The sequence below is a fragment of the Cupressus sempervirens genome, chromosome 6 (assembly GCF_028749045.1).
Source record: "Cupressus sempervirens isolate cs-2001-9-10 chromosome 6, ASM2874904v1, whole genome shotgun sequence".
NCBI classification, from domain to species: Eukaryota; Viridiplantae; Streptophyta; class Pinopsida; order Cupressales; family Cupressaceae; genus Cupressus; species Cupressus sempervirens.
Genome location: NC_143123.1, coordinates 38911631 through 38983719, shown reverse-complemented (window position 1 = coordinate 38983719; position 72089 = coordinate 38911631). Strand labels below are relative to the sequence as shown.

The window sequence follows — 72089 nt, the reverse complement described above, 5'->3', positions numbered from 1 at the left end:
TTTTAGATATGGAAGCAAAGAAGACTTGCAAATTACTAAGTAGCAAAGTAGAGTGACATACTAATGTGTGTAAGTGACCTTAAGGGTTATTGTTATTAATCATAGAGTTCTAGATCTAATTGCATGATCTCAAGGTGAAGAAGTCCAATATACTAGATAGAGGAAGGAGTAAAAGCCTATTACACATCTATTATTCTGAAAGGAATAGTACTGAAGTCAATTGGACAATGGGTTCATTGATCTAATCCTGAAGTTGTTTCGACAGTGGGTTCAGTTGCCTTCCACAACTCCTAACAGGGTTGGGACAACTCCTAATAGAGTTGGAATCTCCTAATAGGGATTCAAAGTCTTTTAATAGGGACTCTTTGTACTAAATATTGTAATAGACTCCTAACAAGGTCCATCCTCTAACAAGGAATATTCATATTAGTACATCATTTTGTGGGCATCATTCCCACTAGGGTTTTCCCTCTAATCAAGGGTTTCCCTAGTTAACATATTTGGTGTAATTGTGTATGAACATCTCTTTATGGTTGATTTATCAAGATTGTTTAAAGAATAATTGTGTTAATTGTCACATAACTAATTCACCCCCCTCTCAATTATATTGGTAGATTGTTGTTTCTAAAAATTGGTATCAGAGCCTTAGGTCCTTGAAGAAAAAAAAATTCTAACAACTTTGGGAGGTCCATGGTGAACATGTTTAGGATAGAGATTACTTTGGTGGTGAATCTTTAGCTTTTGGCGATCCCATCTCATGGGTTGATCATCATTTGGTGAATAGCGAATATAGTGTAGGTCAACTGCATCGCCAAATATTTATCAAATTTTGTTCCAATGCCTGTGGTAGTCGCCCATTAATTATCACATGATTGGTCAAAAATATCGGTCCAATCGCTAATGCAATATACATTTTGGATACATTTATTTTAAGCATTTCGCCATCCTTTACATGTTGTTTCTTATTAGACCACATTCTTTTGCCATTACTACAACCAAATAATTTTCCCTTGGGTTGGGTGTCACCTACCATTTTCCCAATGTGTGTCGACCACCAGCCCTATTTAGCCAACTATTTCCTACTATGGACTTGCATAGGAAGGTGCATTTTGCGCTGCATCTGACATTCTCGCTTGTTGATCCTGTGTAATTTGCCAGCCTAGATTGGACTATAAGATATTATTATTCTACACAATTTACTCTTTTCTAGTTTGGAGACTGGAATTTCTTATTGCTGCCAAAGTTTTAGGGTGTTGAGTGCATTGCCCATTGACTCATGGACCCTAGTTTTCGTCAAAGGAAAGTATTTTAAAATTTTTTTATATCAAAAATGGTACTACCATACTGGTACAATGGTACTGGTTATTTTTAGTTTTACTATCTAGTGTCCACTAGTGACTGAACATCTTACATGCTAAGATAGCCTATAGGTTTGCAAATTATATTGGGTAGTATTGTAGACTGTAGTACCATAGTAGTGTATGCCTAAAATGTGAGCACACTTATATGAGTCATTATATTCAAGATTACTCAAAAATGAGGTCTCAAATGGCAACTCATAGCTCTCTATTCATGGAGTGCAAGGGTTTGTAATGGAGGCCCTCAACTTGACCTAGTTTGTGCCCATGCAAGTACACCATGAAACAAGAGATTCAATGATGAAAAAATATGCATGCAAATGAAAATGCAAACTAACCTAAATGATAACAATGCAAATCAATGCAAGAAGAGAAATCTAATAACAATGCAATACTAATCTATGAAAATAAATATGACTCTAAGATAATAGGAAAATGCAAGGGTGAAACCTCATGATGGAAGCCATATATGCAAGAGAGAATAAGACAAGAAGATAGAAGTTCTCCACAAAAATATTTGATGCTCAAACTCCTTCTTCAAAAATTGCTCTCCAAACCTATAGCATAACAATAGCGTAATTGTGGATGAATTGTGAATGAATTGTGGTTGAATTGCGGATGAATCATGGATGATTTGTGGTTGAATTGTGGATGTCCAAAATGAGGAGAGGGCTCTCCCTTATAAAGAAAAATATGGAGGTGAGAGGCTTCTCACAACCAATATGGGATAATAGAGTTTGATCCACGTGAGACAAAATTCCACCAATGAGAAAAGAGGAGTGGTTGAGAAGAAAGTGGAAAGAGGATAAAGATAAGTCCCACTTAGAGATATGTGCATTTAAGTGTAGAGAAAATAAATAAAATATTTATTTAATCTTTATTTTATTTATTAATTTTTTTCAAGTGGGTTTAATTTAATGTCAAGATGACTTCGATGTTACCTTACCCAATTTAATGTAGCAAAACCATGCTCGCATCAAGGCATAGATACCAAGATGACCATAAGAACAGTTGTGCAAAAACAATCAAGGATGATGCCCCAAATCTCCTAAGTGTTTCAAGGGGACAACAAGAGACACTCTAGAGTTTCAAGACCACACCCACAAGAAAAAACTAAATAAAAACATGTCCCATGCCCCAAGTCCTCTAGCTATGCATCCTTGAGAGACTTATCAGACAAAGACACTCAACAAAAATCAATAACATTCAGCACACAAACAAAAGATCATGACATAGCTCAAACATTAAATGTTGTGTTTAAATTTTAAGTGTGTTAACTGATACTGAGTTCCGAGGATAAGGATCAAATGCTTGCAGGAAGGGAAGATCACATGACAAAACTAGGTAAGACCAAACTAAAAGTGTTGAAAAACACTCGATGTCAACGGTTGTATTGAAAAATATAGTTGGGGTGGTGTTGAAAAACACCATTTGTGAGGTGTCCTAAAGACTAATGCATCCAAGAGACCAAAGCTAACATAGTTATGCCCCCGAGACAAAGAACAATTCCAAACCAAGGCAACAAGGACAAGGCATGATGGAGAAAGGCTAAGTGTCAAGGATATGCGCTAAGAAATAGGGGTGCAAAGGCCTCAAGTAGCACCCATTTCCAGGTTTTCACCACTTGGATTTTTTTTTCTTTTTTTTTTTTTTTGTTCCAGGACTTTTTATAATTTTTTTGTATTTTTGCTACTAAGGCGCCTATTTCCAGGTTTTCACCAAGGCACTTTTTCTTTTTCTTTTTTTTTGATTTAAATTTTTTTTTTTTTTGAATTTTTAAAATATATCACATTTTTGGATTTTTTTAAGGATCAATAAATATGTACAAAGATGCCCCTAGATAGAACGATCATCAAACTCTCAAGAAAGATCACATCATGTAATCCCAATGTCTAACAAGGTGGAGGACATGATGGAGCAATAAGCTAATGGATATGATGGATAAGCAAGGAGTGTATGAAGCAAGTGAAAGTGATCTTCAAGGACCGAATCCTCAAGAGTACCCAAGCTAGGGAAAAATTGTCATGCAAAGCACATTTGGAAAATAAATGAAAGGCTAGCATATGATAATTCATGAAAGCATAATGTAAAGGTGGGAAAGATGCAATCCAAAGGAGTAGACATGTCAAGAGACTTTATAGCATCATATTTTACTCTATTTTATTAGATCAAGACCAAAGGGGTAAATGGGAAAAGGGTAGCAAAAGACTAGAATGAATGGAGGAAAATAGATATGAAGGATAAAAATGAAAAGAATTAAAACAAGATCATCATAAGATATCTCATAAGATAGCCAAATGTTTGTCTATAGGTCAACATTGTCAAGATCAAAGAGAGAAGACGAAATGAATGAAAGATGTAGAAGAACTACGCATGATGCCTATTTGTTAGGTTTTCATCATGGTACTTATCCAAGGCACCACAAGGGAGTGGTTTTAACCATAGGATAAATTTATTTCTCTTTACTTTTGCTACCAAGGTGCCTGATTACTAGGTTTTCACCAAGGCACATTTTCAAATTTTTTTCTTTTCTTTCTTTATTTTTCCAATTTAAATTTTTTTTTTTTGGAAGAAGTCAAGCTTTTGAGATAATGCTCCTTGAATGTTTAAACCATGATATACAAAGGAATTGAAATGACATGCTCAAAGATGCTAATAGGGAAAAGAGGATGGAAGACAAAAATGGAGGATATGGCTTTATGCAAAGCGAGTGAGATTGGAAGATGGAAATGAAGGCAAGATCAATGTCAACACACACCTTGAAGGATGGCAAGAGGATGGAGAAAAAGTGAATGAAGGAATAAGTGAAGGAATATATTGAGTGAATCGAAGAGGTTTTGGTTTAGGCACATGGAATGGAAGAATTTTTTTTGGAAGAAGATGAAGTGGAATTCTTTGGAAGCTTGAATGTCAACTTCAATTGTTGTTCAATATTAGACTCTCTCAAGAGAGACTTTGGAATCCATATAGCCATAGGCCTTTTTTCATTTATTTTTGATGATGTAGAGATAATATCTTCAATGATGGATTTTGGAACCCATACTTGTCTTATAATTTTTTTCTTAGATATCTCTTTTGACTTTATGTCCCCATGTCGATTAGAGGAGACATGGTGGTGTTTTTTATATGGATTCTTGAATTGCTTCTTTTTCTTATATTGAACATTCAAGTTACTTCCAAAAGAATTGGGACTTGTCGAAGAAGAAGAATGATATGACTCGTTTAGGTGAGCGGGTGGATGAAAAGGATTCAAGGATATGAATCTACGTTGATCTTGAGGAAAGATAGGAAAGGGAGGGATGTAAGGACCCAAGATGGATGAAGAATTAGGAGAGTTGGGAGGGGAAAGTGAAGGGACATAAGGACCCAAGATGGAAGGAAGATATGAAGAATTTAGTATTGTTGGGGGAGGTCCAAGGATGGACATGGAAGATGCAAAAGGGTAATCAATAAATTCATCAACATCTATATCACAATCAAGGACATCAACATCTTTAGAGTGAGCATTAGGATTTTCAATAGGAACATGAACATCTTTAATAGGAGCAACTTTTTTGATAGGAGCACTTGAAGCTTGAGAAGACTTAGGAAGAGTAGAAAGTGGAAGGGAACATGGAGTGGTAGAACAAGAAGATGGAACACTTTGATCTTGAAAAAGATCTTTGGATAACATAAGCATAGAGTTTTTCTCTTGATTTTCAATAGGCTCAACATTCAAAGTAACAACATCATTTTTAATAATCTTAATGGAAGTATCATCTTTGGAAGGAGCAATTGTATTAAGGTAATTTATATTGTCAATAAGCTCAGTGGTGCAAGCAGTATCTTGATCTCTCTTAGGAGAAGACTTAAGACATGGTGGAATGAATGAGGAAGGGCGTAAGGGATCAAAAGAACCATGAAATGGACCAGAGACATTGTGAAAATAATTGGATGACATAGGAGGTTCTTCAACTTGATTTTTTTTTTTATATTCTTTTTTTTATCATTTTTAGAGTCCTCTTGACATGGAGCCACTCCTAAGGAGAAGGAAGCATGTTGGAATTGTATGGAAGACTTTGAAGGAGATTGTGAAGGACTAGCTGAAGTGGGCATTATAGTGCATGAAGGCTTAGGTTCTTTAGGTTTAGCATTATCAAAAGTATTTGCAGCCAAGTAAAGGTTAGATTGAGTTTCTTTAAGAGGTAGCCCTTGAGGATAACTATTAGGAACTGAATGAAAATCATAAGGATCTTTGTTGGATGAAGGATTGATAGAAGATTTGAGAGACTCAGAATCTTTAAGGGATGTATGGATAGTGGACGAAGTAGAAGATGGAAGGGGAGCATCAAAAGACAAAGGCTCAACATTGACATGATCTTGCTCAAGAGTGTAATCTTTATTTTTAGCATGAGGGTTCTTAGAAGAGGAATGTGTAATATTTATTTTTAGCATGAGGGTTCTTAGAAGAGAAACTCTTATCCCATTGATGTTGTATTTCAGCACAAAAAAATGCTTTCTCTTCATCAAAAAATGCAGATTTATCATTTAGGTATTGTTCACAAAATTTATCAATATTGTTTTCAAGATTTGATTCATGTGGATTCCCATTAATATTTATCTGTGACTCATCCCCTTTAAGCACAAGCATAGGACTAGGAGGACTTTTAGGAATTGTAGGAATGTAATAATCATCATCATCATAATCATTGTCACTAGAGGAATTATAAATAAGCTTATCACAAGGCTTTTCATGTTGTTCATTATGATCTATCTCAATAAGAGGAATACGACTCTTGGTAGAAGTAGAAGAAGAATGATATCATGAAGAAGAATTAGGTGAAGACCTAGATGAATGATATTTAGAAGAATCATGGTAAGACTTGGAATATGAAGAATGTGAATGATATTTAGAAGAATCATCATAAGATTTAGAAGATGAAGAATTTGAACGATATTTAAAAGAATCATGATAAGATTTAGAAAATGAAGTATGTGAATGATATTTAGAAGAATTGTCGTAAGACTTAGAAGATGAAGAATGTGAAGGATATTTAGAAGAATCGTGATAAGACTTGGAAGATAAGGAATTTGAATGATATTTAGAAGAATCATGATAAGATTTGGAGGATGAAGATATTTAGAAGAATTGTGATAAGGCTTAGAAGATGGAAAATATTTGGAAGAAGGATATTGTGATTTGATCTTGCAAATGATCCTAGAAAATGTGTCTAATTTATCCATTTTTAAAAACATTTTTGTTGCAATGTTAGCATCCATGTATCTATTGGACCGACCACACTTTTCAAATTCAAGAAGAAGGTAGATTTCATCTGAGCTCAAATGAGGATCCCTAAAAAGATATCCAAGATCCATGGTTCTAGAAGAAGAAGAATCAAGCATGAAAGAAGAGAAAGGATGAATAGAAGAAGGTAGACTATATGATAATAAGAGGAAAAGAATAAAGAAGACTTGAAGAAGAGGAAGAATAGAAATGGGAGATTAGAAAGACATGGAAAATGAAGAAGAAAGAAGACCAAGAGTCATTTTGGAAAATTTGATATCATTTGAGATCATTTGAATGTTGAACAACATGTAATAGTGCTTGTAATCAACATGAAAGAAAAGGTACTAGTTGATAGGATAACCCTAAGAAACGTTGGTACCAAACTAGGATAGTAAAAGCACTAACTTGTCCAAAAGAGATGTGATAAGATAAAATTTTGCAATAGTTGTAAACCAACACTGCCACAGAGGTGCTCACAACTTTGGGTGAATACCCTAGCACATATGGACCAGGAGGATGATTTACCCAAATTATAAATAATTAAAATTAATTTTTTTAAAAAAGTGAATGGACAAGAGATTACTAAGACTCTCCAAGTGTAATATCAAAGGATCCAAGTGTATATCTTTCTCAACAAGGACGGTTTCTAACTTACCAACTCCAAACAAGGTCTCTTGTGAAATCAATGACTACTAATTCAAGAGGTCAAAGAACAATAACCCAAGGTGCAAAAAGGCTTCTAACAATCGGGTAAGTAGCCTAATCCAAATAGGACCAACCTAGGGAGACTAAAAATAATGGGATAACAAAGTTATTTGATCGTAAAGTCTCAGCTCAAGAACTCAAATTTTGTTCATTTTAAATATCCAACTAGATGTATTAATAGATTCTCTATCATGACCCAAGCACACAAGATAGCAATCAAGGATTTCAAGAAAATAGTCTTCAAACAATGAGCAAGGGGTAAAGCAACCTTGCGTATGAACAAGTATAGTGACTTAGTATTTCTACTCCTTAAAGGTTCTACTTGTGTATGTCCTTGACAATGTTTTAGCAGGCACTTAGAACACAACAACACCTTATCAAGTTGTCTACAAGGATATATGTGGATTTTTAAAATGAGTCCTCGATATACGCAAGGTACGTGAGGCCCAAACTCATAGATGAGAAGAATCTAAAATCACACAGCCGAGGGGAGACGGTAACCCAAATCTCCTCCTTCACTTCTCAAAGGTATAAAGTTCTTTGAGGCTTAGCCAAGAGTGATATCAAACTCAATTCCCAAGAGAGGTGTCTTTGGATTCACCTCTCGATATTTATACTCTGTCGGAACACAAGAGTTGAGGTCATCCCAAGGGGTGATGAAATCCCCAAGCAGGTCTCCTAGAAATAAAAACTAAGTAATTCGCTATCAAAAGTATTTAGAGCACTAAAGGTGGAACACTTAAATCTTCAAGTAAATGTGAAGTGAGTCCAAAAGTGGAACATTTAACCCTTTAAGATAATGTGAAGCGAGTCCAAAAGTGGAACATTTAACCTTTCAAGAGAATGTGAAGCAAGTCCAAAAGTGGAACATTTAACCCTTCACACAAACTCAAAGTGAGTCCAAAAGTGGAACATTTAACTCTTCACACCAACTCAAAGTGAGCCAAAAAGTGGAACATTTAACTCTTCATACCAACTCAAAGTGAGCCCAAAAGTGGAACATTTAACTCTTCAAACCAACTCAAAGTGAGTCCACACCTTAGAAAACAAGTGAGTTCCAAAAAGCACAAAAGGGTTGCCTAGTGGAGCAATTAACGCTTCTTTCCTGTAGACCCGTCCCCCTTAATGTGGCACTGATCCTGCAACCATGGGGTGGAAACGAGGGGTTGACGGATTAGCAAGTCCAATAACCCAAGATAGCAATCTAGATTAATCACAAGTAATCTAAGACTACTAATGAATACTACTCACAAATGAAAAAGGGTTGAACAATGGAATATTTAACTTTCCAAGTAAACATAGAGTGAGTCCACAAAGTGGTGCATTCAACTCCCTATGTAAACAAGGAATGAATCCATGCCCTCAATCACTTAATGAGATATTTGATATTAGAACCAAGAATTACTTAAGGTTTAAACACAAACATTCACTTACACAAACTTGTATGAAAGCAAATCTATGTTCATTCATTTTCCATTAAGAGCATCAATTGAAATGTGTTTTATGAAAGCATGTAAAACACTCAAGCCAAACACATGAGAGGTTTAATTTTAATCCCAAATTTAAATATTTTAGAGATCAAACAAAATACCTGGTAATCCTTGCAATGTGTCTTTTCTTTTTTGTACCTCTTGCTTACGCTTGAACACTCGCTCGCAACAAACAAAGCAACAAACAAAACAAGCAAACACAAGATATGCAATATATGTCAACTCATGCAAAACCAAGGTTAGATTTGAAAATCTAATTTTTAAGAGTGATGATAATCAGAAAGTAACCCAAATGAAAACCCACATTATGCATTGATTCATTGTAAAAATGAAATGCAAACTATTCATTCAATGCCTTTTTTTCAATTGATTTTTGACTTAGTCATAAAGATTGGATCTACATGATATGAATTAGGATCCAAAATTAAACATACAAAAAAGTAACCCCTATCAAAAATTAGAGAGCTTTCCAAAAATATAATTTTTTTGAAAAGATCTTTTAATTTGTGCCCTAAGGAGTCATTTTGTCAAAATAGACCAATTTTTTGAAAATCAAATTATTGACCTATAATATCACCTCTAAAATTGAAACAAAAAGAACCAACTCTATTTAAAATTCCAAGAGCTTTCCGAAACTGTCAATTTTTCCAAAAAATATGCTGATTTACTACCGAAAATGATTTTTTATGAAAAATTAAAGAAAAATCATAAAAAATTGAAAATGTTTCAAAAAAACTTGAACATTTGATCAAATTTTTTTGGATATATCGCCACCCTACAAATTTTTTTTTAGATCAAAATACCTAGCCGTTTGAAAGAATGATCAAATCTTTCAAATCTAGGGTTTCTTTGAGTCTACAAACAGATCTACACAAAAACTAGCAAGCAAAGGTGGGTTGCCCCATGGTGGGCGCCAAAAATGTATGCCTAAAATGTGAGCACACTTCTATGAGTCATTATATTCAAGATTACTCAAAAATGAGGTCTCAAATGGCGACTCATAGCTCTCTATTCATGGAGTGCAAGGGTTTGTAATGGAGGCCCTCAGCTTGACCTAGTTTGTGCCCATGCAAGTACACCATGAAACAAGAGATTCAATGATAAAAAAATATGCATGCAAATGAAAATGCAAAATAACCTAAATGATAACAATGCAGATCAATGCAAGAAGAGAAATCTAATAACAATGCAATACTAATCTATGAAAATAAATATGACTCTAAGATAATAGGAAAATGCAAGGATGAAACCTCATGATGGAAGCCATGGATGCAAGAGAGAATAAGACAAGAAGATAGAAGTTCTCCACAAAAAGCTTTGATGCTCAAACTCCTTCTTCAAAAATTACTCTCCAAACCTGTAGCATAACAATAGCGCAATTGTGGATGAATTGTGGTTGAATTGCGGATGAATCATGGATGATTTGTGGTTGAATTGTGGATGTCCAAAATGAGGAGAGGGATCTCCCTTATAAAAAAAAAAAATGGAGGTGAGGGGCTTCTCACAACCAATATGGGATAATAGAGTTTGATCCATGTGAGACAAAATTCCACCAATGAGAAAAGAGGAGTGGTTGAGAAGAAAGTCGAAAGAGGATAAAGATAAGTCCCACTTAGAGATATGTGCATTTAAGTGTAGAGAAAATAAATAAAATATTTATTTAATCTTTATTTAATTTATTTCTTTTTTTCAAGTGGGTTTAATTTATTTAATTAAAAGGGAGCAAGTTCTTTTTAATTAAATAAGAAATATTTAATTAAATTAAAAGAGGAGTTTTTCTCTTAATTAATTGAATGTGGATGAATTTAATTAAAAGATGGGTATTCTTTTAATTAAATGAAGACTTATTTTATTTAATTAAAAGAGGATATTTTCTTTTAATTAAATAAGACTTAGGATAAAATGATCAACCTTAGAAATAAAACAAATTGAATTTGATCAAGGAAATTGATTTAAATTGATTTAATAAAATATTGCAAACCATTGATTTAAGAAATTTGATAAATTGATAAATTGAATAATGGGGGCCCATAGTCTAGGTGACCATTTTAGGGTGTATACAACTAGTAGTGCCCTTTTTTGGAGAATGAATCATATTATAGTTATTATATGTAGTCTATGTAGTCTATTGTCATTGTTCACAGTCTTTGAGTCATCATTATTTGAGTCTTTTGTTCAACAACTAAGTTGATTTATTTTTTGTAGCCTTTATCGGCTTGCAATGTCAAACAAGAGGGGTAATAGGGGTTCCGGTAGGATCCCTAAAAGGGAAGAGAGGCCACCATTGCCAAAATGCAAAACCATAGTGACATATTTTGGTGGTAGAAATGTTGGCAACCTACAAGATTCACAAGTTAGATCTCTAGTGCTTATTGAAAAAGGAGATTCATCACAAGTTGGAGACTTAGACTATATTGAAGAAGTTCAAGTTGGTGAACCTAATATCTCAGTCGAGCATGAACTTGAACATGATCTGGAGGTACTTCCCCTGAGTAGGGAGTCATAGGCTGATATTATAGAGTTGGAGTCAGTCCCAGACTAGTCGAGTGAGAAAACCAAAAGTGATTTCATAAATCATGTTCATGCACAAAAAGGAAAAATAAAATTGGAATCAAAGAAAGATCAATCTCACTAAGATCTGTCAAAAATGAATTTTTGGCTAGAATGGGTAGAAAAGTATTGGTTTATTGAACCAGTGGCCAATCCAATTGATGGTGAGCCTCCTATATAATGTAGATGTAAGATTTGCACAAAGATAACAAAGAAGGAGAAGAGGTTGCAGCTTAAACTTGATACCATAGAAAAGCATGTTGGTAAAGTTTACAAAAAGGAAACTATAGATGGAGTTAAAAAATCCATGCTAACTTGGAAAACAAAGGACAACTTTCTACATATCAGAAATGCCAAAATATACGAGTTACACTAGCAATTATGGGAGAAGCATTCTGCACCAAAAGGTTCCATTGAAGATTTCACTAGGAAAGTAATGGAAGTGCAAAACATGGGAAAAGTAGTTCAATTAAGTGCGATCTTTCATATTTTGAGTAGAGGGCATCCTCTGATAGACTACCCTTCAATTACTACCTTATTGTGCTTCTTCAAAGTTTGAAACTATCTGAATAGTCACTGGTTAGTAAATAGCGGGTGGGAATGGGCTAGATGTCTTGCATAGGTTGAAAAAGAAGATATGAAGGAAAAAACAAAACACTCAACTTTTATTGTATTATCTCTAGATGAAGTTACAATAATTGATAATAGTTCCTAGGTGTGCATGCATGTTTATATTGCAAACGATCTTTTTCGTCAACCCTTTTTACTATCTATTGTTGAATTGAATTCTAGTGTGACAACTGAAAATTTATATGAATTATTAAAGACTACTCTAATTGAATGTGGAGGTTTGGATAACATGGAGATTACCAAAAAGTTGGTTTGTGTTGGAGATGATGGAGCTTCGATTATGCAAGGTCATAAAGTCAATCTTTGCAAAAAGATCAAGAATGATTTGGCACCCTACACTATTCCAATTCATTGCATGGCCCTTGGAATGAATCTAGCTTTTGGAATTGTCAGTGATTTTGGTTGTGTAAGTAAAGTGGAATCTCTAATCAAAGAGATTTACCAATACTTTTGTCGAAGTCCAAAACAAGTCTGAGAATTTTAACACTTTGCTTAAGGACTTACTGATGGGAGGAAGCTTGTTAAAGACAATGATACCAGATGGATCTCTTTGGATGGACCAACACATCAAGTAATCTCTGAATATCCATCATTTCTATGACTAATCCACTCTGTGCAAGACAGATTCCTTCGGCTATATTCAAGTCTAACTAATGTTAAGATACTCTTAACTTTAGCAACTATTCTCCCCATGCTATAGGACATGAGAAATATTATAAAAAAGGTTCAACAAAGAGCTACGTACATTGCAAAATATAATAAGCTGTGTAAAATGACATGTAATAGCCTGGATACTCTGTATCAATTACTACCATTAGATGAATCAAAGTTTGCAAAGTGGATATAAATCACAGATTTGAACAATCCTAGCAACTATTTACATATTGGTGCAAATGATGAGGTTTATGCCAAGGTACATGGAGTTGACATACCAATGCAGTACTATACCCACGTCAACCCTGATTCTAACACCAATGAAGCAGGAAGCGAAGTTGAATCAGAACCAAAGAAGGTACTTTCATGTGTTACAAGTGAAGACTTCAAGAAGATCAAAGACTCCGTGCTTGACTCTGTCAAGCGAGTTTGCTACAATCTTTCGTTAGAAATTAGATTCAAATTCCCTCCAAAGAAACTGCTCGAAGCAATGTCAATTGTTTTTCCACAATATTGGTCTCTAAAGTGTTCGACTAATTTTTGAAGAAGGATGATGAATTTGATTTAGCATTTTTGCAAACCTAAAGCAATTAATGGAGTAACTATAAATGGAATTTTAGATGAATCTCACCAAAGAGATCTTATGGAGAACCCAAATGAAGAGGGGGCGGTAACAAAGCTTTGGAAAAAACTTGGTGAGAGCAATTAGTTGAGAGATTCAATACCAAAATATTTCAAGCTTACCTATTTATGTTTGACAATGATATTGGGTTCAGTGGAGGATGAGAGAGTTTTTAGTACTTTGAGCTTTTTGAAGTCAAAGGTTAGAAACAAATTAGACAAAAAATTGGATAGTTGCTTGAGGCTCTATAATTCTAGGTATGAGGTAGATAGTTTCCCTTATGATATGGCTCTTAGCATTTGGAGAAACCAATGTCAAAGAAGGGGGATTGCCAACATTTCAAATCCAAGTGGTAGTGGCAGTGGTTCATATCCTGATATTAGAAGCAATGAAGATGATGTTGACTTTGGCATGCATGCTGATGTTGACAATGAATCTGAAGAAAACACAACGAACAATGAAATGTTATATGCAATAAATGAGGAGGATTCTGATGATAGTGATGCTGAGCCGATCTAGGCAGAGTGGCAACTATAGTAGCTTCTCAACTTGAAGCTCTAACTTTTGCGTGAGTCAAGTAGTAGGCTAGTAGCTTTGATCTAAGACTCTATCTACTAATTAATTATGTTTGTAGAAGTTAATTTATAGCCTTCATTCACTGTCCTTTTATATATGCTTAAATTCTTTTTTGAACATGTTGATGTTACAAACTTACATGTTGAGATGCTCATTGAAACTAGTTATTACTTTTAGAGTCTACACATGTTGAGATTTTCATTGATTGTATTTTTTAAACATGTTGAGATTTTCTTGGATTCTAGTTTTAATACAATAGTACATGTTGAACTTGAGATTTTCATTCATTCTAGTTTTTAGACTTTTTACTTTTAGATTTTCATTGATTTTAGTTTCTTTAAGAAATTGTAACATAATGCATTTAACAGAATAAGCTCTATTTAAAAAAAATTGTATTATAATTTATAATTGTAATCAACCTGTAACATAATACATTTAACAATTACAAAAAATTACAACCCTTTGTAAATGACTCAATGTCAAATTGAAATGACCCTGAATTCTCTTTTGTAGATACAAGGGAGCAACCACTAGTACATTTGAGCTCATTTCTCGACCATTATTGGTCAACATTTTGATCCATGTTGATTGAAATTTGGTAACCAATTGGTCAAAAAAAATTTCACTTCAAAATTTTGACCACCATATTGGTTGGTTGAAATTTGGACCAATCTATTGGTCGAAAACCTTCCAGAGACACGATGCAAGTTCTACCAAGCAGTGGGCAAAATTTTGACCAATGCTTGGTCGAAAACTACCAGGCATTGGTTGAAATTTTGACCAATGCCTGGTAGAAAACACCTAGGTGTTGGTCAAAATTTTGACCAATGATGGTAGAAAACAACTAGGCATTGGTCAAAATTTTGACCAATGATGGTAGAAAACACCCAGGCATTGGTCAAAATTTTGACCAATGTTGGTAGAAAACTACCAGGCATTGGTCAAAAGTTCAAGCAACACCTGGGTGTAATTTTTTTTTCAAGCATTGTATAAAATAGTTCACATGCCTTGCGTATGATTTGACATTTTGCATGCATCTTGCACTCTCTCATTTGGATAATGATGTATTACAGAGAGTGATTTGAAATGATGATGCTAAAAAACACACACAATCAAATCCAAAACAAACTTGCATTACAAATGGATTGTGGGAATATGATATTGTTAATTTTGCATGCATGTCTATCAGGACAATCACAACTTAAACATATATTTATATGTTTAAGCTGTGATTGTCCTGATAGACATATTTGCATGCATGTCTATTAGGACAATCAAAACTTAAACATATATTTATATGTTTAAGTTGTGATTGTCCTGATAGACATATTTGCATGCATGTCTATTAGGACAATCAAAACTTAAACATATATTTATATGTTTAAGTTGTGATTGTCCTGATAGACATATTTGCATGCATGTCTATTAGGACAATCAAAACTTAAACATATATTTATATGTTTAAGTTGTGATTGTCTGGTAGACATGTATGCAAAATTAACAATATCAGATTTCCACAATCCATTTGTAATGCAAGTTCATTTTGGATTTGATTATGTGTATTTTTTAGCATCATCATTTCAGATCACTCTCTGTAATCCATCATCAGCCATATGAGAGAGTGCAGGATGCATACAAAATGTCAAATCATACACAAGGCATGTGAACTATTTTATAAAATGTCTAAAAAACACCAATAGTAACTAATACGCTTCTTCATTAATATGCCCAATACATTAAGAGAACTCAAAAACTATGCACAACAAATTATATATTAAAAGGAAATCATTTAGGAGATACAAAATATGGGGGGAGTGGGACAATCCCTATTTGACACTTGCTCCAGAGTATGAAGCTACACAGATTGAAGTATTTGGACAAATGTTTTTTTAGAACCACATTTATAGAAGTTGGAAATTGATTCATTGGAGTCCCTCATCGGGCACGACTTTAGCTAAGGCTGAGTTGGAGTATCCAAAGGGACACATATCTAGAAGTGTTGTGGGTGGAGATTACATGATGATGGAATCTGGAACAGGGTTGGTTCATACTACTCTAGGCCATAGCCAAGAAGATTTTTTGACTAGCATGAAATATAAGCTTCCAGTACTATCTCCTATAGATGATAATGGCAAGTTTACTGAAGAAATTGAGTAGTTTTCTAGTTTGGATGTCTTGGGTGATGGAAATGTGGCAATTGTCAAGAGCTTAGATGAACACTTCACTGACAATATCATCCCCAAAACCCGTGTCTTTGCACATGTGGCCATCTTGGATTTACTAAACGATAACTTGTGAGCTTCTCATTTGGGAGGTCTTAAGTTCAAGTCTACTTGAGCTTAAAACATATTCTCAAAAAATCTCAACAAGCAATAATAGTATCATACTCAAAGAGTCCTCTTATGTTCTTGTATTGAATGAACTGGACCCTATGTGCTTGTAATTAAGTTGTTTTCACTATCAAGAACCATGAAGAGAAATGTAGCTGTGGAGATAATGACTCACCATTGTTTTGAGACAGTCCTAGTCATCAACTAAGGGCTGCTTAGGAAATCTCAAAGTATTAAGTTGACAAAGGATGTGAAATGGAATGGCTTAAGACTAATTCCATTCTTTTATGACTAACATGTTGCAAATATCTGAAAATGCATACGGGAGAACACATTAGGGCATTGGGAGGAATATGCATAGTTTTCCCTATCTAAGATGGTTGAAAATGCATCTTGTTCTACAAAAGACAATAAATGAATGATCAACCATATTAAGTCTACTAAACAAGTGACATGGAATGACTTAAGCCCAATTCCATTCTTGCATGAGTTTTAAGGTATTCCAAATGATTGCAAAAGCATATGGAGGAACATATCAGAGTACTGTCAAGAATATGCATAGATTCTTTTAGGGTAGGAATACTATTTTTTTGGAAACAAGCCCAATAAATTTGATCGGTCTAGTAGAGAATCTGTAAAAAGTGAGGTTAAAATTCACTACTATGACAATTTCAAAAATAATGGGATGTCTCTATCATAAATGGGACAATGTCAATCAAAACTTCTTTAAATAACAATCCAATTTAGTATATGAAGGGTTATACAACTTAGAGCAGTCAAGAAATCTATTTTGAAAATTAATGCAAAAATGTTCAGCTTTTAGATTCTCTTCAGTTGGAGTATTCATTGGCAATTTGGAAATTCTACTAGAGATAATTAAAGACAATAATTATAATTTTAAACAAATATAGTTACTAATCAAGTACTCCAGGTCCTCCATGGTCAGAGTAATAGATGAAAATGTGGTCATTGGGGCCACTATCCACCACTTTACCAAGGAGGAGATCTTTCATGCACTCCAATGCCCACTCTCTAGAAATGGTCTCAAAGAACTTGACAAGGGCTTGAAAAGTTGTAGAATCAGTAAGGGAATTGATGGTTTCTATTCAATTCAAGAGCACAGGATGTTTCACAGACTTGTGGCTCAATAGCATGGGTGTTGACAATGACACATTTGATATCAAGCAACTTTGTATAGTGTTATAACCAAACTTACAATATTAGTGATTCATAAATATTTCCTAAGAAACCATTTGACATAAGGAAAAATGGAGTAAACCTAAAAAAGATTTCCACAAAAATTCATATAGACAATATTTCATACAAAATATTCAATCTATATTAAAGCTCAAGTGTACTCTCAATGAATCACCTACTTGAAGTGCGCGCATATATAAACCAGCTTTCTCACACAACTGTGCTATACGAGGATAGTCATAGTGACCAAAAATTCCATTTGCCAAGATAGCATCAGCAACATTAGGGAAAGTGACCAAATTAATCTCAAGAACCTACAAGGAAAATAAAATTAGAAAAGACAAAACCATAGTAATTTCTACAATCAACAATGTATAAATAGTTACATTTTCACTCTTTCCAGACTTTGTACATTAGTGTACTTTTAAACTAGGTTTAAAAGCTAGCTGACTCATGATTATATTAACAACTTATCTTAGTTTGAAGATGTGCATGTTATGGAAAATTAGGCTTCAAAACATCCAACAAAAATGATGTTGCTTCACGGATCATATTACACTGCATATAGATTTAAATTGGAAATAAAAGTATAGTAAGTTATAAAGAAGTTTCCTTATGGTCTCCACAGTTTACCAAACCTTTTAAACATTTTTGATTCATCTTGTAAGATACTATCACCCAAGCTAACACCTTTTAAGGTTGACACTAAATGAAACACTCCATTGCATTTTCTCAAGCTATGTGTTCTTTTCAGTAGTAGATAGCTAGAATGGTATAGCAAACATTCAAATACTAGAATTATTGGAGAATGGTATTTATCTAATAGGCAACTAGCTATAAGGTAAGTAATTAGCAAAAAAGTAAGGAATTAAGCCTTAAATATGTATTGTGAATCAGTAATTATTTCTAAATTTAATATGATTTATATGTGTAGTGATGTAAGATTAACCACTAGGAATCGACATTCTCTTAGTAGGGAGCATTACAAGTTGCCATTGACAAGTGCAATCCAAACCACAATTGGGAATTTTAGAGATAATTAAGGTCCTAGCTAGGGAACTTGCATATAACTTGGATGAGATTAAGGTTTTAGAGATCAAATATGGCTATGCATGTTCAATTATAAAAAGTTCATTTCATAACACGATTGCACATGCAAGTCTGTTTCTTAGGATGCAAATTGTATACTCTAGTGCATAGCATAAGAGGCGTTTATTCTAAAAAGAAAAAGAAAACACACCTTATGATATGATCAAACTTATGAATCCCATTCACCCCTTCAAGTGAAGAGATTAGCATGTTCAAAGAAAAACAATCCTTATATACATTCACCAAAAAAAATACAAGAAGGAAATACAACAAAGACATTACAAAAAACCTAAATTATTGATCTATTTCACAAAATTAATGCATCAAATGAAGTAAAATAGGACATGGAACAATTAAACCAAGCATCCAAAGCTACTCGTGTACCTCCCAATCTCTTGTCATAGCAAGACACTGACTGTCTCCACATGCTATTTGCTTGATCTTGAGTCCATATAATAACTTGATTGAATGTGGAATAAATAAATCAGTGGAGTTTCCATGTCCAAGTCTTCCAAAATCTCCCCTGAAGATAAGGTACAAAATCAAAATATTTATCCAAACCACTACTTGGTTCTTGATTGCTTGCACTATTAGTTGGCACAAAAATTGTTTACTTCTCAACTAAAAAATTAAAATACCCAACTATTATTTACTATTCCCCAGCAAAAGATCTCAGAAGTTAAAAGACATGCAATTACAATAGATAACTACAAGCAATACAATTCATAAAAAAAGATAGTAACATGAATACTCACAACTCTTTTCAATGTAATAAAAGTCCACAGAAATGAATGGAAGAGAAAAACTTAAAGTGAGTGTAGGCTCAACTCTCCATTCACTAAATATCAAACTTTGAAAAATGTTGCAACAATTGTAAACTAGACTAAAAATGAGTTGACATATTGATGATTAGGTAATTAGGCATCTTCTTCCATGCCTCTTTCAAAGACAAATTATTCATCCACAAATTAAAAACTCTATGTCAACAATTGGAAAATTAAGGCCAATGGACATTATAATTTGGAGATGGGATAAATTTATCAAATAATGTTACAATTAATTCATAGGTCAAATTCAGTATGGCTGAAGACACTCATGACTTGATTTAAATATATTTGTCATATTTTACTAATTACATTTTTAGTCAAAAGCCTTACCAACCCCAACTGTAAACAACTAAATTTTCAATGGGTGAATTTTACCAAATAATGATACAATTAATTCATATATCATGTGTTCAGCCTGACTGAAGACACTCATGACTTGATTCAAACATATTTATCATATTCTAGCAACTATATTTCTGGTCTAAAGCCTTACCAACACCAACTATAAATCACCAACTTGGTATCCGAATAAGCTATTGTATGATCAGCGCCGCAAATTATAGATGTTATTTCACAACCATCAAGATCACTTATTATTGTTGGCTTATGGTGATCCTCTACATCCCCATGGCCTAATTTTCCATCTTCTCCATGACCCCAAGAGTATACAACATTTTCAGCTGCATCTCCATAAAACGAAATAGCATAGTAAGAGCAGTATTCCACATGAAAATCAGACATAAGAAAGACATTGAATCTAATTAAAGTACAAGGTTCATCAAGGAAGCTCTTGACAATTTACACAAAATGTGGTACAGAAGAAAAAGTAACCATCACTCAATATCCCATAGCTCTAAAGATTATATATCCCACATAATATATCAGGGAGTATTTCAATTGGGGCATCATTAAAAGTAAATACTTAATTGAAGAATCATTAGGAAAAAAAACTTAGAAGATTGGTTTCCTACTAAATGAATGAGATGGCTAGAACTAAATTTCCAATATACAATCTCTTCAAAAATACAATGCCCTCCAGAAACAATTGAGGCAACCAAATTGAATGAATTGCCATACTAATCAAGACAAGCCATTTTAAATGATAAATGTTTTTACAACTAGTATAAAATTAAAAATTCAATTCACTAGTAGAGTTAATCATCATTTTAAGTGTTCAATATCAAAGCATTCAACTTTACATCTATCTAAATTCTACAGTAATAGTTCAACGTTTCTAATTGTTAACAATTATTTTCTTATCCCAATCATCAAAATAGCATGATTCGAAACTATTTTCATTGCAAGCCTCAAAAGAACAATCATTCATCAAACAAGTAGAGAAAATATCTAAAGAATCACATAAAGTACACCAAAAGGCTATACAAGGTTTCACATATGCTGAAAAGAACTAAATATGACATAATTTCTCTTAAACAAGTAACTTGTATAGTAAATTGAAAGAAGCTTTGAGAAAACACCTAACCAAACCATTCAAATTACTTTCCAATGCAGTTTCTTTAGCAAATATTAAACATTGTTTCATGAGATCAATTAAAAAATGTGAAATGCATTTGAGGTACAGAACATCATCAACAAACCAAAGGATTGACAAGGATATGTTGATGTAATAATTTACACTAAGCTCTTTTCTTTATGCTTATCCAAATAAGTTTTATAATAGGCAGCTAAAATACATATGTGCTTCCTTAATTGAAAGCATCAGGTATCACCACAGCTACTTCAAGTGCACCATTCGCCTTTGTTGTCAAGTTAGCAGTTTCCCTACATTGTTACACCTCTTATTTGCATTAACTCTTCTCCTCTTGGGCACCAATCACAATGAAAAATTTGTGCAAGATGCTATATAATTGTACATTCTTAATACTAATTGACAATTAGCAATGAGACAACCAATTTTTGAGTTTGTATATACAAATAGAAAATTAATAAATAGCTTGATTACCAGAACCCTAGGTAAAGGTTTTAGGTTTTTGTTAAAGAAATTCTAAAATCCTACATGATGTCCAAGTCAATTTGACTATCAAGCTAATCCATTTTTCTCATTCCCTAGGGGTTTATCAATTTGAGCATTCCATCTTTTTGTAATGTCCCTAATTTAGCAGGTTCCAAGTGCTTGGCAATGTCAATTTACCATGGCAACTGTTGTGAGCTCACACTTAGATTTGAGGGCCTTGGTTGTGTAACATGCTATTTGTAGTAATTTAGGTGAGCATGGTTTTCATTTTTGGCAGTGTAGTTGTAGCACCCAGAGTCTAGATCCCATTAGTATTTTACTAGGCTTCAATAATGAGTTGCTTAATGAAAGTTAGTTATTTAGTCTATATTAATAAATAACTTTATAAGTCTCTTTTTCTAATTTGATGGTGTAATGAAGAAGCCTTGTTAGTGAAAAGTGTCTCCAAGCGTCTAGTGTGAGGATGAAGCCTTGGCTTTTAAAATTGTTATAAAATGCATTCTTGAGGCAAACCGAACCATCTCTTATTTTGCTTATGTTTTCAAGAAATTGAAATGCTGAAGGGTTTCAATGTGGGGTTTGGAGAAATTGGAAATTCCTCATTTCTGATTTGCACTTTGAGTTGGTCCAATTGCCAATGAATTGTGCATTTGTTGGTCTGCATTTTTCATTCTAAAATCAGAGGTCATTTGCTGTGATTCGATTACCTTATGCAGTTTGGAGTTGTGGGATGACTATCTTGGTGTTTGAATTCTCGGCAAGAAATTGATGTCACTTGGGAAATTCTTTGAGCATGAACTAGTTTTCTATAGCAGCATTTCAAAATGCTACACCTACTGCCATTTACACATTGTGGTATTGCTAATACTGAGGACTGCGGTTTAATTATAGAGGTTATAATATAGATTTTCTAAGGAGCATTGATGTGGGTTTAGACATTCAAGCTTGCATGGCCACATGTGCAAATCTACATTTACTATGTGGTATAAGCCATCATACTCTTATCGAAAGGCTACATCTTTTCGTGAAACACATCGATTTCAAGTAAGACACCAGCAATCTTCCAAGCTTGACCTACTGAAGTCATCTCCTAAAGGATGAGTTACTAGAAAACCACCTATGGTCTTTAAAGATGTATTGTGGAATGGATTGGTATTATGCTATCAGGAAGTACACGATGTGAATTTGCTGAGGCTTGGCCAGGTCCTCTACATGATTCTTCTGTCCAAGCCACCCAGTCAATTAATCTACGCATTGATGCATGATATATAATATCATTTCATCAAGTCCAAAGTGTTTCTGGACATTAAAAAATGGTGGAATTTTAAAAATTGAAACATAAAATGAGCATAATCTATCTCTCTAAAGATTTAGAAACAACTAAATTGAAGAAATTGAAATATGCAACATCATTGTTGTCAACACTTACTAGATTTTTGGCCCCTGGAAGGTTTCCTCTTTTAGCAAGATTCACAGCAAGCTCAAGGTTGTTGAGCTAGAGAAATGCAACACATACATCAGTTAATATATGCAGAGCATTAAATGGAAGGCTAGCTTTAGCCAAAATACCATATATCAAAAAACCACCTATCTGCTAACAAAAGGCACAATTGTAGCTTCATTGACAGTTGCAAGAAAAAATTGCCCCCTCTGATTGACAGCAAAGAACCCACCAACTGCGGTTTCTTCAGATGTTAAAAAGATTGGATCTGGACTAATCCTATTCCTGTAAACTACTGTTGTTGTTTCCAAATTGTAAACAAATAGAAGTCCCAACTTTGTAATTATATATATCAAACTATACTTGTTTGATATCTATTAATATCAAAGAATTGCATTAGGAGACTAATATCTCAAATAGTCCCTATAGCATGGTCATTAGAAAATCATTTTACCTACATGGATACTAGAAAATCATCAACAAAATCTGGTGGAAAAAATAGATCTACCTATTTCTTTGTGAACCCTGGCTTCCCTGATTACATTAAAAAAATTGAAAATTGAAAATCATATATTCACTTTCCACTCTATTTACCAGTGTCATACATAACAAAAAAATTACATGAGTCCACTTTAGCTCAAACTAAAATAACATTAATTTCATACCTTGTGGATATTCTAGAGAGCACCATGCCAGAATTTTCGGTAAACCCGGTGAACCCAATGCTCCATTCCAACCTGTATACACAAAAATGAACTTAGCAGAAATCATGGAGTTCTTGTGTTTGTATTTAATAAAAACTAAGGTATAAAGGACTGGGAATGACAAAACCGATTTCTATTTGAAGCCTTGAAAGCATTTTGCCTAATTTTCCATATTTGGCCTAATTGAGGGCTACTATCCCTAAAGCTTTAATTTGACCCAAGTTTCCTAAGAGCCCTAGAAAGGGGGTAAGACCTTAGAGAAGTGGAGTCCACTTGGAGAGACAAAGGTTAGCATTGGGTAAAGGCCAGTAACCTTGCTTGGCATCTTGTAGTGGGTTGGGTGCTACTAGGCACTTAAGAAGATTTTGGTGGATTAAGACTGTAGACTCTACATCAGTTGAGGTGAGATATGAGCACATATTTTGGGTAGCTTACAAGTTACACTACCTCAACTTAGTGATGCAAGCAATTGGCATCTAAATAAAGTGGGTGAAAGAAATAGTGTGCATTATTCAAGCACATCATTCTTTTCTTTGGAGCGTTATGATTTCAGGATATGTAGATGATGAATTGATCAGGCTTTAGACTCTTCCAAATAAAAATGGCAAAAAAGATGACTTATTGGGATGAGAAGATGATAGATAGATGGATTTGGGTTTTGCGATTCCTTGGTATGTTAGTTTGAGCTTCACTTGGTTTCAAGAATACTATAATATTTTCTACATAACAAGGCCAACCATGTGAAGGTGGAAACTCATCCCGCCTCACCCTACTCCCCCAAACATCAATCTAAATTCCCCATTAACATCTAATTACATACTTCATTCATTTCATTCATCCATTTATGAACTATAACATTCAATCAATACAATCACATAACATTCATTAATATGATATAAAATTCATTAATTGTGACCACTTTGGGCCAACAATGTGTTGAATTTCTACTTGGATATCTGAATTATGTTGTTGCATTGGAATGTGTGCTTTCTTTCTTGTGCCTAGTAATGAGAACCGAGAAGTGAGCTTACCCTTCTACCAATGATTGCTGATAATTTGAGGTAAGCTTACCCTTCAACTATCACAGGGAACAAATTTTATGCATCAAATTTAGATTAGCCCAGTGGGGTTACTTGAATTAAATAGACAATTATAATTTCTATTAGAAGAAAGGAAATAAATAGATATAAATTGCTTACAATGCACCCGCGATTGCATTGCCAAGAAGAAACATAAGCCTATGCTTACTCCAACCTATGGACCCAATGCTCTGCCAATAAGGTAATAAGGTCCACAACCTTGAATTTACAAAAGACATAAAAACTTCAATGACAAGTAAATGGTTTAAAACCATTGATATTAAATAACTAGAATGCAATATTGTAATCTTGTTCTCTCAAGATCATGCAATACAAAAACATACCCAAGGTTTGATATATTCAATGTGATTTAGAGCACACAAATACACAACATTCACTAAATCTAATGCCTGCAACATGTTGTCTTGCTGATAAACTTCAGCGAAGGTCTGTTATCACCATGTCCCAAAAACATTTATTTTCAAGATGAAAAGCCTCATTATATAGCCCATATCTAGTCTTATTCTTTTCTTAATTCATAGAATAAGACTATAGCTTATATAAGACTATAGCTTAATTCATAGAATTCTCTTCATTCATAGAATAAGACTATAGCTTATATAGCTAAAGGCCATTGATGGTACATTGATGAACACGTGGACTACAAGATTAAAAAAATGGAAACAAAATATAGAATCACATTTTTAAGTAACATAAAATTTCACAAATATTATATTGTTTTTTTATTTTCTATATCAGTTACAATATTCAATTATTTTTCAAAAGGCCTTCACTTTTTGAGCTTCTAAAACCACTTTTCCCATAAGAACCAACCATTAACTACCCAACACAGCAATATATTATTAGTAAGTAGGAGATATTTTCCACAGCAAGTCAAATTATGATATTGCTATGCAGATTCAACTTTGTAGATTTTAAGTCAAACACATTGACCCATGTTTCATGAGTAATAGTTCACAAGGACTCATGTCTTGTGAGAATGAATGGAACACTTAGCACTCATTGCAATTAGATGATGCTCACATATGGTGGATAAACTAATATTATAATTTATTAACTATAAACTAACACTATGGATCATAAACAAACAAAAGAATAGTAGACTGAAAATATGTTCTTAGCAACAACAGTTGTCTATTCATTTAATGTGACAAGAATATATTCAGAGCCATGCATGAGAATCTCAAAAGAAGTTCAGCCTTCACTATTGGATTGACATGGCTATACTAGGATAACTGTGGTACAAGGGGTGAGTTCATAAATCTTTCCCTACAATTGGGACTGACAATAGCAACAAATAAATAAGCAATATTTGAGAGAGATTTAAACAACATAGATCACCTGGAAGGCTCTTAAGGTTGGTGCTAGATGACAAAATCAGAGGTTTGAAAAGAATAGTTGAATTACTAGTCACAATGGAAAATAGAGGCTTGCTGCCTACCGCTTGGAGAGCTAATGTGGATCCAGAACTGTAACATTTCTCGTTCCTATACATGTGATTTGAGATATAACAATGCCTAAATATTGACTATAAAACTCAGTCTTTGCTTCTTTATATTCAGTTCTGCAATTTATATTGCCAAAGCATTGATGAGAAATATCATTCAGTGTGAATCTGTAATCTGCTCAAGTAATCTGGTTCCAGATGTTTGGTGTAACAGGATCACAATGTACTAGTCATTTGAGTTCTTAGTTTTCAATATTGGAATCAAAGTTCCTTTTTAAAATTGAGGATCTGAGGACCAAAGGAACCACATTTTCAAGAGTGGTGGGTCTTTCCTTAGAAAATTTGCTAAGACCAGAACCTTTCACACCGAGGAAATTCATATCCCTTTCCGGTGAATAAAATTGCGGAGGAAGAGAATGAATCCCTTCTATTGGCTAATACTGTCCTTCGGGAATTTCAGTCATAACACCTTTCCCACTGTTTGCTTGCATTGTCAAAACTCTTACCTGTGCAGAAGTTCTAAAATTATTCATATCATACGGCATTTGGCTTGTTCTATGTGCAACGGGCTTAGCAGTTCTTGTTTGATCTGTATAAGCAGGATTCAAAAGCATTTTATTCCAGGGTAGCTTACGTAACCTTGCCGAGGCTCGGTCACTGTCATCTGCATTTTCTCCTCCAGAAGCTTCATACCCATCACTGGTAGATCTTTGGATCTTGGAGTCTTCGGGAATACATGAAGGGCCAGCTGAAACAGATGGTATGTCTACAATGCCTGACGATGATTCCCTGAAAGATTGAAGATCGGGAGAAGCCGAGCAGACGATGCAATAAACCTTCCAGTTGACATTGCCAAGCTAGACCGAAATGCACTTTGTGCCTCTAACTGTAAAGGAGCCAATCCCATACAAGTTTCTCTGATTGGTTGGTTGATGTCCATAAGGCCTCTGTCCCTGTTGTGATTTGATTTACTAGCTTGTTCCAAAGACACTTTAGTCAACTTCAAAGACCTTGTAAAAGGAAAATTCTTCCCCAATGATTGTGATCTGCCACGTTTATTCATTCGTCTATGATTTTCAGAATTAGAATAGATCTCTGTGCTTAGATCTCTGCGGCTACTTTCCAAACTACTGTCTATCTCTATCACTGGCATGCCTTTTTGGTTGGATATAGGACGTAGAACTTTTGCGTTTTTCCTTGCTTGTGTAGCAATCCTTGAAACCTCTTCTGCATTCATTCGAGCCAGTGCCCAAGGGCTAATCTTTACAGATCCTTTATTATTTTGCAGTGTCTGTTCACTGGGTGTCCTCTTTATATTTCGATTATCTACCTTGATGGATGGCATGACACTCTCTTGGCAACCACAGAGAACTGCAAATCACCAAACTGGTGTAGTAAGTTATATAGATCTGTTGACATAAAATATGAATAACATGTGCACATTGCATTTGTCTCAAAGACTGTAGATTCAGACCTGGTACTCTACAAAAAGGCGTGATGGAGTGCACCAGGACCCATGGTGTAATGCAGTCATAAAACTTGAATGACTCAATCTTGACACTGAACTTGTCATTGACATTTGCGGGCTTTGTGCTCCTCCCATATTTTGCTGCTCTTGCTCCCTCATTGCAACAATGTAATCATATGTGCTGACACCCTATTATTGGTATTTCAACCAAAGGAAATAAGGATGAAATACATTCATCATATAACAGAAGGAATACCAAAAAGTTGAATACAGAAATTATCAATATTTCAAATCAAACTCTTGAAAAGATTATCAACCTTTCTTATGAGCAAAACATGGAAGAAGAAAAGTTGTCCAAGAGGAAGCGTTGCAATCATAGACTAAATAGTGCATGAACCCTGTAAAATGACCCAATTGAAAAGCTGAACACTACATGATAAAAGGATTGTTTTACATAACTCATTATCACTTCAATGGGAAATATTATAATTCTTATTTGCGCATAAATTTGAAAATGAGAAGAAAAATATGCAAAGATTGTTGCACAACTCACCAAGACAACAACAAATGGTCCCAATGAGAAACTACTACCCAGCTTAGATACAATCTCCACATCAAAGTGACTCCGATTAAGAAAAAATCGCATTATTACAAAGAGTCTAATTGACCACTGAAGTATAAGCTGCAATCCAAGCCCAAGATGTACAACCCATGTACCTGTCAATAATAAGTGAGAGCCAAATGGGCTAAATGATTGTTTTCTATATGCTAGAATAAAATTTTAGACATTAAGGTGGGTCTGAACCAAGCAGAAGGAAGGCTCAATCAAAAATGCTCCTCGATCTGGAGCATGATGGTTTAAGCACAATGCCGTAATCAGCGAAAAATTAATGCAAATATGTTGGCCACCTGTTCTTAGCTTAGGTGCAATGTATAAGGATCAACATATGGTTGCTATGGCTTACAACTCAAGCTTTAAGGGCCGTTTGGTTGCTGGAATAGGACTGGAATAGAAAGAGAAAATTAGAATATGTTTTATATTTGTTGTTTGGTACGCTCAATCATAATTGAGAATAGGAAGACATATTCTAATTTTGCCTCTAAAATGAGCATATGTCTATGCCAAAAAATATTTGGAACTGGAATAGGCCATTCCTATTCCCAATCTAATTTTTATATTAAAAAAAAAAATTAATAATTTTTTTAAATAATTTTTTTTTTTTTGAATTTTTTTTTCAACTTTTTTTTCCAACATTTTTTTATTATATCTATTTGTTTAAAAAAAAGAAATAAATAAAGAAAAAATAAAAATAAATTAACTGTTTTACCATTCTTAAAAAAATTAACTAAAAATAATAAATTAAAAACAAAAAATTAAGAGAAATATTTTTTAAAATACAAAACTTAACCTTATTCCTATACAATTTTTGTACAACCAAACAACAGATTAACATATTCTCAATCGAATTCCAAGTGAACCAAACATGATTGGAATTGCTCTTTTCTATTCCCATTCCATTTTTCTATTCTAATTTTCAATTCCTATGCCAGCAACCAAACGGACCCTAAAGCAATTGGTTTGATTTAGTCCCACTTTCTCTTCCCTAAACTCTGTCATAAGGTGTAGCGGAAAATATGGAGGAAAGGCCTACCAAGGAAACTCATATTTGTATCATGAAGTAATTATGAAAATCTATATAATAGGGATCATTTTTCTTTTTTCTTTTTTCTTTTTCGTTTTGAATATTTATTGAAGAAAGAAAAAACTAAGTTTACCAAGAGAAGGGCAGAAATCATCAAGACAAAAAACTCCTTGTAGTTCCTTTGTCCAATACAATTGTTAATCCACTACATCAACAAACACTAATTAGTGTAAGGATACTACATTTTAACTTACACTGTATGCATTATCTAAGGTAGAATAGAAGAATAATGTAATTGTATAGAATGAAAATAAAGCCATAAGTTTAGGAAATAGTTGGCCGTCCTATACCCAACAATGATGATCAAAACTGTTAACGCATTTGTCACATACTCAATAGTGCTTGCTATTGTTAAAGATTTGAAAAGGTAACAAATTAATTTCGAATGCAATTCAGTAACACATTCAAATGCAATTTGAAAAGTTTAGAATTATGTCATAAAATGATGATTAGAAAATGCATAAAGATAAAGCCAAAAGTCTCTAGGTGAATAAGGATATCATTTCTCTTTTTTTTTCTTCTTTGGAGATCAACACATGAAAAAAAATCATCCTGATGCATCTCGACATGCAGATGAGCTATGAATGAAATTGTGTTCTTTGTATTTGTTAGTGAACAGATTGTCCTCCAAGAAAATACATGCAAATATAAGTCTAAATGCCCAAGTAAGAAGACTAATCAACACTAACTGTTGAGTCACTTCACCATTGAAAGAGCATAAGTGCCCTCTGAATTTTATTAGGTACAACTCCCTGTATATGATTTACAATGAATTAAATATGAATGCTTTTAACCAGAAAGCACCAAAGGTTTACAAACATCTACTTGTAAACACAAAGTAGATGCGGAAAACTAAGAAACTAAAAATGAAAGAATAGCAAAGAACAATAGATGACACAAAGTTCATTTGCCAAAATGCTACATTACAAAGCAGAAGAAAATAAAGATGCATTTTCCATTCTCTTGAGAAAGTGAAGAAATGAAGCCTCAAAGATATCTTGCAATCAAATATATATTAAGAAACAATGACATTAAAGCACATTTTAGAGAAAACTAGAAGTAATACAAAGATCACAATTAGTGGAAAGAGGACTACTCAAACTTCAAATTTTGATGTGCAGTCAACTTCCAAGTCTCCCTTCCCTAAAGCATAAAAGATACAAAGACCTTATTACACATTTGCAATTAAAGTCACCATTAAGGAAAGCTATAACTCCTTCTCTGTATTACATAAACATATCAAAATTCTCCTATTTCTAACACAAATTCAAAAATAAAACAAACATTAGCTCTGCCTTTTCACAGCCTCACAAGAAAATGGAATCAACTTGAAAATTTCATCTCCCTGCTGTAGCACATAGTCTGGAGTCACTGGAAGGAAAAGTGGAACCCCTTTCCCCTCACATTTTTACAATATATAGTTTTGCAAGGTGGTTATTCAGTTATAAAAATTGTTAGGTTCGAAGGTGATTGAATCAGTTATAAAAACTAACAAGTTTGAGTATGGGAGGCATAACTAATTATTCCACCATTGGATCTCCTTAATTTTCAAATATGTTGGTGATATCATTTTCATCTATGTTTCTATTGGAGCGATCGGTAAAATTATGCCTAAATTAAAATTTATTGGTTGTTGTTTGCAGGCAAATAAAACTGTCGAACCATCAAACCCGTTGAACCACTTTGAACCACTTTGAAGCTAGTTCAAAGTAGTTCAAAGAGGTTCAAGACCTAAAACTGAACTGTTGAACCTTTACATTGAATCTACCTCCATTTGGGCTCCTTGAACTTATGAACCAGTTGAAACATCTCAAACCAATTGAATTCTTTGAATTGCCAAACTCATTGAACTTGCAAGATGAACTCTTTGGAACCAAATGAACCTCATTGAACCACTTTGAACCAGCTTGAACCTAGTTCGAAGTAGTTCAAAGAGGTTCAAGACTTGAAACTAAAAGTTCAAATACTGAACCAAATTTCAAATCTTCTGAACTTGTATTCCAAAACCTGAGATTTACACTTCAAAACTAGTGAACTTGCACATTGTATTTTAGTCATGAACACATGAGTTTGAACACTTGAAATAAAAATCTTGAGCCTTTTGAAAGTGTGTCTCTGATAAACCCAAATTTCAAAAATAAACTTCTGAATTTGGCTCATTGATTTGTATATGTAGAGTCTTTAAATCATCGAATTTGAACTCAAACTAAGAGCTAGAATCTGCACTTTAGCTTTGGTAACCAATGAACTTGCAAGATGAATCGCTTCAAACCACCTAGAATTGCTTTGAACTTTTGGACTATTGAAGGGAACTTAAAAGTCCAAATTGGATTCTGGTGATGAACTAAAAGTGGATTCTAAACTTTTTTGAGTCAACCAATCTGAACTTTGAACCTTGAGTCTAAACTTTGCTTGTATTGAACTCGCAAGGTGGATCATTTGAACCACTAAACCACTTCAAACTACTTTGAACTAAGGTTCAAAATGGTTCAAAAACACAAATTAAAAATTTGAAAAATTGTGTCCATGTAGTTACTAATAGTATCCTTTGAATTGTAGATGAAAAGTAGGTTCAAAAATTAAAAAATGAAAGCAAGAATGCCATGATTTAGGAAAGATAATGCCCCCTTATAAAAGTGTAGGGACCACTACAAAAATGCTAACATCAAGATTTCATAATTAAATCTTAGGCATTATGTTAGATATAACAACATAAATTAGGAAAAATAACAGATTGTTTCCAGATAAACATAGTAAACTTCTATCATCTCAAAAAGACTACAACGTTAATTATATTGTAGTACTGCACATGGGAAGACTTTAGATCTAGGGCATAAGGGCTAAAACATTTTCTCTAATAGATAGAAAATTACCTCTACTCATGTATGTAACAATAAGAGGTGTCCATTTGTCCACCTAACTAACTCTCTCGCTAGTTTGTATGTGTGTGCATTTTTGAACCCCTTAATGAGAGGCATTTAAAAAAATGACATTGTTAATTATTTTTCAATATTTTTTAACATGGAATGGAAATAAATAATAGATTCTAATTATTTTTCCTAAGAAAAAATATTTTATTAATAAAGGAAAAAAATTGGCATAAATTGGAACATTTATATAAAATAGTATTCTGATAACCTCAGTAAACTATTATTAGCAATTATTTGCCACATCCAAATGATCTAACACAATGATTGAAAGGATTATTTAGAAACACATAAAACTATACATGTAGCCATGACATGAGTATAATAGAAATCCCAAATCAAGTCAGTTCACAGAAGTTCAAAAGTCATGAGTAACATGAGGTAGCTTGTAAATTACTTTCTTTTTTCAAATGGACCAAGAAACATAAGCAGATACAGTCTAAGCATATACCCATAGAAATCATGTGAAAGATATTAAAAAATGTCATCATGGGAATGTTGTTTCACATCCTAAATAATGAAAGTTGAACCTATTAGTTTGATCAAAAGTGGATTGTGAATTGTTAGCAAAGTGCATCCATTTCCCACTATTCTCACAGAGACTAAAATGTGACTTGCAAGGCATTTCTTGATATCATTTGCCCTTGAGTTTCAACCAGAGATGAATAAAGGATGGATGGTTCAGGAGTATTACAAGTAAAAATAAATCACAACATTTAATAATATTACTAAATCAACTATTGAAGATGATTAAAAAAAAAAGAAACCTCCTTTTGCCTTGCAGTAGTGTCCAATATGTACAGGGTCTCCAAATCGGGAGCAATATCCTATTTCTTTGACAAACTTGGTTGTCTGAGCTCAGTCAAAGGAACAAGAGGCAATCTAGATTTCTCCCAAAGTTGAGGCTGGCCTGTCTTGATGGGCTTGCTTTCTATCTCCTGACATCTAATGCAATTCAATGTGCTGTAACACAAAAAACTCATGCATGTGAAAGAAAAAGTGAAAGTGAGAAATGTTTTTTTTTTTGATGTATAAGCCCTTGTTGGTCAAAATTTCAACCAATATGGGGCTTACATGTAAATAATTTTTTTTTTTTTTTTTTTCCTTAACACTCTGACCAACCTAAACTTATTTAGTTAATGGTTAAAAATTTTGGTAGAAAAATGAGGTTAAATGTAGTAGTGAACAATAGTTGTAGGTTAGTTTGTAATTGTATATATAATTATATTATTACTACGTAATATATTATGTGTATACAAACACATTTCCAATTGTACAATTTTTTCAAGTAGGAGTAGGAAATTTTTTTCCATCTGCTTTGTGTAGTAATAGTATGCTAGTGCCTGGCTGTCCAACTATCCTGATATACTGGCTCTTGATTCTTGTAACAATTTACATTAAACAAAGTTGACATTAAATGCAAAATTTGAAATTAAAGAGAAACAAGTAACAAAATGATTATACTAGTATCACTTACTAAGTTCTTACTTCTGAGTGCTATTAGCTATGACTGTCATTAACAACAATAGTAACAGTTTGAGAAGATGACCTAGCTTCAATGAAGTTCTTTAGGGCACTCCATTCTGCATCATTTGGAAGCTCCATTTCTTTGAGGTTGTAGCTAAATAGTTGTAACCTCATCAATAATGAATACTTCATAGAGATAGTTTTTACATGAATCAAGGAATTTATCTATAACTATATTCATTGTTGATAGTGGTTTGATGCAACTTGCAATTCCTTCTAGAGTGGTTTCTTCAGGCAAGTTGACTAAATTAGAATTCATGGTGTTCTGCAACTTTTTCATGTAATCTTATTTTCCAATGAATCCGCCCTCTGAGTTAGCTAGATTTGGTAATCCAACATTTAGTAAGTTTAGTATGCTATGAGTCATCTTCATCAAGTCTTTAGAAGAAAATTTGAGAGCTTCATCTATTTCCATTACTTTTTCACAATAGTTACAAAAAGCAAAGGACATTACAGAGGCATCCAAGTGGTTGTTTATTCCATTGTTTGCCAAATCCCTATCACTAGATTTTTGTATTTTATTCAAAATTTGTTTAGCATGATTTTTTAAGGAATTGTTGACGATTCCTCTTTTAGCTTGAACATCTTTTTTTACATTTTCAAAGCGAAGTTTGAGATTGCTATTTAAATCAAGCCATTCAAACAAACTATCACTGTTCTTCATTATTTTGTCCCAATTTTCTTGTTTGATAAGCTTAACTGTGTTTATTATAGTATCCTTCACATGATGGTCTTCGAAAGATGTCATTCTATTTTGTGCAATTACATTCTCCATCTTTTTCTTCATTTCATACATCTCTTTTTCACTCTTTTTCTATGTTTTCTCTAGTTTCCCTTGCCAATGAGTTGATCTCTTCCTCTTATCCTCCAATTTCTTCTTCAAATCTTGGATTGTACTTGCAGTAGTTACCTTTTTTTCTTCTCATCCTTGAGTTCCCTTTTCAAATCATGGATTGTCTTTGTAGTGGACTCCTCCTTTTTCTTCGCATTTTCCAATTCCTTCTTCAAATCATGGAGTGTTCAAGAGTAGACTCCTCTTTCTTCGCGTTCTCCAATTCCTTCTTCAAATCCAGGATTTTAATCCTCTTTTTTCTTTGCATTCTCCAATTCCCTCCTCATATGGTGGATTGTGTTATTGCTTGTAGTAGCACTAGACTCCATTTTCTTTGCATTCTCCAATTCGTTCTTCAAATCATGGAGTGTTCAAGAGTAGACTCCTCTTTCTTCACATTCTCCAATTCCTTCTTCAAATCTAGGATTTTCTTTGCAGTTGACTCCTCTTTTTTCTTTGCATTCTCCAATTCCCTCCTCATATGGTGGATTGTATTGCTGCTTGTAGTAGCACTAGACTTCGTTTTCTTTGCATTCTCCAATTCCTTCTTCAAATCAATGATTGTTTTTGTAGTTGACTCTTCTTCTTTTTCTTCATATTCTCCAATTGCTTGTTCAAATTATGGATTATGTTTGCACTAGACTCTTGTTTTTTTCCTCATTCCCCAGTTCCTTTTGCAAATTATAAATTATCCTTGCCTTAGACTCCTCTTTTTTCTTTTCATTCTCTAATTCAATCTTCAAATTATTATTTTCCTTGACAATAAAGTCCAAGTCAATTTTCAATTTATTATTGACATGTGCACTACTCTCTATAGACTTGAACAATTATGCAATAGAGGCTTTTTCATGCTGAATTCTTTTTTGACTCTCATCCAATTCTTTAGTCAAAATTTTCACTTGTTCATTCATCTTTTCTTGTTGGACAATTTCCTCTATAGGAGAAGAATTCTTTATCCTCTTTTGTAATTCTTTCAACCTATTGTCTGTTGCTTTCTCCTTGGCCTTCACATTATCAAGGCCTGCCTGTAATTTTTCTATTTTCTTTGTAAGCCTTTTGTTTTCCCTCTCTGCTTTTAGAAGTATAGAGTAGACTATTTTGTTACTCTCTTTTGATATATTGATTTTGTTAATATTTTTCACTTTTGACAAATCCATTTGAAGACTGGTAACTTGTACATTTTTATGATTTATTACATTTTTTGGTGGATTATTAGCTCTACCCAGAGGCATAACAGCCATGAAGTTCATCATTTCATTGTTTGGATGATATGATAGAAATATTCTGTTAGTAGGTCCCTGACATTCAACAACTGCATCACTTTTCAAAGCCTTCATAATTTGCCTATTTCTTTCACTTGTCTGTTCAAACTTTGATGTGAACTCATTCAAACTAAAATCTGGGTTTGCTGACACAATTGAGTGTTTGAAAGGTGAATTATTAGTTGTATTATTGTATGCTCCTCCAACTCTAGTTAAACTTACTCCACCTACAATTGTATTTTGACGATTACCAACATACTAAAGATGGCTCATTCCAAATCCTAGCATTTTAGGACTATTTTCATGGTTTTTTATAGAAGCTACTGGTGCATACATTGGTGAAGCAACCATTGACATTTCTTGTGGTGTACTTGTCATAACTCTTTTCTTTTTTGCATAAGGTTCATCCATGCTAGTGCCAGTGCCAGTGGGATGAACTACAACTGGATTTGAAGATTTAACAAATAATGTGTTTCAACGACCTTCAGAAGTAGAAATATAATGTTTTTTTCCCTTTCTATATGAATTATCTTTAATCTCATTAGAGAGTCCAATGATTGATTTACTTCTTCTTTTGGGTGGGTCTGGTAGTGGAATTATATTCCAAATCCCTTCACCACTTGCACCAATGGGCCCTATACTTGCATAACCCATTTTTTGTATCATAGTTGCCCCTTTACCATATGTTTGTCTAGTAGAATCACTCATTTGAAGATTAACAATATGTCTGCCCCCTGGTTGACCTATAATCTTGAATACTTTGAATGTCACTATCAAACTCAAGGTCCTTCTGTCTTTCAATATCACTGTCACTAGAACTGCCAAAATCATATAGTATAGTTGGATGCTCTTTATTCCAATAATCGTTGAAATTTCCATCATCCTCAATTTCCTCAAAACCTGTTTATGTCATTGGTTCACCCAAATTTTGCCTCATTTTTCCAAAAATAAGTCATCTTGGTTTGACACCACAATTCGATTATGCATGCCTCTTTAATTTCTTTCAGCATAGACCTCTTAGAAGGTTGAGATGCTTTCTTGTAGAAATTTTAGTATGTTAAAGGCTTTGATTTGTGTGAATTTGATATGTGCAATGTTGTAATTTAGGATGACAATTCTTGCATTGAAATATTATTCTTTGTTGCATGTTTCTCGATCTCTTTCTTAACCTCATCCCACGAATCTTTGTTTTTTAAATTTTCTACTACTGGCATCTCCTGATGTTGATACTTGCTCGCAGATTTCCCATTGGCAATAAGTCTTGTTTTTATTATGTTCAGCGGATCATAATTCCAGTGACTAACAAAATCAAAACCAAAAAAAGTTACCAATTCATTTGCCACTTTGAAAGTATTTCTTTCAAATGTGAGGCCTCTAATTGCGAAAGACAAGGAAGGAAATATTGTTTTCTTTTGTTGTCTAGTAAAAAGTTCATCTGTGCTCTACATTTGCCATACATATTCTAGTGCAAAAACCCTTTTGATAACATGCATTAGAATTTTGCAAGGTTCAACCACTAAATCATAAAACCTTAAGATAGTGTACACTTCCATGAAGAACTAGTTAGCTAATTGAATCTAACTTCCCAGTTGAATGCAATCTTTACAAGGCACAGGTAATCTAGGCATTGTAGTGCCTATGATTTTTTGGTACATAGGTGCTAAAAAGAAGTCTACAAAATGGTTCTAGTTTTTATTGTTAGCAGTCATCCTCATCTTATGTGTCCACTCATATACCGGACTTGGAGTCTCTGATTTCCTCTGGGTTTTCTCATCAAACTTATAGACCTCAATATCAAGCTTGTTCTCTGTCTCAAATGTTGGACGATGCTTTGCTAAAAGAAGATAGCACAAGTAACTTGTGAACTTAAATGTCTTCATCTTGCCTGTAGTTGTACTTTGTTTAATCATTAGTAATTGTTGTTGCATAGATTCAATAATGTGTTGAACATAATTATATCTTACATCTACCTTTTCAACTAACTGACCTCAACAATGGATATTATAAATCATTTCAAGAATACTGGCCCCCACTTCCTTGTTACTGTCCAATCCCAGACAAAATGATAACAAAGAAATAGTATTTTGAACACATGGCACAAAAATATCATACTGATAAGGAGGCTTATGGTCTATGTCTAGTGTAATGCTAGTAGAGGACCCTAAGTTTATTAAACCCTTATTATATGAATCTTGAAAAACTCATTCCAGTTTGTCATAAGCCTGTGCTAGTTTATTCAAATCAATGTGCTCGTAAAGCTTTCTAGTTTAAACCCTAGCCCTAGGTCTAACAGAGTGAAAAATTCACTCTTAGTTATGGATAAAATTTTCTCCTAAGTGTTTTGGTCTACAATTTCCTTTCTATTTTCATCATGATTATGAGCGCATAGCATTACAATTTCAGGGCAAGGGAATACTTCGAATACAATGAGGTGCTAATCTAGTAACCAAAGCAACTAGTTTATTTGTATGTGCACGAATATTGTTGTTATATTTGTAATAATTTCTCCCCTTCTGTGGATCTTTTCACTTATTAAACAATGAATGTCTAATTCCCATGATTCCAAAATCTCCATGGACAACAAGATAAAAAATATCATGACATTCATTAGCAAAACCTAGGATTTTTAGCACTTGCCTGAGTTCTTTAATGTATTTCTTTTGTTTTTTCTTTATGCTTGCACTTGTAGGGGAGGTTTTTGACTTTGTTTTGCTCATACCTACTACTAGTTATTACACAAAATTCTTTTGCAAGCCCTATTTAAAAAAATGCAAAGTGTAAACCTAAGACAATCAAAATCAAGATTTCTATTGTTGCAAATTGCAATGAGATTTAAAAAAAAAAATTAAATACCCAAAATTGAGATTGAATAATTGGTGTTGTCCTCTGATACTTAAGTTTCATACTTTCAGAATTCAATCTTCAGAACAAAAAATAGAATTCTGTCAGTCTTTGAAAAATTGAAATTTGAAAACCTTATGGTATCAGACTCTTGACTTGCACAACTTTCAACTTCATATTCTAAAAATATAGAAGGTTAATAGTTAAAATTTAAAATGAAATTATTAAGTAATTAATAGTGTTAGGTACTTTACTAATAGTATGTACAATGTACATGTAAATGATATAAAGACTCAATGATGTAGTTTTGTACATAACTATAATAATAAAAAGTAAAAATTTATTACATTAATATACATTTGAATTTTAAAATTTGTTCAATATTCATTTTAAATAAATAAATAAATAAAAATTGAACTTAATTATCGATATGAATTTTGGGTCCACCATCACTGTTGTCAAGAAACATCCAAAATCGTGACACGTGTCACGATTTTGAATAAATCTAGGCACATGGGAAAATATTCCCCAAATTGTCCCAAAATTCATCTTGGGTTGTCGATCTTTCTTTTAGTCAACGGTTAGGATTTCGAGTAGAATTTTTGAGTACACGTGTCCTGATTTTTAGTTAATTTAATTATTTATATAAAATATTTTATATATATATATATATATATATAAATATAATGTAATTTATAATAATTATTATAATAGTTATAATATAATATAAATAAAATATTTTCTTTTCTATTATAGAAATGATTTTCTTTTCTATCATAAACTTTTTATTGTAAAGATGATACAAAAAATTCAATGAAGATATATTAAATTTTATAAAATAAAACTGGTGCAAGATATGTAACAAGTGCCACATAGTGGCTTAGTAATTTCTTTTAGTTTTTATATAAATCTAATTTAAATTTAATAAATTTATTATAGTATATAAAATATTTTGATTAATAAAAATGTTATATAATTATATTTTTTTATAAAGATGTTAATTTAAATTTAAATTTCATTCATACATGTAATCATTGATATATATGTTCTATTACATATATATCATATGGTTATAATTATATTATATGTTTTATTATATAATAAATAATTATAACATAAAAATAATAGTATTTTTATAATAATAAAAAATCTTAAGTGATTATATAATATAAATAATATTATATTATAATTTATAAAAAAATACATTATTAAAATATAAAATATAAACCAATGCACTTACATTAAAAAAAATAATATTATCATTAATGAATCGCATTGAAAATGAAATATTTAACTCTTATATTCGACCAATATAAGAGCCAAATGAAATCTATCAAATCTAGCCAATATAAGAGCTAATTTGCTAAATAAAATTAATCAATTCATCCAATCATAACTTAGAAAAATATTTTATAAAAATTTTAAAGTTAAATTTTTTGCATCTATGCTATGTAATATATTAGTTTGATAAAAGAAATTACAATGATTTATTCTTACTCATAAAAACATGAACCAAATTTAATCACTAGTTAAAGTATAAAATCCAAAATGTATCACAATAGTACTTAGCCCTAAGCCTACCGACAAGTACTAATAATAATTATAATGACAATATTTTAATTCAAATAAAATAATTAAATTTTAAAAATATAATAAAAAATGCTATATTTTAATTCATATTTATTATTTAGTTTCAAAATTAAAATGTAATATAGTTTAATTATCTATAAATTATTAACATATATTGATAATTGTGATAATTATTTATAAACATAAATATTAATAATATTAACCGAGTCTTGAAACTTAATTGAGCTTTGCAATGACTGGACATGTGTCATGATTCCAGATGAATTTAGGCACATGAGAAAATATTCTCCAAATCAGCCCAAAATTTATTTGGGGTTGTCGATCTCTCTTTTAGTCAATGGTTAGGATTTCAGGTAAAATCTTTGAGTACATGTGTCCCGATTTTGGGTAGAAAATTAGAAATAGAATTTAACTTCAATCATTTAAAATTTGACCCAAAATAGAGCCGCGGTCATTGAAAAGAATTTAAATAACACATTAGTTAATCTAGAGAAAAATATTAAAATAAATATTGTTAAAGAAATTGTTATTAATAATTATTATTATATTTTTAAGTTTACCATGTCAAAATCATGATTTTAATTTAATTATTTACATTAAATATTATATATATAATATTATATATATTATATATATAAAATATAATTTATAATAATAATTATAATAGTTATGATATAATATAAATAAAAGATTTTATTTTCTATTATAGAAATGATTTTCTTTTCTATCATAAAGTTTAAACTTTTTATTGTAAAGATGATATGAAAAATTCAATGAAGATATATTGAATTTTATAAAATAAATTGATGTAAGATATGAAATAATAATGGCAATAGTTTAATGTAAATAAAATAATTAGAATTTAAAAATATAACTACAAATGCTATATTTTGATTCATATTTATTATTTAGTTTCAAAATCAAAATGTAATATATTTTAATTATTTATAAATTATTAACATATATTGAAAATTGTGATAATTGTTTATAAACTATTCTTCATGTATCATCATTTAAAATATTTCATAATGAAAAAAAAGTTAGGTGATAAGATAGGTATTAAATAAAAAATTGACACATAAATGATCAAAATTTTATTTAACTTTGTCAAGGTTATAATCTTTAGTTTTCCTTGCAATCCGCTCTTATTGCTCCATTTGTTTTAATCAATTAGATTAAAGAAAAATAGTTTTAGAAATTACAAAACCTTTAATTGGATTATTTTCAATTGAATAATTTTTTATTATAAATCGTTAATCAAATATATTATATGAAATAGTTAATTATTTTAAACAAAGTCGCAAATAAATATTTCAATAGTGCATTGAGAATCAAGATGCCAAAAATAAAGTCATAGACTAATAGGAAGTTGGAACAATGATTTGAGAAGCCAAAAACTATTATTTTCATTGATAATATTTTAGAATGTACATTGTAGTTTGTACAAAGCATAGATATTCAAAATAGCTGATTAAATCAGCCTAGTTTTACTGTTTTGTAATTTACATTAAAGCGCAAGGTCCAATCCAAAGAAAAAATAGATATTTTAAAAACATTTTTTTTTCCCTAGGGAAATGCCACAATGGTTAAGGAAATAGGACTGAGGATTCAGAAAATAGGGAACCAAGGAGGCTAGAAGCATCAATAGGCTGAGGAGCCGAGGGCTTGAAGCCTTCAATCAGAAAGGTCTTCAAGTCTCTCTGCAAGGAATTTGTTGGAGAAGATGATGTCAGTGAACTCATCCAGCCATGTGAAGTTGATCTCACTGACATTGTCCAACAACAACTACTTCCATAGAAAATCCCTTCTGAGCTGTGCCCACAGGTGATGGTGAGTCAATTACCATTCATTCATGCTATGTAGGAAGGATGCTTATGTATAATGGACCCTATGCCTTCCTCCCAACACTTGTCTACTACCTCTACAAAAGGAATGCTAATGCCTGGCCCAGTACCTGCTCGGCCAATACAAGAATTTTGACATCATCTTCTAAAAATGTTTCCTTAAAAATGTTACGCAAAAGCATCAAAATGTCTATTTGACTAACTCCAAGGTTAAGAAGAGACGCAAGGAAGCAAGAGGTAATATCCATGGACACACAATACCTCTTATCATTTTTTAAGAATTCATGGTCAAGGACCATGAATATAGCATGGCAGATAAAAGGAATTTGAACATCTGACTTGCAAACCATAGCAAGGACATCATCAGGAATCCTGCCCAAAAAGGGTTTTTGCAAAGCCATTGTAGTGCATTTTAGGTGAATTGGCGTATCCATGACTAAGATTCAAGAGACTCTGTAAATCAAATTCAGATTGAAGAATTTGAAAAATGATAATGAAAGAGAAATTGAAGAGGCTATTTAATGACAGTTGCATTAAACTCTTTGGTATTCTTGATATTTCATATCTTTTTTTCATATTCCTATTAATTTTCAAGTGTATGGAATGCTGAAATGTATTGGCATTAATGTTGAACAATCAAAAGTTCCTGACATTGAGTAAATTCCAGTTAGAGATTACTGTGCAAAACTTTCTACCTGTCTCCATTCTAGAGAAGTTCATATGACTCCAGGTCTTTTCAAGCGAGTGGCCCTGAAATGCATCTTCTGTAATTGATCTCTAATTAATCAATGATCAATAAAATTATTGCATTTACTATTAACAATAGGAAAGTGACGGTAACTGACTTGGTAATAGTGACACTAACGTAATGATGTTACGACATTATTAATAATAGATCTAAGATAGTACACAAGTTGAAACTTGAAGTGACTCCTCAGTAGTTAGTATAGTCACTAGCCAATACACGAGCAAATTCACTTTCAGATTAAACAATTTTTTAGTTTACCACTAAAAGATTAGCCAAGACTAGTATTATTCATTTTCCTACAAAACAAGTAATTCGCCTCTGACATTATTAATTCATTTTTGGCAAGGGAAAAAAATAGCCATCGTTTATTTATATGTCAGCAAGAAAAAAAATTAATTCACCACATTTAAAATGATTTTTGCTAGGGCAAGAAAAAAATTGCCAACATATAATATTTTATTTCCTTATATGGAACAAAAAAATTTCCCTCGAGACATTAAATTTTTCTTGCACACAAAATGTTGGATTCACCAACATTTTAGGCTTCTTTTTTTTTGGCAGGGGTTTCTTAAACTTATCACTAGTTTAGAAAAAATATTTTGAGATTTGATGGCACAAATTATGATAGCTGGAAGGATAAAATGAAGACTCATTTTTTGTGCATGGGTCTAGGATATTGGCTTGTAACCAAGGCATCTAAAAATATTGTAGATGAAGACAATCTTGAAAGTTGTATTGAGGAATAGAGAGAAGTATTCATGTGCAACATAAGGGCAAGAGAAGTAATATTATTAGCTCTACCTGAAAGTGACTATAACCAAGTAAAACAACTCAAAACATCTCATGAAATTTGAAAAACCTTAGAAGCTAATTATGAGGGTGATACTCATGCAAAAAGAGTTAGATGAAAAAATCTGTATTTCGCATTCCAAGATGCTAAAATGATGGAAGATGAATCTGTAAGAAGCTATATTGGCAGAATATCTACTATTGTTGTAGGAATTACATCTCTCGGTGGAAAGAAATCTGATGATAAAGTAATATGGAAGATCTTGAAAAGTCTGACACCACCTTTCAAGAAAATAACACAAATGATTCAGGTAATGTTACCTTGTACCACTAATTTCACCAAAGAAACATTGCTTGGTAGATTGGAAGCTCAAGAATTTGATTTGAAACAATCTAAAGGGTTAACAAAAGTTGAGATAGCATTTAGTGCATTTAACATTAAACCTAGTCTAGCAAGGAACACAAAAGTGCAAGGAGACATTGCTAGTAACAACAAGTCTATTGAGAAAAAGATCCAGGAAGGAGTGGCTCTTCTTGTGGAAAGAGAAAAAGATGGTAAGAATATCTTTAAATGTTGGACATGTAATGAATATGGTTATTATGCATCTAAGTGTCCCAAAAGAGAAAGAAAGTATAAGGAGAGATTCAAATCTAGAAAATCTAGAAGTTGTTTATATGCTAATGAAGAAGAAGAGGAAGAAGAATATGATCAAAACAAAAGTGAAGATGAATTAGGATTCGTAGCTATAAAGGAAGATGATCTTGACAGAGAAATTAGAGAAGAAAGTGCACTGATCTTACAAGTCAAAAGGAAAGATTGGATCATTGATAGTGGTTGTTCACATCACATGACTGGTGATATGAGAAATTTTTTCAAATTCAGAATCCATGATAGAGGAATTGTCATAGTAGGGAACAATGCAGCCTGCCACATTACATGAATTGGATCTATCACACTAGATGGTAAAACAAATACTGATGATGTTTTTTTTGTTAATGGATTGAAACATAACTTGTTAAGTGTTGGATAGCTTATGGACAAAGGTTACCAATTGTAGTTTGGTAATGACACATCTATTATCAAGAACAAGGAAGGAAAACTACTTAGTAGTGGCACAAGAACTAGAGGTAATGTATTTCAGCTAAACATACTCAAGGAAGAAAGTCCTACATCTGAAAAAAGAAAATTTGACACACAAGTTATGGAAATTATTCGTGAGTTATCAGATTTGTGTAAAGAATAGAATATTGAATTTACAGATCTAGTATCCTTCTGCTGCATACAAGGAAACAACATCACAAGAAAAGATAGATCTAGAATAGAAGGTGATACAAAGATAAAAGAAGGTATTGATTTGTTTACAAGGAGATGACCTAAAGGTATGAAGTTTCTTGTTTGTTGGACATGTAAAGAGTTTGGTCATTTTTCAAGTAAATATCCTAGGAGATTGAGAAAAACAATAAAGAGTTTTCTTTCTAATAAAGATAAAGAATTCCTAAGTGATACTGATAAAAAAGAGAGAAAGAAAGTAGTAGAAGAGACAACTCTGGTAACTATCACTGATCCAGAGGCTAACCATGAAGATATGAAAGCCATCATTAACAAGACTTGTAGAATAATGTGGAAATAGAAGAAGTGATAGAAGAATAGAGCGCAATAGCTAAAATAAGAATTGAAGCAACAACTCCTACCCTAAATAAGAATGTAATAAGAAATCATCTTGCGGATTAGATAATAGGAAGTAAAGAAAAAGGAGTAATGACAAGAATTAGAATTGATGAAGAATTATGCATAATATCTCAAGTAGAACCAAAAAGTACAGATAAAGCAATCAAGGATGATCACTGGGTGAAAGCAATGGAAGAAGAACTTCAATGGATAATAAAAAATGACACATGTGAATTGGTTCTTAGACCCAAGGACAAAATGTGATTGGTACAAAATGGCTATTTAGAAATAAAATGAATGAACAAGGAGAAGTAATAAGAAACAAAGCAAGACTAGTATGCAAACATTACTCTTAGCAAGAAGGAATTGACTATGAGGAAACATATGCACCTATAGTAAGAATGGAAGTAGTTAGAATGTTGCTGGCATATGCAGCAAATAAATTTTTTAAAGTATATTAGATGGATGTTAAGTTAGCATTCTTGAATGGAGAACTTGAAGAAGAAGTCTATATTGAGTAGTCAAAAGGATTTCCTTTGAAAAAAGAGAAGGATATGGTTTTCAAATTAAGAAAAGCCTTGTATGGATTAAAACAAGCACCTAGAACCTAGTATGAAAGGTTAGATAAATACTTAGCAAAGCTTGGATTTGATAAAGGAACAACAGATAGTAACTTTTACTTGAAAGAAATAGAAGATGGTTAACTAATAATTATTGTATTTGTTGATGATATCATTTTTGGGGGAAATGATGAAGCCAGTAACAAATTATCAGAAGATATGAAGAATGAGTTTGAGATGAGCATGATAGGGGAAATGAAAATTTTCTTAGGATTGCAAATTATTCAAAGCAAAGAAGTAATCTTTATTTCTTAGACAAAGTATTTAAAAGATTTACTAAAAAAAATTGGTCTAGAAAACTGTAAACCTATTGTAACCCATATGGTAATTGGTCACAAGATATCAAGCAAGGATGAAACACCTACTGTTGAACAAAATATGTATAGATCTATGATTAGAGGATTGCTATATCTAACTCATAGTAGACCTGATATAGAAAATGTGGTTGGAATTGTGGCAAGATTTCAAGCTGATCCTAAACAATATCACTACATAGTAGTAAAAAATATATTCAGATATCTGAAAGGGACATCAAATTGTGGCATTTGGTATGACAAAAGTAATGACTTTACTCTTTGCATTTATACTGATGCTGATTGGGCTGGAGATAGGGATGATAAAAAAGCACCAGTGGAGGAGCGTTATTTCTTGGTGGAATATTGGTTTCTTGGCTCAGCAAGAAGCAAGATTGCAACTCACAAAGCACTGTAAAGGCAGAATATGTTGTAGCAACGAACAACTGTAATCAAGTCATATGGATGAAGCAAATGATGAAAGATATTAGAATTACATTCAAAGAACCTGTTATCATTTACTGTGATAATACAAGCATAGTTAACATGTAAATCCTATTTTGCATTCAAAGACTAAGCACATCTCTATAAAGTATCATGTGTTGAAAGAAAAAGTTGTAGAGAAAGAAATCAGACTGGAGTACATTAACACTAAGGAACAAATTGTAGACATTTTCACAAAGGCCTTAGCAAAGGATTTACTTGAGTACCTAAGAGGTATGCTTGGGTTATTCCCCTACCTATTTTAGAATAAAGATGCAAAAGTGTATCAATCCAGGGTACATAGCATCATTATTAGACTAGACTGAATATTGATGCTTCCTTTATGGGGGAGTGTCTATAGTGAACAGAGTCAGCAAAGGACTCTTGATAATTGGTAATTGGTATACAATAGTGTCTTTAGACACTTGAGTTGTTTATGGATTTATATACAAAATTTTAAAGGAACATACCAGCTTGTGGTCATGTTGATTAGATATTCAAGAAAATTTAACCATTTGTGTTCTATATTTGACATTGATGTTAATGGGGGAGAAGTATGGCATGAAAAATATTATACTATGGGGGAGAAGTGTTACAATAATGGATTTCCATGAAGCAAGATTTGATTGATGAAGATATTTATTGGTTTTCTTGGAACTAAATGTTTTTCATCATGTTTCCATCAATGCCAAAGGGGGAGATTATTAGCATGAATATTGATGCTATGGGGGAGCATTGTAGAACATTGTTTTGATGTATTTATAATTGTGTTTTCCATTGATGACAACATAGTAATAAGTTTGTAAAAGACTAACAGAGTAGCAGACTATGATTTCCATAGTGAGGACATTATATTACTTATCTGCTTATGCATAGTTACCAACACATACTACACTATGTATTTGCTACATGGGAAAGTATGTAGAACCTGAATCAAAAGTGTATGGAAGATATTATTGATTTACAAAGAACCATATAGAAATAAAGTATCAGGAAAGTAGTTCCTATTGAATGATTGCTACAACTCATTAGTATTGCAGTAAAGGGTTGCATAGTAAAATGGAGATAGCTTACTAATCCTGGATGACATCAGAGAGTGTGCATGTATGGAAGTCACATGTGTGAAAGTTTGTGTATAACCATGGGATGACAACATTAATTAAATGTGTATTTCATTTAATTAACATATGATAATGAAGTATGAGGCTAACTCAAGGATTTATTAATTAAGTGTGGTATAAAGGAAAGACGTTTTCCATATTTTAGATATGGAAACAAAGAAGACTCATGAATTACTAAGAAGTAAAGCAGAGTGACATACTAATGCTTGTAAGTGACCTTAAGGGTTACTGTTACTAATCACAGAGTTCTAGATCTAATTGCATGATGTGAAGGTGAAGAAGTCTAATGTTCTAGATAGAGGAAGAAGTAAAAGCCTATTACACATCTATTATTATGAAAGGAATAGTACTGAGGTCAATTGGACAGTGGGTTCATTGATTTGATCTTGAAGCTATTTGGATAGTGGGTTCAATTGCCTTCCACAACTCCTAATAGAGTTGGAATCTCCTAATAGGGATTCAAAGTCTCCTAACAAGGACTCTTTGTACTAAATGTTGTAATAGACTCCTAATAGGGTCCATCCTCTAACAAGGAATATTCATATTAGTACATCATTTTGTGGGCATCATTCCCACTAGGGTTTCCTTCTGATAAAGGTTTTCCCATATCTGGTGTAATTGTGTATGAGCATCTCTTTATGGTTGATTGATTAAGATTGTTTAAAGAATAATTATTTTAATTGTCACATAACTAATTCAACCCCCCCTCTCAATTATATTGGTGGACTATTTTTCCTAACAAGGACCTCCTCCTTTTGTACATGGATTCCTCACTCATCCATCCTCCTTCTGAAACTCTCAGATTGAAGTATCTAACACATTTAATCTATCAAATCCCACTTTCTAGCACTGTGATCACCTAGCCATGCATCAAAGATTCGTCTAGGGCATCACTTAAAAATATTTGCAAAGATTTTCTAGGCCCATCCTTTGCTATGTAAAATTTACAAGGGCTCCCCTTCCATATCCCTAAAAACCATGATGATTCCACAATGAGGATTCATGGGGGAGCCATTTTTCCAAAAACTGTCAAAGCAAAAACAACGAAAAAACCTATATACAAATGATTTTTTAACTTTTCATAGATGGACTCTAATCAATTTGAAATCTAAGAAAAAAATTAATGTAACAATATAAACAACAATATTCAAACACAAAAATGAGCCTCTCAATGCATTGATCCGTGCATGCAATCTTGAAGTTAAAAAAACTATCAACTTCTGAACTATGTTTCATGGATCCACTTTCAAAACTTCACTTATTACAACTTCCAACCCTTGGAATGGGTTTACTTGATGGTTTTATAGGTTCCCTATGAGGTTTTAGATAGAGTAACCATCAAGCATAGATTCACAACATGCCTAATTCTTGCTCAAATCTTGTCATGCAAATTTTCAAAGTTGCTGACAACTATTGCATTTTTACAATTTTTGGACATTTATCACTCGAAACTTTCCTAGTAGGTAAAACACAGTCCATTTATGATGTTTAGGCATGATTTATCCTTCATAAAATCAATTCACATGTTTTTGACCATTTTGACCCATTTGACAACTCTGACAACAATTAACATCTTTCTCAACTTTTTACCCAAATGGTAATATAGGACCCCTAGCCTAAGAAAAAGGATCTAAAAACATCATAGAGGAAAATATAGGTTCAAAACCATACCTTCCTCATAGTTTTAGGGTATAAGACCCATAACCACTAACAATCTAAACACAAGCAACATGAAGCAAGTAAAACCAAACCACCTAGAGTGAATTGAACCTAGTCAACTCCACCTAGGAACAAACTCAACCATGACCGTATAAGTTATAAATAGACCTAATTGACTTCGCTAAGGTCTATACAAGAAAAAAAAAAAAAAAACCTAGGACTGGGATTAGTATTTAGCCTAGGTGGTCTTGCACCATACTTCCCAAAACAAAAATATGTTAATCCACGTTTGGATTAAGTAAGTTGTGGTCTATGCCCAACTTCTTGAAGTCCACTTCTTTATCCCAAGTTGCCTATACATCATCTATACCATGTCACTTGATAAAATGTTCCAAGTAAATCTTGGTCCTAGTTTGTTTGTAAACTCTTCCATCAAGTACCTTATCTTCTCTTTTAGGTGGTGAAGGGGTTAAGTTTAGGTCCTCTATGACTTGAGTGACTTCCTAAAGCCTCTAAACATCATTTGGAATAGGAACTTTGTACATCACTAGGTCTGCAAAATTGAAAATGGGCTATAGTCCAATGTCCTTAGGTAGTTCCACCTTGTGGGCATTGTTGCCATATTTGGCGAGGATTTTGCAAGGTCCTAATTTTCTCATCTAAAGTTTATGAGGGACTCCTTTTAACAATGTTTCCTTTTTCAAATGGACCATCACAAGATCCCCAACCTTTATGTGCACCTGTCTCCTATTGTCATTTTATGTTTGAGTTTCTTTGTGTTCTTAGTTAGGGTCTTCCTCACTGTTTCATGGACTTCTCTCATAGATTGAGAAAAGTCCTCAACATAACCACTTCCTTGTCCACCATTCTTCATCTCTCTCACTTAAAACACCCCTCTAGGATGTAATCCATTAAAAATTTCAAAACAAATCTTACTAGTGGACCTATTGAATGTATCATTATATGCATACTCTGCCTATCCAATGAGTTGATCCCAAACCTACCCATATTCCTTAGTAAGACACCTCAACAAGTTTCCAAGACTCCTATTTGTTGGAGTTGATGAAATCCAACTCTGAAGATACCCAAGATCACCTACATGCAAAAACCTATCAAAGAGAAGCAAAGGAGAGAAGAGTGTGGAGCTAGGGAAAAACCCTAAACAGACATTAGAGACAACCAGATATGCAAACACAAGAAATATGTATTTACGATATTCTAAATGAGTTATTGATATAATGAGGGAGAGACCACTTATAAAGGCCTCAAGGAATCTCCTAGAACAAGCTAGAAGACGCTAAGAGATAAGTGTGACAACTAAGCATACATCCACATGAGGTGGAAAGTCCTTGAACAAGGTGAGAGGATAAGTATGACTTAGGAGAGAACAAACTTCCGTATTGTCAACAATTTATAAAAAAATCCTAGACTATAACTAATAAATGAAATGCATTTACCTAAGTAAGCTTAAGTAAATAGAATAAATAATAATTAATTAATTATTTACTCTAACACCCCCCCTTAAGTGCAACTTTGGGAAATGCCTTAAGTTCACAAGACTAAGAAATGCAAAAATGCAGAATGGGTCCTGGCAATGAGGCCATGTTAGGTACCCATGTAAAATGCAAAAAATTTCAACCTTTGTAAATGGGGAAAGAGAGAAAACCACATGGGAAAAACCCTCCCCCAAAAAGAGGTAAGAACCTAGTGAAGAACTAAAGAAGCCTCCAACTAGGGGAATGTCCCCTAAAACAAGAACAAGGAGTGATCATGAAGAGCATCACTAAAGCATGAAGAGCCAAAAATTTTCCATCAAGAAGAAAACTATTGATCTGAAGAACCTCCATGGAAGAAGAAGGCACGAACCGAGCGTGTCTATATGGTAGATGATCCATCTCACCGAAATGCATAGGTAGCCAGCCACGACAATCTCTTTGTATATAGGATCAACAACTGAATACATAGCTCACACTATCGAACCATAAAACCAAGGATGCATTAGAACAACAACATAACCCCCCCTTAATGCAGATAGGGTGAGATGATAGGCAACTAAGAAGGTGGGCCAAAGTCTCCTGCAAACAAACCAATAATGACGAGAGAGGGAAAGAGGTACAAACACCCATAAAGACACGGTCAAACTAACTCTGCATGGGGCTAATGTTGTGGAAGGGACACTCACTTGACGAAGGAAGATGACACAAACATGGCAACTACTATCCCCCCATGGTGCTTTATGAAAATAGTGCATGTACAACTAACTCAAAACAACGTTCATGACCCCTGGAATGTAAGAGTGGCACTTTATCTCAATGTGATACATAAAAGTGCTTCAAAATGATAGCTACAATGATCAAAACTAAAAACAAGCTGATACAAAACATAGTATAGCCCAAAACAAAGGAAACCATGCCAGGAAAATGATCCTCAAGCCTAAAACACTCAAGATATCCACCATATAGAAAAAATGCCAAAAATATGATAGAAAGAGTGTGGGCCAAAATTTTAAAAAAAGGACTACATTTCTGAAAAGATGACAAAACTAGCTTTCCAAAAATATAAAGTTTTTTAAAAAAGGGCATGGGATGCAAAAGATATGAAAGTCTCTGTCTCAGAACCTAAAACTAAAAATACCTACACCAATGTCTCTGTCTCAGAACCATCTTTTTAGTGCTTCTTTTGGATTGGAAAAATACCTTGGTATGCTCAAGTTATGGCCAAAAAATTGAAGGTAGGTCCAAAATGACCCTGGAGATGTGCAAGAAAGGATGATGATGCAACACTAACATCATCAATCCACACGTTTAAAATTGATAGCTTAATGACCGTCATAGAAAAAAAGAAAGCCACGTGGTAGTGCCATCTGGACACCACGTGGCAGAGTTGATGATGTGGCAGGGTCCACATGGCAAGGTGCCATGTGGCACCCATGCCATGTGTCACCTCCACAATATGATGACTGGGCACACAGGATCCCACACAACAACTAACTGTACTGAAGTCTGTCACTGCCAACTTTGCAAAGCTATACATGCAATCGTAGACTATACCTGAGCAGAGGTCCAGAGTCAGAACCGGGGCTAAGCGACGAAAAGGAGATGAGTTGTCAGTGAAGCTAAGCATAGGGGCAGTAGGGAGGAGAAGGCAGAGCTTGGGGTGATGGGCCAGCCAAGCGGCTGGGGCCATGGAGTGGCAGTTGTACAGTGGCTGCCTCGTGGCTAGACTGTCGGCGGTGGCATCACCTAGGTCGCATGCGGGTGGGGCCATGGTGGTGTGGGGGCAGCCCTACGTACTTTGAAATAAAATTGCAATAAATGCCCCAAAAATTGTCCGTACGGCCTCCCGAGCAAATTGTTTTTTGCATCTTGGAGCCTTGTCTCCAAAATTGACAAATTTAATATGGATCCTAGCTAAAAAGTGCCTTCCGGATCCAATGGCAGTGTTTGTTTGAGTCCAAAGTGCTCTGAAAAATTGTTGTTCCCCTAATTTGAAGAAAAAATACACAAACAAATTAGGGTTTGTGACTCCAAATCACAGCTTCAAAAATATTTCAATGAAGCAGCAATAGGGAGGCTCTGATACCATGTTGGAGTTGATGAAATCCAACTTTGAAGACACCCAAGATCACTTGCATGCGAAAACCTATCAAAGAGAAGCCAAGGAGAGAAGAGCGTGGAGCTAGGGAAAAACCTTAAATGGACATGAGAGACAACCAGATATGCAAACACAAGAAAATATGTATTTACAATTTACTGAATGCATTATTGATACAATGAGGGAGAGATCACTTATAAAGGCCTCGAGGAATCTCCTAGAACAAGCTAGAAGACTCTAGGAGATAAGTGTGACAACTAAGCATACATCCACATGAGGTGGAAAGTCCTCGAACAAGGTGAGAGGATAAGTATGACTTAGGAGAGAACAAACTCATGTATTGTCAACAACTTATAAAAAACTCCTAGACTATAACTAATAAATGAAATGCATTTAGCTAAGTAAGCTTAAGTAAATAGAATAAATAATTAATAATTAATAATTTACTCTAACACTATTTATCACCTCAATTTTTCCACGAGTCTGAGGGTGATATGTAGAGCGAAAAGATAGATTGTTGCCTAACCTTTGCCATAAGTTTTTCCAAAAATGGATCATGAATTTGGTTTCCCTATCTGAAACAATGCTCAAAAGTAAGCCATGGATTCTTACCACCTCTTTAAAGAACATGCGTGCAATCTAGCAAGCATCATGTACTATCCTACAAGGGATAACATGTGCCATTTTACTAAATATGTCATCACAACATAAATGCTATCAAAGCCCTTCTTGGTCCTTTGTAACCCTATAATAAAGTCCATGCTTAAACATTCCCATGGTCTACTAGGAATCGTTAGGGGTTGATAAAGACCTGCATTGGAAGAGGTTCTTTTTCCCTTTTGACATGACACACAACACTCCACATATTATCAGATATCCCTATTCATTTTAGGCCAAGAGTAGAACCTATCAACTAGTTATTGTGTCTTATTGACTCTAAAGTGACCACTAAGTGCCCCATTATATTTTTCCTGAATCAAATTCTCCCTCATTGATCTCCTATGAACACATAGTTGACCCCCTTTAAACAAAAAAATTATTTTACAAAGTGTAGTTAAAAAACTCACTATGGAAATTGTTCTTGTACTCCTTACATACCTTGTAGATCTCTACAAAATCCTCATCATTAGCATACAAGTCCGTGAAGCTATCAATCCCAATGCTTTGCAACTAAACCTTATTTTGCACCCCTTTCTTTTTATTGATGTTAAAAGTGTAGGCTTGTAGACATTCCACCCATTTCATATGGTTTCTATTGAGTTTGGCTTGGGAGTTGAGGAAACTGAGGGCTTGGTTATCATAATAGACCACAAACTCCTTTGGAAGCATGCAATGCCTTCACTTCCTTAAAACTTAGACTAGAGCATACAACTCTAGGTCATAGTAAGAGTACTTCCTCTTTGCATCATTTAGCTTCTCACTATGAAAAGCCATTGGCTTCCCTTCTTGGCTTAGGACTGCTCTAGTTGGTGCATTGCTAGCATTACAATCCACTATGAAGATCTTTTCAAAACTAAGTAGAAAAAGTATGGGTTGAGTAACTATCCTTTTTTTGAGTGTCTTAAATCCATCATCTTGTTGAGGAGTCTAATGAAACCTTGTCTTCATTCCACCTTTGATAGTGTCTAGCATAGGAGCACAAATAGAACTAAAATGTATGATGAACTTTCTATAGTATTGGGCCAAGCCATGAAACCTTCTCACCCTAGTTGCAACTTTAGGAGTAGGCCAATTGAGGATGAAATCCACCTTGCTAGGATCCATCTTGAGATTCCCCTAAGACAAAAAAACCCAAGGTACACCAGCTCCTACTTCATGAAGTCACACTTATCCAAATTTATTATTAGCTTTTTCTCATGCAATTTCATGAAAATAATTTTCAAATGTTTGATAGCCTCCTCTTTAGTTTGCTAAAAATCAAAATGTCATATAAGTAGACAACAACAAACTTACCAATGTAATCCTTCAATACCTAGTTCATAAGCCCCATAAATGTAGATGGAGCATTTGATAAGCCAAATAGAATTACAAGCCATTCAAACATCCTATGGTCTTGAAGTCTATTTTCTATTCATCTCCTTCCCTTATCCTCATATAGCCACTTTCTTAATCTATCTTGGTAAAGTACCTTGCTTCTCCTAAATAGTCCATTAGGTCTTCAATCCTAGGTATTGGGAACATATACCTAATGGTGATCCTATTTATGGCTCTTGAATCAATAAAAGTCTCTAAGTTCCCCCGCTTTAGGTGCTAAAATAGTAGGCACAACAGAAGGGCTTATTCATCTCTTAATTAGGCCTTGGTCTAAGAGTTCTTGGATTTGCTTGGCAATTTCCTCATTTTGTCGAGGGGTCATTTTATAGGAAGATTTTTTGGGAAGGGTGGCTCCTAGAATGAAGTCAATTTGGTGGCTAATAGGCCTTTTGGGAAGCAGGGTAGCAGGTTGTCCATGTCATTAACAATATCCTTGTATTCTTCAAGCATTTCTTGCACTTCTTTAGGCATCTCTATTCTCTTTCCTACCTTATCAATGACTTCTTGTTTAGGCTTTAACACTAGGGAAAACCCTACCCCTTCTCCTTCCTCCAAGGTCTTCAAGAACTCTTTTTCACCAACCATATAGACATTAGGACTTGGTGACTTCACCTCTCCTATTAAGGATTGGATCTTGAATTTCACACCATATTTTTGGAAGGAGTAGGCATTCTTGTTGCCATCGTGCATTGCTTTCTTGTCAAAATTCCACGGTCTTCCTAATAGGAGATAGTATGCATCCATAGGTAGGATGTTACACAACACCTTATCTTTATACCTTCCTATTGAGAACTCTAACCAAAATGTGTTGCCCCTTATTTATCCATGTGACTTTATAGGAATTTCTATGGGGAATCCTTGTTAACTTTAGTTTGTTAGCTACTTCCTCTAACACAATGTTATCCATGGAACTTGAGTCTATGATGACCTTACCCATTTTTCCAATCATTTTGCACTTCACCCTAAATATATCCCTTCTTTAGCTTGGTTCTTCCTTTATGGGATCCTTAATCAAGGTCCTTTTTATCATTATATTTCCCCCTTCTTATGACTCTAAGGGTACTTCAAACGGTTTATTGCTGCTACTAAACTCTTCTTGCACATAATTGATTATTTTCACACTCCCTTGGGAAGTAGAACCTTTCTCAAGGCATCTATATTTAGGGTGTCCCATCTGGTTGCAATTACAACACTTCATGGTTGCAAAGTAGGATCATCTACCTTGGTTGCTACTTCTTCCTCTTCCATTATAGTTAGAGCTCCTTCCTTTGATATATAACTACCTTTGTTTTGAGTTCCTATCTTGTTTCTCTGTCAACTTGGTTTCTCCTTGTGTTCTTGAATCTGAGCCCCTACCACCATAATTTCTTTGATGTCTACAATCTCTAACTCTACCCCTACCTTTAAAGTTAGAGTTTAACATCTTCTTATTGATCTCTTCCACCTTAAGAGTCAATTGGAAAAATTTATGGATTTTTGTAGGCGTCCATAGATTGATCTCTTCTTGTATGTTCCACATCAAACCACTTAGATACCTGGCCACCTTTAGAGGCTCCTCTTCTTGAAGTCTTGATCTCAAACCCTAATTTTTGGAACTCTCAGTGTAGGTTGCCACATCCATTTCTTTTTGCTTCAAACTTTGCCTTTTCTTGTACAATTGAATTTGATAGTCTTTAGGTAGATATTTCTCCTTCACCTTGGTCATCATGGCTTTCCAATTTTCAATGAGTTTCTTATGAGGTACTTCCACTAGGTTAGGGATAATTCTCTTAGCCTAGATTTGGCTACCTTAACCCTTTGTGCTTCAGTCACACCTTCACACTCAAAATGGTTTTCCATCCCCTTGATCCACTCCATCACAAGTTCAATGTTCATTTTCTCACGAAACAAGGAATCCCTTTTAGGGATTTTCCACCCAATTCCTCGATGGATTTTAGGAATGGTTCTTCAATTAATGGAGTGTCTGGTTTAGGAATGAGATCTTTCTCTTTAATCTTCTCCTTACCCTTACCACTGCTTTCACCTTCTTGGTCTTTTTTCTTAGCTTGCTCAAAAACTTCTTCTAATGTTGTTTTCATTTCCTCTAGTGTTTCTTCAAGGATTCTATTTCTCTCCTTTTGTACCTCCTCTTCTTTGGCAAACTTTTCATTAGTCACCATTGTTGTTCCCCATATTAATTCTTCAGCTTGAAACATCTATCCACAAGCCCTATCTCAACTTGGCTCTAATACCAATCTAATGTAAGATGGATTGCTTATTAGTCCCTTCCTTCTCCAAGGACTCACTAGGCTCTTGTATAGCCTATTAGGGCTCTCATTTTTCAACCTAAATCCAAGAAGATATCTATACTACCCTCCCACACTTCACCATCTAGCAACACCATTGAATTTACAACTTGCACTCATCCTAAGGACATTTCCACCTATTCCTTAAGATCACAACTTTACCCAAAAATGGACATTCTACCTTCAACATGGAGTGAGGGTTACACCTTGGTGGTCTTTAGTCTTCCCCAAACCTCTTGGACCTAAAATCCATAGGTCTTCTTATTGATTCCCTCAAGCTTGGAAAACCTCTCTTATTTAGACCTAGTAGAATTAGGCCTCCAAAGTTGGTTTTTGGGCTACAAATCCAAATTTCTATTAACAAGGTAACAAAATAACCTCCATTGTGGATACACTTTTGGGAAAAATTTAATATTTAGTAGGTCTCAAGTCCTCAATTTGTCTGCACACCCCCTTGCTATTTTCAAGCCTAAAAACTGTCAACTTCTTAACCATATTTCGCGGATTCACTTACCAAAATTCATTTTTTACAAATTCAAACCCTTGGAATGAGTTTAATTCATGGATTTATAGGTTCCCTATGAGGTTTTAGATAGTTAAAGTAACCATCAACCTCAGATTCATGACATGTCTAATTCTTGCTCAAATGTTGTCGTGTAACTTTTGCAGTTTTGTAATTTTTGGACATTTATCACTTGGAAATTTCCAAATAGGTCTAGGATGATCCATTTATAATTTTAAGGCATGATTTATCCTTCATAGAACCAATTCACATGTTTTTGACCATTTTGACCCATTTGACAACTTTGGCAACAATTGACATCTTTCTCAACTTTTTGCCCAAATGATAATGTAGGACCCCCAGCCTAAGAAAAGGATGTAAAAACATCAGAAAGGAAAATATAGGTTCAAAAACATACCTTCCTCATAATTTTCAAGTATAAGACCCATAACCCCTAGGAACCTAAACATAACCAACATAAAGAAAGTAAAACAAAGCCACCTAAATTGGATTGAACCTAGTCAACTCCGCCTAGGAACAAACCAAAGCTTGATCTTCTAAGGTCTAAATACACCTAACTACCTTGGATAAGGTCATTACAAGCCAAAATTAAAGACCTAGGACTAGGATTAGGAGTTAGCCTAGGTGCTTTTACACCAGTATCCAAATGGGATAGATTCAAAATCCTTGCAATATTCCCCTCTTGTTCAAATTATTTTTGATTAAGGGTGAATATTAGTGTATTACTATAATGTTATCATTTTTAGGTAGTTTATTTCTTGTTTTCTTCTAGGTGCTAATGGGTATCATTTTTTGGCATTCTCAAACAATCTAAATAGTTATTTCTATTCAAAATACTTATCTAGAGGAAATTTGATTAAAATGAATAGAGTGAAAATATATATTAATCACATTATGTTTCTTGTTCTTAATCACTCTCAATATTCATATTACAATAATAATCTTGTTACTGCTATCTTTATTGAAGCTCAATCTTAATGGATTAAATTTTAAGCTCTCTAATAGGAGAGTGGGGCCTGACTTGTTCAAGTCAAACTTATTTGGGCTCTAATATTGCATGAATGACTACAAAGGTATTTATGCTCTCACTCCTCTTTCTCTAAAATTGGTTATGATCACTTCCCAATTGTCTTTAAAGCTGATCCCATCTCTGTGATGAAGAATTTCCCCTTCATATTTGAGAAAATATAGATGCTTCACCCTAACTTTGAAGATCTCTTTAGATCATGGTAGAACATTAATGCCGATGGCACTATTGTGTTTAGAGTGGTTAAAAAATAAAGAATTGTAAAATATTATTTTATGAAATGGAATAGGGAGTCTTTTGGGAATATATTAAATTATAAAGCCAATATTCAATTAGAATTAAAGGAGATTCAAGATAAAATTCAATGAAAAGTCACTTCTAGATAACTTTTAGATAAAAAGAATGAGATTCTTGTTGATTATGATGATCATATTGTTGTGGAGGAGATTTTATGGAGACAAAGGTCTAGTTCTATCTAGTTGAAGTAAAGTGACATGAATACTAAAAACTTTCATTTGACTACCCTTAAATAGAGAGTTACTAGATAGATTTATTTTGTTAAAATTGTCAATGGTAAATTATGCAAAGATAAAGACATCTCTAGAAAAATGGTGAGTTATATTTACTCTCTTCCCTTTTTGATAACCATCTTAGCCTAGTTTGGTAGGAGATGTTGGTTTCTCCTATTCCTAAGTTGGTTATAAAAGATTAGAACCATCTCATAGAGGTAATTCTCTCTTCCTCTAACCTTCATAAAGTTATGAATTTTCAAGGGGATAAAGCATTGCACCCTGATGGATTCCCAATTATTTTTCTAGAAATTGTGGCACATCATAGGAATGAAATTTATAATGCAGTTAAAGAATTTTATGGATCCAAAAATCTTTTGGAATAAATTCATGTTATATATTTCTTGTTCTTATCCCTAAGAACTATGGGGTGGATATTGTTGACATGTTTAGACATAGAAGCCTTTGTTAATCTATTTACTAAATTGTGTCTAAAGTCCTCACCATTTGTATTTTGAAGTTTTTTCTTGGATTGATAAATCTAAACTTCTATCATGATTGATGTCATATCTTATAAATCAATATCTACTGAGAGATAGATTTTATAAGGTAGATATCTATGTATTATATTGTATAGATATATCATGGTGGATTTTATATCCATATATAAGAAATAATTTTGATGTCCCTATGGTAAGTATCACATGTGTGATCCAGTAACACATGCCTTAAGAGCATATTGAGTACTTTGTGAATTTCATGTGACTTGATGTTTGTAGGTCATTAAATTATGAGTACTTTGCAAATATCATGAGACTTGATATTTTGATGAAGGGTACTACCCTTAATACCATAAACACATAACATAAATAGAGAAACAACAACAATTTGCAAGAACAAAAAGTGGACTTCTTATTAGCTATAAAAGCATGGAATTACAGATTTTAGAAAATACAATATTTGAAGCACATGGGTATTTCCTTATAATATTCTGCAAGACATGGCTACCAACAACCACCTAGAACATCCCTAAGAAACCCTAGGAGCCTTCCTTATATGGATAATTTTCCACCTGCCTAGTAAGATTCTAGAAATACATACCTAACCCATGAGGTCGACCAACTCCAATTATATTATTTTTCACATTTTATTACATTAGAGTTAGATCGAAATAATAAAAAATTATAATTTTAGGTAGCCCAATTTTCGGAGGTCATAACTTTTGAACCATAGCTCTGATTGACTATAATAACCACTTTTGAGAAATAAAATCCTTTGACCTACAACACCTTAACCATGCAAGTGTCCATCAATTTGACCTTTTTTTTAGAGCCTCTAATGTCTTTAAAATTCAATTAAATTTTTTCTTATCAAGTAAAAACACGAACCTATGTCACCTTTTATAAAGAAAAAGGATATCAGAATGCAAGTGTTCAACTTTAATGATAGAGAAAATGGTATTTGTGTTTAGAATTTGAAGACGATGTAAACTGATGAAATGTGTAGAATTGGATGAGTTTTATGTATATAATTTATATAAATTTTTTTTGTAAGAATTTATTCATTTAAAAAAAAATTGAACTCCCTTTTTTAACTATAAAAAAGGGTGTAGTTCTCGTCAAACAAGTATATGCAAATAAATTTTTTTTAAAATTTGAAAATATCTTAAGGATGACATGTATATATGGAGAACAAAAAAATAAATAATTATTTTTGATGTATATTTTCATTGCTATAAGTACTCAAGGTCGACCTTATCAGAATCCAATAATTTTTTCCTCCTGTCAAAACTTTCCTATCAAATCTATGCCTTCTTGGAAAAAAATCACATATTCTTGAAGAGAGATCTCTCCTCTAGAGATAAATATTTTAATTTTTCTAATATGATTTATTATTTTCATTTCTTTTTTGAGGGAGAATTTTTTGAAATGTTAAAATATCAACTTCTAATATTTTGAAATTATAACATATTATAACTAATCAAAATAGTCTAAAATTTATATAATGATGATATTAAATCTAAGATCTATAAAAGGATATTTTTAGCTTTTGAAAAAATATTAAGTTTTGATAGAGAAATGAGATTTGACCAAAAACATGTTTTGGTATCCTAAAAGGTGACACAGATCTGTGCTTTTACCCTACCCATAGTTTTTAATAAATTTACTAAGATATATGATAGAGCAATGACACTCAGTTGACAGGTTGATATATGCAAGATGAACCCCCACCTGTCAAATGAAAAATTATAAGCTCGTATGACCAAATTATTAAAAGAAGTAATTTCTATATTTATAGAAACTTTGTACTAAAATAACCCTTATTGAAATGATAGAAACATAAATATATTTGAGTGATATGAGATTTCCCTTACATCCAAGATGCTCCTACATGAAACACTTGGGGTAATTTGAGAAGTGATCCTATCGCATCTTAGGTGTCTAGTGCATATCAAGATGGTCAACCACCTCCCTTGTCAGCCATGATGAATATTCTATAGGTTATCCTTTATAAATTTGACCAGATATTCTTCATATGCCACATTCCTTATTCTTATATCCACACGACTATTGAGATTATCCCCAATCTCCTTTGATGTTGAATTAGTTATCAAAATGATCCATTGCACTTCTATGACCTCATCCTCAACATCTCCTCCATAATATTTTGTTAGATCTGAAAGGCTAAATGTTGGTGAAACATTTAGTTTAGTGGCTAAATATTTCTTTAGTATCTTACATGGTCAAACTTCTTCATTTTAAACATATTATATATTCCTATTGGAAATCACTCCTTCCTCAAATGAAACATGACTTAATTCCCAACCTAAAATTCCTTTTCCTTCTTTTGTCATCTGCCTTAGCCTTATACTATGTATTCATCTTTATGATGTGATTCCTCACCCTCTCATGAAGGGTCTTCAAGTGTTATGCAAAATCCTAAGCTTTAACACTGCCTATGTCCCCCTTGTCCAACTTCATCAATTAGAAACATTTCTGGGACTACATCCATACATAATCGAGAATGATGATTTCCCAATGCTCATATTGATAGAAATATTATATGCAAATTCTTCCTATGGTAAAGCCAAATTCCATCCTATTTAATTATATCCAACCAAATATCTCATCATATTTCCCAAACTCCTATTCACCACCTTTGATTACCCATAAATTTGTGGATGATATGGTTAGATAAACTTCAAATGTATCTTTAGCTTCTTCCACAAAGAGCACCAAAAATATCAAAAAATTTTAGTGTCTTGAATTGAAACTATGGTCTTTGATAGATCTGTATACACGTCACTTATTTGAAAAAAAATCTCTCATATGAACAACATCACTAGTCTTCTTTTAGGGAATAAAATATGTTATCTTTGGAACTTGTCAACTACTACAAAATTTGAATCGTGCCCTTATTGGATCCTTGTTAAATGAAGAAAAAAGTCCATGTTGACATCCTCCCATATGACTTCTCTTGTATGGTAATGGTTGATGTAACCCTATATTCTACTTTGCGCCTTTTGTCATGTGACATACTCTATAACTTCGTACAAACTTCTTGACATTCTTTTACAACTATGTCCAATTATTTTTGCCACCAACTAGATCAATAATTTTTTCTTGGCCAAAATATCTAACAAACCCTCCATTATACTTATCCTTGATGAGATTCTACCTCATAGAACTCCTCTGAATATATAATTGACTTTCTCTTTAAATAACATTCCATCATAGACGATGAAATCTAACCATTTTATTCTCTCAAATGTAACATGTTCTATACACGCATTCTAAGATTCACCTAAACTAGGATCCTCTAGATACAAACTCTTGACCTCGTTGAACCCAAACAACTCAATCTACATCTGTGTTAAGAAAAGTTGTCTTCTGGTAAGAGCATAACCTTGCTAGACTTCTCACTCCTATGTTTCAAAATAAAAAAAGTGCAACTCTAAAAAACTCAACCTATTTCAAATTCCTATAATTCATTTTTTTTTACTATTTAAATATTTAAAAACTTGTTGATCATTATAAAGAAAACTCATTAAAAAGAAGATAGTGTCTCCATTTCTTCAATACCTTAACTATAACATAAATTTTGTGATCATAAATAGAATATTTCATCATAAGAAGATGCTTGAAAAATACAAAGATAACTCCATAATGCACATCCAAATAGAGAATGCATAACCGTTTGCATAGAAAACAAAATAGATCTGCCAATTCAATCACAATGTTGTTAGAAATATTAATTTCTACTTAAATTAATTTTCTCATGTCCATAATTAGATGTTTCTAGATTTTAGTTTTGCCAGTTGTTATACTTTCTAGAACTATCTAGATATTTTGTCTTGTCGACAAATGCTAGATATTTTTAAAATGTTGTACACTTGCCTATAAAAGATACACTATGTATTCATTTGAATCATCATGGTGAATGAAATAAAATCTATTTTTATTGTGTCACAACACATTGTGTTTAGTGTTTCCATTTTTCTTATGCCTATACCCATCCAACAAATTGGTATCAAAGTAGGTCAAAAAAGGAGTTTGAGGGATTGACATAAGGAGAATTACACCAAAGAGAGGGGATAGAAAGTCATATAAACCATTTCATTGTGAGATTTGTAAGTTTCTTATTTCCCAATTTAGGGTTTGTTATATCTGTGTATTTATTTATTTATTAATTTTTATCAAGCTTAGCTTCAAGGAGTTTTTAGCCTTCAATTCCAATGTTTCTAGAAATAAATATGATGATTGGGATTTTAGAATGAAGCTTATATTTGATTCCTATGAGTTATCAGATATATTCTTAAATGGTTATGTTGAACCTATAGATGAGTTTACTTTAAATGCTAATCAAAAGAAAAAGCTTGATGAAAATAGGTAGAAGGATAAAAAAAGCTTTGTAGATTATTGGACAAGCATTAGATTATAGTTCTTTGAAAAATCAAGCCAACTATTATAGCCAAGCAATCTTGGGACATTCTTAGAGACTACATATCAAGGTACAAGTAAGGTAAAGATTGTTAAATTGCAAGCACTTAGAAGAGAATTTAAGAATTTATAAATGAAGAATTTTGATTCTGTAGATCAATTTTCAAATCGTGTTATGAATGTGGTCAATCAAATAAGGATGAATGGTGATGAGCTTGCTGATCAGAAGGTTGTAGAGATGATTTTAAGAAGTTTTCCTCTTAAATTTGACAATATAGTAGTTGCAATTGAAGAATCTAAGGATTTAACAACATTATCTATAGATGAGGTTTTTGGATCCTTGTATAATCATGAAGATATGTTGAACAAGTGTAATGGTAATTCAATGGAGAATGCATTAAAGACACAAATGACATTTGGTAGAGTTAGAGGAAGAGGAAATTCTAGATTTAGAGGAAGAGGAAGAGGTAGATATAATTTTAAAAAAGAAGGAAAGAGTCTAGATCTAGGAGGAAGGAGAAATCAATACTTTAACTCAAGGGGATGTAATAATAGCCAGACATCACAAAGGTATGATAAAAAAAATGTTCAATGTTATTATTGGAAGAAGTTTGGATGTTTTGTAATTAAGTGTAGGAATAAACAAGCTAATATGAGTAAGAAAAGTGAAAATTTGTTTGAGAGTAGTTTTGAGACATTGTTCATCACTTACAATGTAGCCCAAGAGAGTTCAAATAATTTTTGGTTTCTAGATAGTGGTTGCAACAATCATATGATAGGAAACAAAAAATTTCTTGAAAGCTTGGATATATCAATTAAATCAGAAGTGAAGTTGGGAAATAATGAGATAGTGGAAGTAAGTGGAAAAGGTATAATCAATGTCATAACAAAGCATGGGAAGAAATCTATTTCTGATGTATACTTTATACCTGGTTTGAAACATAATCTTATAAGTGTGGGGTAACTTAGTCAAAAAGGTTATTGAGTTATTTTTGAGAAAAATGTGTACACTATATTTGATATGCCTCCTAGTAACTTGTTGATTTCAAGGAGAAAAATGACAAATAAAAGAATGTTTCCACTTCAGATGAAGCACAATACGATTGATAAAATTACAACAAGTTTCAAGGCAACAAGTCAAGAACAAACAAGGATATGGTACTTGAGGTATGGTCATCTAAATCTCAAAGGATTATCTTTAATACAAAGAAAGAAAATGGTAAGAGGCTTACCCCCAATTGATGCATCATTAAGCCCATTTGAAAGTTGTATTTTGGCCAAACATCATAGAGAGAGTTTTCCAAAAAAGATGTTGTATAGAGAAAGGGTACCTTTAGAAATTGTGCATTTAGATATATGTGGTCCAATGAAAATGCCATCATTATGAGGAGCACTTATTTCTTAACATTTATTGATGACTTTAGTAGAAAGATACAAGTTTACTTTCTTAAATACAAATATGAAACATTTGAAAATTTTAAAGAATTTAGGGATTTTGTTGAGAAATAAGGTGGTTTACCTATCAAGGTATTGATATCTGATAGAGGAGGAGAGTATAAGTCAAGTGAATTTTTAAATTATTGCAGGGATCATGGAATTAAAATGCAATTTACTACCAGTTACACACCACATAAAAATGGTGTTGTAGAGAAAAAGAATAGAACAATAATGGAGATAGCAAGGAGTATGTTGAAAGTTAAGAATCTCCCTAATGAGTATTGGAATGAGATAGTTTTTTTTGTTGTTTATATCTTGAATAGGAGTCTAAAAAATATTGTGAGGGACATGATTCCATAACAAGCATGGAGGGGTAAGATTCATAGTGTTTCTCATCTCAAAGTATTTGGTTTTATTTCATATGTACATGTTCCAAAAGAAAGTAGAAGTGAATTAGATTGAGAAATGCATTTTCGTTGGCTATGATGAGCAATCTAAGGCATATAGGTTTTTTAATCCTATCACCATAAAAGTCACTGTGAGTAGGGATGTTGAATTTATAAAGGATGAGTGTTGGGATGGAAATATAGATAAAATAGTTACAAGTGTTGCAACAATACCATATGATGAGAAGGATAAAAGGGATCATGAAGATCAAGAGGATCAACAAAGTGACCAAGAAGGAACTCCACCACGAAGTCCACAAGGAGATCACTTAGAAAATAAAGTTGAACATGGAGAATATTCAAGTTCACAAGTAAGTAATGATTCAAATCCTATACTTGCACAATTGAGATCAAGGATTACAAGCAAGAAAACTAGAAGCTTGAATGAGATTTATGATCAAGGAAGTAAAATAGATTTGCAATCAAAGTTTTCTTTATTTGCTCAAGATACCATATATTTTGAAGATGCAATTAAGGAAGGACATTAGATTAATGCAATGAATGATGAAATATAGAATCAATTGAGAGAAATGATACATAGGAATTAGTTGATTTTCCTAAGAACAAATATTGCATAGGTATAAAATGGGTTTATAAGACTAATTTTGAAGCTAACAGAGATATAGACAAATATAAGGCAATGTTAGTTGCTAAGGGATTTTCATACGAATATGGCATTGACTATAATGATACATTTGCACTTGTAACAAGACTTGATACTATTAGAATAATATTAGCTATTGCAGCTCAAAACAAATGGATGGTTCACCAAATGGATGTCAAATCAACATTTTTGAATGGATATTTGGAAGAAGAAGTCTATGTGCAACAACCACTAGGATATGAAATAAGAGGATATGAAGACAAAGTTTATAAGTTGAGGAAGGCACTCTATGGATTGAAGCTCAAGATTCAAGAGCCTGGTACAACACAATATATACATACATAATAGAGAATAGATTCAAGAGAAATGCCAATGAACCGACACTACATACCAAGATAAATGAACAAGGTCAGATTTTGATTGTTTGTTTATATGTTGATGATTTCATCTTTACAAGCAATTTGTCTATTGATATGTTTAAATCAGTAATGAAAAAAGAATTTGAAATGATAGATCTAGGATTGATGAAATATTTTCTTGACATTGAAGTTACTCAAAATGATAAAAAAACTTTCATTTGTCAAAGTAAATATGCAAAAGATGTTTTGAAAAGATTTAGACTGATAAATTGCAGTCCAATTTCTACAGCTATGGTTGTAGGCACCAAACTAAAAAGAGAAGATACTGAGAAAGGTTTTGACTCGACTATATTCAAAAGATTGGTTGATAGTTTGATGTATCTCACAACAACTAGACTAGATATTATGTATGGAGTGAGTTAGTCTCTAGATTCATGGACTCACCTAAGAACTCACATTAGTAGACAAGAAAAAGAATATTGAGATATATTGCAAGAACTATGACTTATAGTATATTGTATTCTACTTCATATGATTTTCAATTAGTTGGATATATAGATAGTGATTTTGTAGGGAATATTGATGATAGAAGGAGCACATTTGGATATGCATTTCATCTTGGGATAGGTGTCGTAGCTTGGGCATCAAGGAAGCAACATGTAGTAACTCTCTCATTAGCTGAAGCAGAGTATGTAGTGAGAACAATAGCAACATGTCAAGTGGTATGGATGTGAAGGATTTTGAAAGACTTAATGCAAGCTCAAATGGTCCTACTACAATCTATTGTGATAACACATCAGCTATTACACTTTCAAAGAACCATGTGTTTCACAAGAAGACAAATCACATTGACACAAGGTATCTTTTCATTAGAGAGCTGGTTAGTAACAGAGAAATTAATCTACAACATTGCAGATTAGAGGGGCAATTTGTAGGTATCTTCACTAAGGCTTTAGCACAAGGTCGACAATTTGAGATTTTGAGAGAAGCTTTGGGAATTGTAAATATTAATGAAGTTTGTAATAGTAGATAGTAGAAATTAAGGGGGAGTTCTAGAAATATTAATTTCTACTTAAATTAATTTTCTCATGTCCATCATTAGATGTTTCTAGATTTTCAGTTTTAGATATTTTGGTTGTGTTGGCTACTGTACTTTTAGAACTATGTAGATATATTGTCTTGTCGACTAAAACTAGATATTTCTATAATATTGTACACTTACATATAAAAGAGGCATTATGTATTCATTTGAATCATAATGGTAAATGAAATACAATCTATTTTTATTGTGCCAAAACACATTGTGTTTAGTGTTTTTATTGTGCTGCCCATCCAACAAATGTTCCAAGGCATCTCATAAAAGTACTTGCATGTTAACATTACTCTATCACACACAGAGTAACAACCACCACCATAAAATAGGGACAGAATCTTTGGCAAAATGCACTGAAGACAAAACAAAGTCAAACTTTCTAAATTTTTGCTTGCTTGCTTGCTTACATTATTGGGAAACTCACATTTTTATTGGTTTTTCAAGGGGCGTTTGCAAAACGCCTCTGTTTCGTTGACACAAGGAAATGGTATGTTTCCCGGAGGCAAAGGAACGCCCAAGAAATGGCAGAGAAGAGCCCATCCTTCCTTCACATTGAATACCAGTAATTTGTGAGCAGGAACATCATTCTTCACTGCTTCCACATGCGCATCGTACACATCCATTGCATATTCTCTCTCTTCGAACCTCCCCCCGAACCAGCCTTCCCAAATAATCAATCTCATCAGGACCCTTCGTGACTCAGATATATTACTGGGTTCATTGTAAACACGGTAAACAGTGTTCTTTATACTCTCATACCATCTTTCCTTGTCCCTCACAGTCAGAACTATCTTTGCATCTGGACACTCTTCGATCAGTTCGCGATACACTGCTACAGATGACATGTGTACTGTTGCAGTGTACCCATTCAACACGCTCTTCAAATCATCCGACTTCCCTGTTTATGTCAACAGTACAGCATAATATGCAACTTTATAACATAGCTATCCTTCCTATAAAATGTATCGGTTACTAAATTTAAAAAAATTGAAAATAAATATTAATTTTTTTGAGATTTTTTAACATTTGAACTTTATGATTTGTATATTTTGTGATCAGAAACAATAAATTTTTTGAAAATAATTCACTGTGTTTTCTAAATATGAAAAAGAAAAACTCTTTTTTCATATTTATACAGTTTGTCTGAAGATTAAACAGCGCCTAGAATTTGAGGAACAAAGATTAAGTGTTATTCATTATAAGCTTACCGGACAAAATATCAAGCCATAGATCTGCATGATTATTCTTTATCATTTCAACAGTATGGTAGCAGTGGAAACCTAAGATGTTGAGGGCCTCTCTCAATGAGGAGGTGCCAGTTCGGGAGAGACCTGCCCTTATCACCTTCAGATTGAGTTTCTGTTTCTCCCCTGCACATTCTTTTAATTGAATAAATCATCATTTAAACTTTAAAGCAGATGCAGAGACTCTGTATGTAAAAGAGTGAATCATACCATTAATCTTCTCCATCTCCACGAAAGCTTCAATGTGAGAACAGAAAATGTGTACAATATTAGATGGAATATTTGTGAGGGTATCTAATAGCTGATAGAATATAATTATCACATTAGAGTTTTCTTCTTTCCATGGTTCAAATCCAACGGTTTAAACATCACACATTAGGGTTTGATTCTTAGACTAAAAACGTTAAACAATCAAAATTGACTTTTTATTTCTATGCTTAATTTCTTCTTTAGTGTGTGATGTTTAAAAATGACCATTTAAATGACTATAGTGTAAAACAGATTGTATCACTGTTAGAAAGGTAAATTAATTATCAACAACAAACTGTCCCGCACAGACCATAGATCAGCCATATTCCACCGATCATCAACATCCAATATCAAGAAAACTATGGTTTACAATGAAGTTAGTATTTAATATATACTTTTCTATAAATTTAATGGATTGGGCAATGCTCATATTTGGGTTTCTCTTCTGTGCTGGCTTTTTAATTGATATCAGAACAAGAACCTTGCCAGTGTTTTCTTCTTCCAACATTTAAAATGGCTGTAGTGTAAAATAGATTGTCGGCCATGTTATTGGCCCAACAATGCATACGCTGTAAAACCAAATAAAACAAAACATGTGGTCAAGTCTGCGAGTGAAGAGGCCCATTCCAAGCTCGAAATCAACGGTGGTGGAAGACCAAGCCATTGTAGATGAGGATTTTGTGTGTTGATTTGGGATGAAAGTGTTGGGATTATAAGTGAGAGAATATATAGTTAATTGTGAACGTTCTGATATCAAGTTAAAAATACTGGCAATGCTCTAATACCAATTTTCAACTCTATTAGAGCAATTGGTATTTTCAACTTAATATTAAAAACATTATTACCAGTGTTTTCTGTCAATTATTAAACCGGGAAGAATAGACATAGTTTGATAGATTTCAACGTCGGATCATTGAAAATATACACTATTTTTGGTGCTTTCTTTTATCAGAATATTGTTAAGATTTGATAGAATTTTATTGGTCTGTGTTTACAGTTGTAGAGCATTATCATCTTTACAAAGAGGAGAACGTGTAAATATCCAAAGTCTAAAATTAATGATATCTGCAATTGTCTGACTTTGCTGCTTAAAATAGTATTATGTTTCTTCATATCTGATAGGGTGTTTGTTTTCTAGAGGTATTTGTTGACCTCAAAGCAAAAATAAAAGTGACAAAATAACTACGCCGAGTTTATAAATCAGCCCAATAAATTTTAGTTAAAAGGCACTTCGATTGAAGTAAGTTTCTAGTCAAAGATTCCATGCCAATGCCAATGACTTCGATCAAGTATATAAGTTCGATCAAAGTGCCCTCAGTCATTGCCTTTTATCAATTTGCGACCATACTTTGATTGAAGGGTTCACTTCAGTCAGAAGCATCTAGATGAGAAATTTTTATCTGTTTAATTAATTTTTCGTAGAAAAAGTGTGACAGACTATTGTGGAATCACCTTACAATATGAACTTTATAGGCATGGATTTTTTATATTACTACAACTTAAAATAAATAAATAAAATATATCTTAAAATTTCAACAAAAATATTGGAGTATATTAAATTTGAAAAATGAAGGTTATGTTTAACAAAAGTGAAATTATTTCTTGAATAAAGGTAAAAAATAGGTTTTGAAGTGACCCAAAGCCTTGTACACCCAAGCAGGTGCTCAGAGAAGAAGTCCAACATGGCAGAAAAACCATTCCATAAAAGGTAACACAATAGAGCCAGCAGTCCATAGCCAACAAATAACCAACATACAAGCAAAAACTAGAGCTAGTGCCAGGCCTCCCCCAAACCTAACACCTTACATCAAAGATAAGACTAAAACACCCTTAATTTCCAATATACCGAACACATAAGATTATCAATAGTTCTAATCCCATCACATCTAGGAGCAACACAAAATAATTATTATTAGTCATAGTAGCCCCATCCATATACACATTAAGAGAAACACCATAAAAACTATGTTAAAAATTTGTCACCTATAATGCCACCACAAATCTTCATCACAACCAAAGACCAATAAATATCTCCACCTCAAAAGAAGATGTATCCACCTCAATAGGAGAAGGCAACTATAATCTAGGAAGAAACTGACCTTCCCCCACCAAGAAAAGAAGGTTGCCAAAAGAAAGAAATCTACCAACTAGCACCACCAAAGTGCAAGAACCAACACTATTCCACTAGTTGAGAATTGCAATCAAGCCAAGAGTAGGAAGTAGTAGGAGGAGAAAAGAAAGCCTAAGATCATCAAAGTCCTCTAGCCAAAAGAAACTTAGAAACTTCCAACAAACATCCCACCACCAACCAAACATCGAGACCCAATCAAGACAATAAACCTATGAAAGGCCACCAATTTGTAGCCCTTTTAAGAATCACACTAATGCTAGTCACCGCCTCAACAAAA

The 72089-nt window shown here is 33.1% G+C and overlaps 1 protein-coding gene and 1 pseudogene across 1 annotated transcript; both read right to left on the bottom strand.

Annotated features, from left to right (window-relative positions):
* Positions 1–26038: 26038 nt before the first annotated feature.
* Positions 26039–52604, bottom strand: LOC149550998 (putative protein S-acyltransferase 22; annotated as a pseudogene).
* Positions 52605–68616: 16012 nt separating this feature from the next.
* Positions 68617–69658, bottom strand: LOC149550997 (ava biosynthesis cluster protein M-like). The gene is made up of 3 exons (XM_089790035.1): positions 69643–69658; positions 69397–69558; positions 68617–69086 (listed from the first exon to the last, which is right to left on the bottom strand). Exons 1-3 carry the CDS (start codon positions 69656–69658, stop codon positions 68617–68619), a joined length of 648 nt encoding a protein of 215 aa, XP_089646161.1.
* Positions 69659–72089: the final 2431 nt, after the last annotated feature.

Excerpts from the sequence above, each read along its gene's own strand:
- LOC149550997 (XM_089790035.1), bottom strand. Across the intron at positions 69,087-69,396 it reads ATGGCTTGATATTTTGTCCG|GGAAGTCGGATGATTTGAAG; the intron begins GTAAGCTTATAA and ends TGACATAAACAG.